Here is a 72089-nt window from a genome sequence, read left to right as displayed (position 1 = left end):
CACAAAGAAGACCTGACCAGTTTAGCTAACAAACAAAATTCTAGTCCAGAAAATTAAAAAATGCTCAATGTTTCTCTTGTTAAACAGTTACAGGTAGCTCTATCTCAATTGGGTCACAAGACTGTGAGTCTTGGGAGCAGTTGTTATGGAGTTGGACATAATAATCTTTAATCAGAGTCTGGAGTATGATGGAAGGAATCAGAGCGTTATTTGACAACTTAAACAACCGCCAGAAGAAGAAAGTTATCAACTTCATGGAAATCAACAGGGGTGATGTCAGGATGAGTCTAGGAGGCCTACTTCAATCTGTGGACTGGTGGTGAGAGGTGTGTCAATTACTTGATTTGGGAAATGCAATGCTGCTGTGTGTGTCTGCTGGCTGGCTCAAACATGAAACTCTGTGATTGGTTGGGGCCTGTTGTAGGAAACTGGAGAAGACAGACATGTGATTGATGATAATGTCACATTATGGAGTGCTCTAGGCTAAATGTTATGAAGAGCATGACAGTTGTGAGTTTGATCACCCCGATTCATGCTGACACTTGTCTGTGATTGTTGGTGGATGATCGCAAAGGTCGTTGCTTTTGCTCTGCCACCTCTGAGTCTTCTTGGTACACTATTCCTCATGAAGCTTACCTTCCATTCCATCCTTCTTGATTCTACAATATCATGATGATAATCATTTTTGTTTTTCAATCCACAGGCCTTCTCTTCTTTTGCACAATAACACTCATGCTTGCTTACCTTATCGGACCGCTTCAGGCAGGCACCCAAGAATATTGATGGGGCAATCCAAGAAGATTGCAGATGCACCACCCAATATGGCAGTACAGACCAGTATAATTTTTCTTTCAATATTCTTTTTGTTTAGAACTGTGTGTTAGCTTCACTCAAAGATTAATTATATGTACTATTTTGCAAATGTAGATGACTGAACATTTTAATATATATGCAACTTGGGTCTCACTGGGGCTGGCAGGATATAAAGTTAGCTTTGGCATGTATATTCATGTTTTTCTATTCCTCCCACAACAGGCTGCTGATCATTTACCGGATGAATATTGTGTTTGTGTTGAGTTTGTTTTTTTGTCACACCTTTCCCAAAATCCCTTTCCCATCCATTCATCAAATCCCTAACCCTCTTCCCACAGGCTGTGAGATTGATTGAGGTGTTATTTCATAATTTACACCATTGATTAATCTCACACTTGGTGGGGTGGGTGTGGTAGAAGCAACCTCAACTCAGTATGCAGGATCTTCATTTGAATTCACCTAGGTGGAGTGGGACCTTGCTTCCGATGCCTTCCCTGTTAATGTGCTAGCATGCTACTACTACACCACCATAGTACCTTGAGAAACCATGCAGCCCTCACTTCATCCATTCAGGTAAGAGAATTATGGAGCATTGTTATACCCTTAGTTTAGGCAAAATAATTGGCAATGGCAAATCACTCCACCCCACTCCTATGGGTCACATTTTGCAGTATGCACTGCAGAGAATAGAAGAGTATTGGGACAAGGTTACCTAACTACATAAATAAATGTTATACACTATCAGCAGATTTGTAAAACATGCTGCACTAAAAGGAATACACTAATAGTAGATTTTGAAAACACGCTGTGTAAAGGCAGCAATGTGAAGTAAACACCCCAAAAAAGATTTTAGGCATAAAGAACTGTAAATAACTGACTACATGACTGACTAACTAACTGGCATTGTCACTGCTGGCCCCGGCCCTGGTGGTTGGTGCAGCTAAAAAAAAACACAATTTAGACACCACATTCGCCTCCCACTGTCATTATTTTCTAATAGCAAAGTACAACCAAAAATACATCACTACATTTTGGGTATGGATTCTCTTCTATTTGAATATCCGGTGGGCATTTATTTGTTTGGGAATTTTTTTAAAGCCAGGTACTCAAGTAAAAGAAATGGTAATGGAGGGGCTGAGCTAGCTATTGATGAATCTAAGTTTTTTGAGAGAAATAAAAAGGTGCAAGAATTGGACAATAAAGGACATATGGTCTTGGTTGGCTTATGCAATGGGGCCATCCTCCTCATACGTCTAACCATGGTGCATGGTCATTAACTGCCAGTATACTAATAATGCATACACAACATTGAAGGGTACAAACAATTACATGACCCTGTTCAAAACACCCTTTTTCCTTTTTTTAATGATTGAGCTGGAGCAAGAAAAAGAAAGCCTTCTTGCGAAACATGTAGAATACCTTACATGGGCATGCAATCTTCAGTACATGTGTTCTCTGAGCCTTACCACCACTCCACAAGATATGATACATAAGGGGAGAGGGAAAACTCACTGACAAAACAGAAGAAAGGACGCTACAGACAGACTATCATAGCCAGACTGTTTGAATTAAAGAAACTTGAAGTATAGAAAATAATTAAATAGGATAATGCAGCGATAAGAAGATTTTACGAAACAGATCAATCGAAGTGGAGTTGGAAAAAATTAGGGGACAGGCACAGTAAAAATGTGGCCCAACAAGGCCAAAATCATTGCTCCAAATTTACAAAGTGGCACAATGCATGCATTGTGCCACTTTGTAACCCTTTGTGCTACATTATGCCTGTGTCAGGCATAATGCATGCAAATGTGGCATTCCCCTGTTAGGGAGGACTAAGAAATGGCGCAAAGAAATCTAAGAGATTTCTTTGCATCATTTTTGTGAGCACTTTTAACGCCTGCTCAGAGCAGGCATTAGAAGGAGGCACACCATTGTTTTCAATGGGCCTGAATGGGCTTTGGAAGATTAGCATCAAAATTTCGGACGCTAATCCTGCAAAGTTCTGAACTAGCATCAAAAATGTTGACACTAGTTCCCTAATTACCGCCATGGTGTGCCGTATCTTAGATTTAGAGCACACCTGGTGGCATTAGGGGGGCGCAAAGGGGAGCAAATAAAGTGGTGCTGCAGTGGGTGCGGCTTCACTTTCCTTAAATCAGGCCCTTAGTTTTCCTTGTTTGTTAATGTTTGCAATACATTCCACTATAGTATGTTTTCAGCTCCATCCTTGCTTTGGACCTGAGATGAAATAAATACAGCTGCTTCCAGGCAAATTCTTAATTTGCTGCTCACTTGTTAATTTTCAGTGCAAGGCAACCACCAACAGTGTTCACGACCTGATGACTCTGTGCTTTTCTCTGTTTACCGCTGTTTCTAAGTAGGAGTGCCGACACGCCAACCATCACACCACGTGACGTGAACTGGTGACACTGCTCTTTCTGTTTATTCCTGTTGCCAGGTAGTAGTGGTGATATGTGTTCCAGGCACACACTGCAACTAGGTAACAGTACTGGCACTTGCACCGTCATGCTACGTGCAGCGTCTTCACGACACGGCTGGTTTATTAGACAACAGCGCTCACGCGCACTTGCACGCTGTGTCAGACGCTGTTTTACAGTTAAGTCGCGAACAGGAGAAGTTCAAGAAAATAGCCAAAACTACCTTAAAAACGGTATGAAAGCTTTTGAATCTGTGGAGCTGCACAAACACCTTTCTGCTGGTGTGAAGTTGTTTGTACAGTTATATTACTGTAACGATTAAGGCCCTCATTCCGAGCCTGGCGGGCGGCGGAGGCCGCCCGCCAGGCTTCCCCCCTCCGAAATACCGCTCCGCGGTCGTAAGACCGCGGAGGGTATTCCGAGTTTTCCCCTGGGCTGGCGGGCGGTCTTCACAAGACCGCCCGCCAGCCCAGGGGAAAACTCCCTTCCCACGATGACGCCGGCTCGTAATAGAGCCGGCGGAGTGGGAAGGTGCGACGGGTGCAGTTGCACCCGTCGCGTATTTCAGTGTCTGCTTTGCAGACACTGAAATACTTTTAGGGGCCCTCTTACGGGGGCCCCTGCAGTGCCCATGCCATAGGCATGGGCACGGCAGGGGCCCCCAGGGGCCCCGCGACTCCCCCTCCCGCCATCCGGTTCCCGGCGGGAGAACCGCCAGGAACTAGATGGCGGGAGGGGGAGTCGGAATCCCCATGCCGGCGCAGCATGCTGCGCCGGCTTGGAGGATTCCTTTGGGGCAGCGGGAAACCGGCGGGAGACCGCCGGTTTCCCTTCTCTGACCGCGGCTGAGCCACCGCGGTCAGAATGCCCCGCGGGGCACCGCCGGCCTGTCGGCGGTGCCACCGCGTCCCACGGCCCTGGCGGACTTGTTCCGCCAGGGTCGTAATGACCCCCTAAGTCTCTAGAGCATAAGCTATTATTATTCATTTGGTTTAGGAAATGTACCTTGCTGGCAGCACGTCACTCGTCGTCAATGGTAAGTTCACGTAGAAGAAAGTGACAGAAACTGGATATGTTGCTATTATCTTCCTTAATAGGTTGAGAGTAACAGAGACCCCAGCCAGCCACAGCAACAGCCAACAGCTAACTGAGGTAGAATTGAGACTTTCCTGGCCTTGGTGTCTTAAAGGCTAGATTTTTATTAAAGACACAGAGGTGAGTATTATGACTTCTTTTCTTACTTTATTTAACATAGCAGCCAAGAACTACGAATCCCAGAAAACCCTGGGAAAGAACTACAAAGAATCGTCACAATGCAGGTAACCAATCATGTATCGAGCGTGAATACAATTATCTTGACTGAGAGCAACAAGCCCTCTTTTCTTGCGAGAGTCAGTCAGAATTATCTGAGAGCAAAATCAAAACCAAATAGGAAGTCAACAGGGCGAACAGAAAATCCATGAAGGAGTCCATGAAGAAGGAAACGGGTAGAACAGGTAACCAAGAAGTACAATGAGACGAAACGGAACCCAGCGAATCCGAATGGAAATCAGCCGGATGTAGCAGAGCTGGTCGAAGGTAACACAACTGTGAAGGAAACAACAGGGAGGGTTAAAGCAAATGCGGCGAGATAATACTCGCCTCCGTGTCTTTAATAAAATCTAGCTTTTCAGACACCATGTCTAGGAAAATCTCAGTTTTATTAGAAGACCGGAGGCTCATATTATGCTAGTTCAAAGCAATGAAATAACATTGTCCAATGGATGATCAGGAGGTTTACAATAAAATGTTCTAAAAGTATTAACGTTTGACCAATCTGCAGATCTGAGAATATCCTGCAACCCAGCCCCCTCCCAAAAGGCGGAAGAGGCCGCAGCTCCTCTCACCAAATGGGCTCCAAAAGAAAGGGTAGAAATGCCCGCGAGGGACATGAGCCATTTAATCCAACGGGCCAGAGTGGGAGCGGAAATAGGCTTATGTGGCCTTTGAAAGGAAATGAGTAACTGGGAAGAAGAAACGTTTCTAAGATGTGCAGTTCGAGAAACGTAAGGCTTTAAACAATTGCCAACACACAGCTTGGGTTGTGAGGGGAAAAAAGAGGTAAAACACAGATGATAAATTAGTTTTGGTGCGTCTACTGACCTGGAAATAAACGCCCATAGCAGAATAACAGAAAGAGAAAACATCTAAAGCTTTCACATCAGAAACACGTTTAATAGATACCAAACATAAAAGCATTGTCAATTTAGCTGACAAGTTTTTGAGCGATAACTGATCATTATCTGGCCATGTAATAAAAAGACGAAGTACAGTATTAACATCCCACATAACATTGTATTTAGGAATTGGAGGTTTAACAAAACGTACTCCCTTCAACAATCGGCAGACTAAAGGATGTTCGCCAATAGGTCTTCTGTCCACTCTGACATGTTATGAAGAGATTGCCGATCTGAATGTTTTAACAGTCCGATAAGCTTTACCCTGAGACGCTAAAAACGCCAGGAAATTGACTACCAAGGTTACATCGGCTGAAACTGGATCTGAATTCCTGTCCAGACACCAGCTACACCAGGCCATCCAGGCTGACTTATAGACTCTCGTTGTGCCTGGAGCCCATGATTGCTTGATAAAGAGGATAGCTTCTTTTGCAATTCCTGGGGCTCTCCAGGAAGCCCCGAAATCCTCCAGGCCACTAGATGAAGGGCGTTGTCTATGACTAGGGAATGAGGAAGACCCTGGGGGTTCAAGAGTAAATCGGGATAGGGAGGAATCAATACTGAAAAATCCAAAGACAGCTCCAGAATAATTGGTTACCAAGGTTGGGACTGTCAAAAGGGAGTGATCAAGACGACGGATGAACGTTGTCTGCGAACTTGTGCTAGGACCCGAGCAATAAGGAGAAAAGGAGGAAAAGCGTAAAGGAGGGAAGGGTGCCACAACTGAAGGAAGGCAGCTGTGGCCTTTGCCAATGGGTCTGGTCTCCAACTGAAAAAGGAAGGGAGCTGAGTGTTGAGATGGGAAGCGAAGAGGTCTATCGACATTATGCCAAAGATGGAAGAAAGATGATTGAAAACAGAAGGATGCAGACGCCAGTCGCTTGAATCGTAGATATGTCTGGAAAACCAATCGGCCACGACATTGAGTTGGCCCGGTAGATATTCTGCCCTGACCGAAATGTTTTTCTGCAGGCAGAATTCACATAGGCTTTTGGCCAGTAAGGCCAGAGGTCTGGATCTGGTACCTCCCAAATGATTTATGTATCTGACCGCCGACAGGTTGTCCATTCGGAGAAGCACCATGCAGCCTACCCTGCCTTTTGTAAAGGACTGGATGGCAAAGGAACCTGCAAGCATCTCTAAACAATTGATGTGCAGTGTTGACTCCTGAGCGGACCATGAACCCCCAGTTGAGAGTTGACCACATCTTGCGCCCCATCCTGTCAGACTTGCATCTGACTCTAAGACAAGATCTGGGGCGGCAGAGAAAATCGTTCTCCCGTTCCAGGCATCTAAGTGACTGAGCCACCAAAGGAGTTCCTCCCTGGATTCTGCGTCCAGAACGACTGCATCTGAATAAGCTATGCCTTGACGGAGATGAAAGATTTTTAGTCTTTGAAGGGCCCTGTAATGAAGAGGCCCTGGGAAGATGGCATGAATGGAGGAAGAGAGAAGCCCCACGAAACAAGCCAAAGACCTGAAGGAGGTACGGGAAGTCTACCCTTCATTTGAGGGAGTTGTAGAATCGAATCAACTGTTTTTACCAAAAAACAGAGGAACTCCAATTGTTGAGAAGGGATAAGAACTGACTTATGAGGATTGAAGAGGAAACCGAGACTCATCAAAAGATTCTGACAAAGATCCAGATGAACCAAAAGACGGGACTTGTCCCGGGCCATAATGAGGAAGTTGTTGAGATAGACTATGAGCCTGACACCCTGAGCCCTGAGAAAGGCAACAACCGGTTTGAGAATCTTGGTAAATCACCAAGGGGCTGAAGACAGACCGAAAGGCAGCGTCTTGAATTGGAAGAAAGAATCTTCCCACTGGAACTGAAGGAACTTCCTGAAAGCCGGATGCACGGGGACTGAAAGATAGGCATCCTGGAGGTCTAGACGGACTAGCCAATCGCCTTGAAGGAGAAGGTCTCTGAGATGAAGGATGGTCTCCATCTTGAAATGATGATACACTACGAAGTCATTGAACAGTCTTAAATTTATGACTGGACGATATTTGTTGTTTTTCTTGTGAACAAGAAATATAGTGCTCAGGAACCCAGAAGGGTCGAAGGAAACCCTTTCTTTGGCTTGTTTCATGAATAAAGACAGTATCTCATCCTGCACCAACAGAAACTGATCATCTGAAAAATGAAGGGGATGAGGAAGATGGGTCTGAAAGGGACGTTGGTAAAATTCTGTGCAATAACCCTGGACCGTCTGTAACACCCAGGGATCCGACTTGAGAGACAACCAAGCACCTAGACAAGAAGCTAATCTGCCTCGTACGGGAGGAAGGCCAGAACTGGAAGTTCTTACCTGCGAGTTGATTGCTCCTGGGCTTGAAACCCCTGCCGCGGCCTCCATGGAAACCTCGGGGATAAATCTTGCTGGTAGTCTTGGCTAAAGGATCCTCGGTTGCGGTATTGTCTTCGAGATGTATAACAGCCAGCAAAGCAACTCCTTCCTCTGTCGCCCCTGCCAAACACCCGCTGGGAAAAAAATTCTTCATAGAAGACTGGGCTTTATCAATAGAAGCAAATGTTGAGACATATCTGCTCATTTCCTTGATGAAGGAATCACCAAAGAGAAGACCCTCCGCCTTAGGTCCTTCTTCTTTGGTGGCTAAGGAACTTAACTTTGGGTCAATCTTGAGCAAAAAAAGCTCTTGCGTCGCTCCTGCGATATATAAGCATTGGCATTGCCAAGCATGCAAATTGCCCTTTGTGCCCAATTGGACAGGGTCTCAGCGTCCACCTGACCGCTCTCCGATTCGCCTCCTCAGCGAGGTCCAAAATCCTTGTTAAAGGACCAACCAAACCAAGTAACCTGTCCTGGCATTTAGACCAGGCAATATCAACCCCTTTTTTGGGATCCTTGCCGAACTTAGTAAAAAATAGCAACATGTTCGGATCAATAGAGGGGGTATCAGCCACCTTGGATGGAAGGGAAGGTCTGGGACATTCGGATTTTAATTTATTCCTGCATGACTTGTCCAAAGCGTGTCTTAAATAAAATGAAACATAGTCTGAGACATGCTCAGAAGAGAACCACTCAGAGGAATTAGGATGGTGGATCGAAGTAGGGTCGAACATGGGTTCCCCAAACTGGTCCACCAAGTCATCAGACAGTGCGAGGGATGAAATAACAGAGGGAGAAATTTTCCGCCTTTTCTCCAAAGGTCCGTGGTCGGAGATGTCATCATTGACAGAAATGTCAAAGGTCTCATCCCCATCACTGTCCGTATCTCTGAGGTTAGTGACATTGAGGGAAGAAGAAGGGAGCCCCGAAGTATTCGCCTCTCGGGTGGGAGGTCCAATTTTAACAGAAACGCCTTTAAGAGGCACCCGGGAGGGAGCCGCACGCTTCGTTAGGAACATCACCAGAGGGCTGAAGCATTTTAGATAATGAGGCCTCTAAATTTTTGGAAATATCCAGCATAGAAACAGAAATGTCATGTTGCACTGAATCTTTAATAAAATACTTTAAATTGTCTTTCCAAAACTGGGCCTGTTCATCCCCAGACATAATGAAGTAAAAATAAATAATAAATACTTAATTTAAAAAAAAAAAAATGTTTAACAATATTAAACAAGACTTAACCAGTATTTAAAAAATATACCACAAAGAAATTGGCACTGGAAACACAGGGAACGAAGAAAAAACACACAAGAAGCTATAAATAACAAGTGAGGACGAAACCAGACAAGCAGGGGTTAACCTAACTGAGGTCGGAGGGCGTGTGTCAGGGCGGAGCCCGTGGAAGACTGCCGGAGACAGACCGGCAACACCCCCGTGGGAAAGGAAATCCCAAAAGTTAAAACAAATAGTAACGCGAGGAACGAGGGGCAATTAGTGAGAGGCCTCGCAATGAGGAAGAGCTGAAGAGCCGTTAGAGCCTAACGGCTAAAAATAGAAAGCCTCGGGATAGAATGCCCCAAGGACACAGCGCGTGCCATTAGAAAGAAGCGCAAGGCATACCAGACAAGTCAACCAAATAATGAAACATTAAAAAATGTAATACATATATGACGCATAAAATAAATGTTGATAAAGCGAGCAGAGTACTTATCTTGACTGCGAGCAACAAGAAAAGAGGGCTTGTTGCTCTCAGTCAAGATAATTGTATTCACGCTCGATACATGATTGGGTACCTGCATTGTGACGATTCTTTGTAGTTCTTTCCCAGGGTTTTCTGGGATTTGTAGATCTTAGCTGCTATGTTAAATAAAGTAAGAAAAGAAGGCATAATATGAGCCTCTGGTCTTGTAATAAAATCTTCAATTGTACAAATACATCCTAGCAACGATCTGGACATTCCGACATATGAGGTCATTACAAGTATCCAGAACACCACACTCACTTTGGTCCTTTACTAGTTTATGATATTCCTGGAACCACACAGTTGTCCTTCCTGCAAGAGGAAGGATTTCTCTGATGTGAGAGTAGTTTTCCCAAAGTCATTTTTTATTACTTACACTGAGTTACAATATTACACTTAATAAGTGATTGCTTCAGTTTGGGACCAGATAGAGACATGCTAATTCCACTAAATTGAATTGTAATCAGAAATCCTCTTTAATGATAAATATGGATTTTAAGTTACTATTCTTGCAATGCCATGTCTAGAAATTTGGCATTTTCTGCCTAACCAAGTGTGCTTTTCTGAATGTGTCTAGGGTCCCATGACTGTGAATGGTGCTCCTGTGATGTCCTGGGGTTGTATTCAGCCTTCCTGAGCTTCACAGGGTAGCCTCAGGGCTTGCCCACCCCTTCCTGACTTTTAAGGGATGCCTGCCCTGCCACTGACAAAGGCAGCTCACAACTAGGACTGCCTGTCCTTTGTTACCCCTAGACAGTTTGGTTTTGAGCCAAACCCAGGAAAGGGATGAGGTTATACAAAAGGGGCATTCCTCACCCACAGGCTGGCACAGGGAACAAAAATGACACATTTAGAAACTCTCATCAGAACATTTCTTGACCTGTGGAAATTTCAGAACAACTGCCTGAACAAGCAAGACTGGACCTGCTTGTCATGAACCTAGTCTGCCCAGAAGTTACCCTAAAGGTCAGTTGGCTGACCTGTTTGAGCTACAGGGACACAACAAGCTTCCTTAAGCCTCCCTGAAATGACCAAGCTGACCAGCACCAACTGGACCTGCCTCGCCCGCCTGAGCCCTTCCACCTGATAGCCTCTGCTGGAGTGAGTTCTGGTCCTCAAGAGGTGCCTCCACGATCCTATACCCTTGGCTGGCATCAGAGTAGACACCTGAATGTAAGGTGAAGATACAGAAGTTTTGGGCTCTGCATGACTGCAGTGCGATCTCTCTGTGCTGAGAGATAACCACCCACAATGACTTCTAATGAGAAGCTCCAGTGAGACCTTCACTTCCTACTGACAGTGACCCCCTGTGTCGACCGCCAACATGAAGCTCAAGTGATGACTTGCTCTTTGTGCTCAAACAGTAACAGTCCCTGATGCCGTCCTGTTCCTCATGCTACTAAAGTCCACTTTGTCTTGGACATTCATTGCCTCCTATCGTGTCATCAAGTACAATGGCACTGCAAACATGTCTACAGACCTACCCTGTGTAGCCTGACTGGTACAGTGTAAAACCTGCAGAGCAACCTCTTAAAATACTGACAGATCAAAAATAGACCTGTCCTATCTTTCTATGTGTGGAATTCTCCACCCTGACTGTGGATTCTCTGCACTTGTAAATGTCCTATCAAAATGCAGTTTAGTGAATACCGAAAAAGTTTAAACTTCCACAAATGTGTAAGTTTACCTTTGTGAAGTAGGCCATGAACTACTAATGCTGCTAATTCAAGAAAGGGCCAGCTACAAAAATCATTAAAATACTATTTTTATTAATTATTTAAAAAACCAATCCAATGCTGAAGTTGGATTTTTAATAGCTTTTCAGGAACAGTAGCCTTTATAAAGTCACTCTTCCCCTGCCTAAAGTTTCTGGACGCTAAACTGCATGAGCTCTCCAGTGTCGGGAGCTGAACTGAACGGGCGAATTTGATGCCCCTGAACTCCACATACTATTTAAAGCAGAGGCTATGGGCATCCTGTGATATCGCACAGTTAAATCCTGTTTGACAGGGCTGTTGAGCCAGTTGCAACACTACACCCCCCATTCAAAGGGAGAAAACAGGATGCCAAGACAATCTTTGTGGATAACCTGTTTGGTTGCTGAAGAACCCTGCTTATGTCTTACCAGACTTCTGTCTAAAGGTTTGTTGTGGGTATAGTACCTACCTCTAATTGGATTTTAGTGTTAAATGTGAGACAACACTTGTGATTTTCTTATGACATTCCTACATGCACCCCCAGCCTTCAGAGCCAAGGTTTATTGTGGTCGAAGACTTTTACCATCTTGAAAATGCCCTATACATGTCATTTTAGCCTATTTGCAGTTAGGCACACCAGAGCTACTGAACAAGTGGGTGTGGTTGACCCAGGGAACTTGTAGCCCATTGGTTATGGCCAGGCACAAATAAGGCACTTCTAGGCAGCTGCTTCAGAACACTTTTCAGACCTGCAGAAGATCAGGCAGGAGCAGCTGTCATGGCAGTTCCTATCAATGTATTGTGAGTTTCATGCATGACTCCATCTACATGATGGAGCCGCTTGGAAAGCTTACAAAGTTTTTTTTTATTTTCCAAAAACAAAAACCCAAAGTGGGATTTTTTTCTGGAAAGTAAAAAATAAAACCATGTCCCCCTTGCCATGATAGTTTTCTCCCATGACAAGTAGGCATTTTGCCGGTTTCACTTCCCCTTACTGTCAGGTTTTACCTGGTGGTGACGGACAGTGAAAACTGGCCACGTGTTCACCCACTCTAAATTGGGTGGGCAGATACATTGCCAAACCTCCTTCAGCCCTTACTCCATTGGGCAATCAGAAGTTTATGTTGGAGGCAGAGACAGAGCAGTGTCCTCCATCGACATGATAAAGGTCTGGCTAACTCTAAATAAAGTGGGAAGACCTTCAGTTTGGCGGAGAAGGTATTCCATCGATGTGCAACAGCATACCCTTCCCACCAAACTCTAGATCTGGCTGTTAAGTCAGATACCTGTACACCTTTGCAGTTAGCCTAAAATAGTGCCTAGGTCCAGGTCTACTGTGTCCATAGACTACCATTTGTAGCTAGCACTATTTGGCACTATTCTACTCGAAATGTTAAACATTCATATCTCGATTTTCCTTCTTACATTTTTGTCATCTTTATGTCATCTTGGGCCTGACTTAGAACTTGGCAGATGGGTTACTCCATCACAACAGTCACGGATATCCTGTCTGTCAAAATCTAAATCCCATAATCTTCTATAGGATTTAGATTTCATCAGAGGGGGTATCTGTCACCGTTTTGACAGAGTAACCCATCCACCGACTTCCAAATCAGGTCCTTTGTTTGTTAAATTCTAATCTATTTTAACAATGCGGTTTGTGTTTTTTATTGTTTTGCCTTTTGACATTTCTACAGTTTTGGTACTGCAAAAATACTTTACACATTGCCTTAAGTAATGCCTGTCTGCTCTGTGCCACAGCTACAGGGGGTTAAGATCAGGTTCATTTAGTGACTTTGAGGGATTTCCTTGACAAGAGTTGAAATTATTCATTTAAGTGGGCAGTCATCCAGTCCAAACAATAATCCAGTTTCCTACACTCTCCAACCTAAAACGCATTGCTCATGCTGCAACACTTCCCATCAAGACTGTGAAAAAATTAGACCAACTCAGCAATGCTATGACAGAATTCTACTGGTTTCCCTTGCAGCTCAGCTAAATCTTTGAGCCTAGCTGCTCCATCTACAAGGCTGCCATGAATAACATCCTTGTCAGCTTGCTGACAAGTGAGGCATCCTACAGCTGAAACAACCAAACTTGAGATGGAGATGCAAAAAATAATAAGAGAGGACACAGGCCCTCCCCCAAGAATTACTGTATTACATCATTCAGGGCTAGGCAACAGATGCAGGACCAGTCTTGGGTCTTGGACAAGGCATTGAATGGTTGGGTGCAGGGCACCAAAGTGAATGATTTTGAGAGAGTACTTGCTTAATACTTATTTTAAAGAGCTGCACCAGTGCTTAGTGGATAGTGATCCCACTGATCCTAGGGAAATTGCTGAGAAGGCGTACATCTGAGTCAGCACCAGAGTGTCCATAAAGGTATCTGGAGGGACTCCCAAAAAAGTGGTCAGCTGTCCCACCTGAAGAAAAAGGGGAAATAAAAATGTTAGAATAAGGAATTCTCTAAAGGCCCTAAATGTTTTTCTGGGGAACCACAATAACCAGTTCCAGCCTGAGCCTACAAGAAAGGGGTTTTATGAGAAACAGAAAGGGAAGTTTGTTCCCCAGTGTACTGAGTATTACAAATATGGCAACTCCAAGGGGGATACCAAATGTCCCTATAGGGCACAGCCCCTCACCCATGGGCAGACACCTGGGAGAGGGCAAATGATACCTTAGTGTCCCTGGGAGAGAGATATGGTGCCAAAAGCTCCCATGTCCCCCAATAATTTAAAGTATAGGCTAGGAGTCACCATCAATGGGCAAACACTGGAGGCTCTAAGAGACACAGAAGCCAGTATGACTACTGTGAGATGTCATCTGGTGTCCTCAGAGCAGGTTATCCCAAACACATTCCACCAGGTAATTTACACAGAAAACCATGAGAATCAATAACCAGTGTCTACGGTTCCCTTTGAGTGGATGGGGGGCTGTCTTGGTTTCAGTAAAAGTAGCTGTGAGTCCTGCCATGCCTATGAATTGTCTGTTGAGCAACAACTTCAAGTACAATGTCTGGAAGGACGTGGAGTTTAGGTCAAACCTGAAGGTGTTAGGCTTGCCCGAATGAGTCTGTATGACTACAAGGTGTATGGCTGCCCATGAGGGGATTCAAGGAAGCCTAGAGCCTGGAAGAATGGCCTAGGCAGCTTTCAAGAAGAGAAAGGGCAGGGGGCATGAGAAACCAGCCTCTGACACTCCCATGGTACCAGTTGATGAGGTTCCTGAGGAAGCTGTCCATGAGCCTATTGGGGACAAGATTGCCACCCTGATAGACCTGTCTTAGCTTACTGGGAGGCAGGTTGACCTGGGTGGGCCCACACGTGAGGAATTCTGCAGGGAGCAGAAAGAGTGCCCAACTCTAAAGCACTTGGGGCGTAACGCTGATTAGACTTCTGGTGCTCATCTTATCTGTTGGCAAAATAACTTTTAGAAATGGGGTCTCTGGTTGGCAGTCAGCTTGCCGTCTGTCCAAGCAGGGACCCTCACTCTAGTCAGGGCAATGGAGATACACACTTAAGATAATTCCTGCTTACCCCCCTTAGTAGCTTGGCACAAGCAGTCATGCTTATCTCAAAGGCAATGTATAAAGTATTTGTACCAACACACACAGTAATACAGTGAAAACACCACAAAATGGACACAACACAGGTTAAAAAAAATAACCAATATTTATCAAACAAGACCAAAACAACAAAAATCCAACATACACAGGCAAAGTTATGAAGCTGGAGTCTTACTCCATAGGAAACAATGGATATGTTGCTTTTACACAAAGTACCTGGTTTGCATACAAAATAAAGCCGCACGGGCGAGTGTGCATCAGAAAAGTCATCGGTACGTCAATTCCGTACTTGCGAGTGAAGCAGTGAGTCGTTTCTTCTCCGGTCAGGTAGGCCATGTGTTGTTTTTCTCGCCCCCAGAAGAGCGATGTTTTGATTTCTGGATGGGCAACCCCGGGTCCGCACAGGTTCGCTGTGGTTTTGGCACCCAGCGATGATGCTTGCGAAATCCGGCCACACAGTGGTGAAGAGCCGCACTGCATGGGTGATGTGTTAATTTTAGCAGCCGTAAGAAGGTGTTGCGTCAATTTTCCAGCTGATATGCAGGTGGGGCATCAATTTCCAAGCCGCGATGGAGATAGTGGGTCAATTTTCCAGCCGCAATGCAGGTGCTGCTTCAATTTTGCAGCTGTGATGCAGGTGGTGTGTTGATTTTTCTCCTACACGGCTCTGGTGCGTGGATTTCAGCCTTGGTTCCACCAGCTTCACCTTTCAAGGGCCCAGAGACTGGATAGGAACCACTTGGCAGGGTAGGAGACTCAGCAAGAGAGTCCATGTGCTGGCAGAGGACGTCTTTGATGGCCCTGACACTTCAAAACAGGGTGTAAGCTCAGTCCAAGCCCTTGGAGACACTTCACAAGTAGGAAAATACAACAAAGTCCAGTCTTTGTCCTCCCTCAGGCAGAACCAGCAACTGCAGGACAACCCAGCAAAGCACACTTACAGGCAAAGGGGCAGTACTCCTTCTCCAGCTCTTCAGCTCTTCTCTTTGACAGAGGTACCGCCTGACTCCAGAAGTAATCTAAACTCTGGGGTTTTGCGTCCAATACTTCTAAACTTTTCTGCCTGACATAAGCAAACTTCAAAGGAAAGTCTCTGTTGTTGACAAAATCCTGCCTTGTATATGCCAGGCCCCAAACTGCAGGGGGTTGGAGACTGCATTGTGTGAGGACAGGCACAGCCCTTTCAGATGTAAGTGTCAGCTCCTCCCTTCCCCACTCTAGCCCAGGAGACTCATCAGGATATGCAGACTAAATTCCAGTTCCCTTTGTGTCACTATCTAGTGGGAATTCACAAAAAGCCCAACTGTCAGTCTGACCCAGACGTGGATTCTCCAGGCAGGCAGAGGCATAGAATGCTTAAGCAAGAAAATGCCCACTTTTTAACAGTGGCATTTTCAAACTGACAATCTAAAAACCAACATTACCAAAAAGATTTATTTTTAAATTGTGAGTTCAGAGACCCCAAACTCCACATCTCTAACTGCTCCCAATAGGAAACTGCACTTAAAAGATATTTAAAGGCAGTCCCCATGTTAACCTATGAGAGGGATAGGCCTTGCAATAGTGAAAACTGAAGTTAGCGGTATTTCATTCTCAGGACATGTAAAACACATCAGTACATATCCCACGTTTCACATACACTGCACCCTGCCCATGGGGCTACCTAGGGCATACCTTAGGGTGACTTATCTGTAGTAAAAGGGAAGGTTTGGGCCTAGCAAATGGGTACACTGGCCAGGTTTAATTGGAAGTTTAAAACTGTACACACAGACACTGCAGTGGCAGGTCTGAGCCATGTTTACAGGGCTACTTATGTGGGTGGCACAATCAGTGCTGCAGGCCCACTAGTATCATTTGATTTACAGGCACTCTGTACCTCTAGTACACTTTATTAGGGACTTACTAGTAAATCAAATATGCCAATCATGGAAAAGCCAATCACACATATAATTTACACTGAGACCATATGCACTTTAGCACTGGTTAGCAGTGGTAAAGTGTCCAGAGTCTTAAAGCCAATAAAAACTGGTCAGAAAAAATAGGAAGAAGGAGGCAAAAAGTTTGGGCATGACCTTGCAAAAAAGGCCAGGTCCAACAACAAACTCCTGTATAGTGAGCCTAAGGTTAATGGATCTGGGGCAACCTATGTGCTGTTGCCCCCCCCACCCCCCAGTGTTACACGGCCTTCTTACTGGGTTGGCTCATGATATATGCCTGGCAGGACATCTGGGACAGGACAAGATCTTTGCCAAGCTTGTCTCCCACTTCTATTGGTGTCAGATGAAGACAGCTTTAGATACATTCTGTAGGTGTTGCCCCACCTGCAAGGCTAGTGGGAAAACAAGACAAAAGCTGAAGACTCTCCTGGTTCCCTTGTCTGTTGCTAACTCTCCCTTTGAGAAGGTAGACATCAACATTCTGGGACCCTTAAACTACCTTAGGCAACAGGTTCATCCTGTTTTTGGTGGAACACGCCACTAGGTACCCAGAGGCCGTACCTCTGAGGTCAGTGACTGCACCCACCATGGTTAAAGCCCTGATGAGGATTCTTACCTGAGTGGGGGTTCCCAAAGAAGTGGTGTCAGACAGAGGTACTAACTTCATGTCCACATACATGAAGTCCATGTGGGATGAATGTGGGGTAACCAAAAATGGGCTTGTTCAGAGGTTCAAAAAGACCCTCAAAAGCATGATAATGGCCCTGCCTGAGCTCATGAGGCAGAAGTGGGACGTCCCCTTAACATGCCTGCTGTTTGCCTCTAGGGAGGTATGGCAGAAGGGGGAGAGGTTTAGACCATTTGAGCTCCTCTACGTCACCCTCTTAGAGGACCCTCTCAGCCTACTGAGAAAGGGGTGGAGGCAAGCTCCCAGGAAGGCCCATCACGATATGGTCAGCTACATGCTAGCGCTCTGCAACCAGATGCAGTGCTTCTAGAAGAAGGCTATGGAGAATCTTGAGGCCAGTCAAGAGATAATGAAACTGCTATGACCGGAAGGCCACTGTGGTGGAGTTTCAGCCTGGCCAGAAGGTATAAGTTATGTATCCTGTGGAGCCCAGTGTTCACCAAAATCATTTGACCGGCCCCCATGAGGTGTAGGAGCAAAAGGGGAGAGACCCCATACCAGGTGGATCTCCAAAGCCCTAAGATTCCCCTAAGGGTGCTCCAAATGAACCACCTGAAACTACACTTTGAGAAGTCTGAGGTCGCCATGCTCCTGGTGACAGATGATGGATTGTAAGATGGGGAGTGAACCTCCCCTTGAACTTCTCTCTTCCAAGGAGCATGACAGGTCAGTAGAGGGTTGTTAGACCTACCACCTTTAGGGTGGTCTCACTCCAAACTTTTTTCCTTACTCCTCCTGTTTTTGCTGAATTGTTTTTTTTTGGCTTTAGGAAACCTTCTAACAGTGCTAAAGTGCTTGTGCTCTCTCCTTTAAACATGGTATAATTGGTTTACAGCCAATTGTCACATTCAATTTAAGTGCATGTCCCCAGTAAATTGGTACTGCATGTACCAAGGATCTGCAAATTAAATCCTACTAGTGGGCTTGTAGCACTCATTGTGCCACCCACTTAAGTAGTCCTTCAAACATGACTCAGGCCTGCCATTGCAGTCTATTATGGGCCTCATTACAACATTGGCAAGCTGTAACCGTCGGGCGGCCGCCAATGCGGACGCACTCCTGCGGTGCCCATTTGGACATCCCCGCTGGGCCGGCGGGGATGTGGGCCGCAACATGGGAGCCGGCTCCAAATGGAGCCGGCGGTGTTGCAACCGTGCGACGGGTGCAGTTGCACCCGTCGCGCTTTTCACTGTTTGCTGTGCAGACAGTGAATAGCCACATGGGGCCCTGTCAGGGGGCCCCTGCCCTCCCATGCCAGGGGCCCCACGACTCCCCGTGCCGCCAGCCTTTTCCTCGCGGTTCAGACCGCCAGAAAAAGGCTGGCGGTCGGGGACTCGTAATCCCCTGGGCAGCGCTGCTAGCAGCACTGCCCAGGCGGATTATCACCGCTGGGGCAAATCAGGCGGTATACCGCCGGCCCCGGCGGTGCGACCGCAGCGCTTCCGCCGTGGTCGAAATAGGCCAGGAAGCACCGCCAGCCTGTTGGCGGTGCTTCCATCATTTTAGCCCTGGCGGTCTAGTACCGACAGGGTCAAAATGACCACCTATGTGTGCAGTTTTAAACTGCCATTTCAACAAGGCAAAATAAACCTGTTGCCAGGCCTAAATCTTCCTCTTTAGTGCATATACCTCACCCCTAGTGTAGGCCTTAAACAGCTTGTAGGCAGGCTGCAGTGTATTTAAAAAGTTGGACATGTACTTGAAACCTTTACATGTCCTGATAGTGAAAACCTCTTAAATTCATTTTTTTACTACTGCAAGGCCTACCTCTCCCATTGGATAACATTGGAATACCTTATTACGTTTAATATGTGATATCTTTTAATTGGGAGCAGACAGGAATGTCAAATGTGGTGTCCAATGTATTGTAATTTATATCCCCCTTTAACTGTAAAGTTGGATTTTAAGTCACAATTCTAAAAGTGCCACTGTTAGAACATTGGCATTTTCCTGTCCCAATTATCTGGTGCTTGCAGTCTGTATCCTGAGTCACATGACTAGGTGTTGCTGCCACTTGGTCTTTGTGTATTGCTCCCAGGCAGTGAGACAAAGGGGTAATAGTTGTTGTCAAGATGGGCCATCTCTGACTTGATGGGGGAGGAGCTGTCACCTACCAGACTTACATGTCACAAAGGGTCTGCCTCAGTACACTCACAAAGGGACACTAGTCTTTTGTGACCAGAGACAAGCTGGGGTTGGGACAGGAAGGCAGGAAATTCCAAACACCTCTGGGGGTGGTAACCTCCAGAACCTTCTCTTTCTTCAAAGCTAGCACCAAGTATAAATATTGGACCCACAGGCCCAACTCTTCAGTACACCTCTGGACCTGTGAAAGACTCAGAAGGACTGCTGTGCTACTCTGCTGCAAATACTGCTACTCTGTTGCCCTTCTGGCTGGATGAAAGGGACTGGACCTGCATCTTGAATCCAGGACTACCATAGGACTTCAATGGCTAGTTGGCTTGCCACCTGATTAGAGCCCCAGGGACAGTAAAGGCTCCCAGCACCTGGAATCTGCCTGCTGTGAATCTTGCCACCACTATGTGGTGCCACCCCAGTCCTGGACCCTTGGAAGTGGCCCTGAAGGTGCTCTGCCAGCACAACTGTGGCCTTTTAGGTAGAACTGACAGAGTGTGATGCATCTCCTCGCAGTACCGCATTAGAACCACAGTGACACAACACATCCTCAATGCAGGACCTCACGTCGCGGCTCCTCATAAGCACAGCTGTGTGACGCATCGCCAACGTCAAACTTCAATCACAAGCTTTCCACTACAGCATCCTCCATGACAACTCAGGACCCCACATTGCAAGCCTTGTCAATGGCTCATCGCAAACACCACTGAGCTGTGCATCTACCATGCAGGCCATAGCATCACAGTGCACAGCTTCTTTGGAACCACTGCTGCACATTGCATGCTTGAAATAGGATGTCACAAAGCTCTGCAACCAGGATCTAAGGTACATTTTTCCAGCTGGCCTTACTTGGTCCCTACAACCAGCTCACGCTCTATTGGGTCGGTCTGAACTTGTGGTTTTGTACAGGCATGATGCAATCAGATAACCACAGTTGCTGCTTTGTGTTTTTAAACATTACTTTTACCTAAAATCTTTAAAATTGCAGATCTCTAGTACTATTGATTTCATTTTTGTTATTTAGGTGTGAAATAATTTATTACATTAACTCTATTTTTCTAATTTGGTGTAGGATTTCTCTTGTGTTATGTTTTCATCTTATGGCTGTTTGAAATGTTGTATAACTACTTTACACATTGCTTCTCAGTTAAGCCTGACTGCTTTTGTGCCAAGCTACCAGAGGGTTAAGCACAGGTTAATTTGGGGTTTCACCCTGACAGGAATTGTGGTAGCGGTTGAGTAGGGTTTCACCCCTTTAACCAATAACCCAATTTCATACAGAGGGCCTCTTTCTTGAACAATCTCTTTTGAGCAGTTCAGCTACTGATTGACTAGTAGTTGTGTTAGTCTGCCTAGGTACTGCCTTCATTGCACTTCAGGGATGGTTAAAGGTTCATCTACTACAATACCCGTGCACTGTCATTCATTAATGATTTAATTGTTTTCACATCCCTCAGTCTTAGAAAGTGAATGACTAGTGAGGTAATAAATGCTAGTAGGCACATAACTTTATGAATGTGTGATTTGTGTGGCTGACACTGCCAGAGTTGGGCCTTTACATACTACATTATTATTATATACATAATTTATAAGGTATGGTATTTTACTATTCAGGTTATAGTGCCTGATAAATCACCCTCACTAATGGTTTTTCAGGTACAAGCCCATAGAGAATAATAATATTTGTTATGTGCATCTTGTGAGTGTCATGATATGAATTAACATGCAACCCCCCATTAAGGAACGCTTACACCAGTTGTGTATATTGCTAATGACAATGTGCATCTCAGCCATGTCATAGGCTAAATTCTAAAATGATGTGCTTCTGTGCAGATGCCTTCGCAACAGGAGGCTGTTATACCACCCTACCAAGAGAGAGGGCGCCAGAAGACCTAGTGCAATGGCAGGTTACTACTGGACACCACACACATCCATAAGTTGCCATGTCACTGATATTAGACACATGGCAACGTGGCTTAAAGTGTATAACCTTGTCTCTCCCATGAAGGGAGAAGGAGCACAGCCTGAGGGCTGTGCTCATCGAAGGACATTTTTCTGCCAATAAGCCAGCAGCCCAATGAATTGGGCCACACTAACGTATGTGTGAAGCTTTGCACGACTAAGAAGATCTACTGACAACTAATGGAGGATAGTAGTTTCCTTATTTCCATAATGTTTGGTATTTTGACACTGTGCTTATTTTATTTGCCTTTGTAATACATATGTGCTAGTCTATAAAGTGCAGGTGTACTAATTTAAAGAAAATCAAGGAATGCAATAGGTCCCTGATAAAATGTGTGATTTCTATGGCAAGTCTGTTGTCCTCCAAATGCTCTATCACTTCTGTTCATTGCCGACAAGAAGAGGTTAAAATGTCATGATCTGGTGGGGGCAGAGACATAGGGGTCAGTTTGCTTACTCCCCGGTGCAATGACATAGTTTAATGCACCAACACAAATTAGAAATCCAGTTCAACTAAAACACATCAACCTCCAACTAAGCAATACTGTGCAGGCAGTGTTTTATGGTCAGGAATAGTCCCTCTCCATGGGTTCAGGATACTGTGAAACTTTAATAAATAACACACTCAAAATAGCACTATGAAATTAGGGAAAACATTTAAATGTTTATTTTTAAAACTTTAGTCTAGTATATAAAATATGAACGTAACCACACAGAATAAGAAATGCATGAAATGGCCAGCTAATACCATATGAACAGTCCTAACATGGTTAGTACTGCCCTAATATCCTAACACCTTATCACTACATGTAAGCGCTATTCTAAAATTTATCAGAAGTAGAGTAGAAAATCGAAAGCCTATACATTGAAAAAATAGTTGCTTAGGTCTTCTCTATCACAGCCCTTTCCAGGAAATGATAGCAATGCCAGGCTGAAAGGCACTTCTCTGCACCACTCTCAGATCCCCAGAGAAGTCCTCGATTGGGACTGGTTTGCAGCTAACCAGCTTGACGTCTGGCCTGATAGTTCTGTCCTGAAGTCTCTCCAAACAATAACACCGGATTCTTATCTTATGTTTATACGTTTGGCAACACTAAGGTCCCAATATAATTAACTAAATATTATAATAAATGTGTCATCTTGATTCACATGTTTAGCCTCTGCTGTGTCTTTATTACCATAGCAAAAACCCTAATGTAAACAATGATAATATGTCAGCCTAAAAAGGAGGCACACATGATGTTAACATTTCTGCGCCTGTCTGAAGCTTCACACTCTCTAATAAAAAGTGATAAAAGAGTTTGCAGGCCAATAAATAATAATATAGAAAAAGTTTAAACTGACCTTGACATGGTGTGCATGATATCCCGTGACTGTAAATAGAGATAGTTGCAAATGAAAGACATCTATAATATCATGAAAGGTATGTAATACTGATACTAAATTAAGGCCCATAATGATACTTTTTTTGCGCCTCATTATCGCCACTTTTTGACGCAAAAACGGCACAAACTTACAAAATACAATAGTATTTTGTAAGTTTGTGCCGTTTTTGCGCCAAAAAGCGGCGCTAAGAAAGTATAAGTATGGGCCTAAATGTGCCAACTAAGTGTAAACCAATTTAACCATGTTTACGAGAGTGCATCAGCACTTCAGGATTGGGTAACAGTAGTAAAGTGCATAGAGTCCTACAGCCATCAAAAATGGGCCCAGAAAAATTGAGAGGTTGAACGCAAAATGTTTGGAGGTGACCTTGCAACAATTCCAACAAATACCATAAAGGTACCTGCAAGTCTGTTCAAAGCTACCAGCATGCTGAAAACCATAAAACTGAATGTCTGTCTCTTACACTTCAACATCCAGCACACTGCTACGTGCTGTGTCCCATTACATAACTGCACCTCAGTGACCATCACACACAGCATAGAAACACTTCCCACATAGGATCAAAACAAAAACAACATCCTTCCAAACACATACCCTACATGGTGTAGAGTGTTACTCATGTAGGCAAGCATTTCAGCGCCCCACATAAGGGTAGCAAGCACTATATAAATGCTACAATACAGTACAAAGTGAAATCTCTGTACCAGGGTTTAGCCATTGCTAAATGCTTAACTTTTCTACATGCTTGAAATTGGAGACTGACAGGTTTTTCTGCCACCTTTATTTGTTAATACAGTGGCCTCTTGGGTTTCATAAACAAATCTTGCCAGTAGTGAAATGAGTGAGTGAGAATGACTTTGTCAGAAACATTTTCAAAGAAAACGAGTGAAATTAGAAAATATTGTGTCCGCAATTGTGTAATCCACGACTGTGAAGCATAACAAGATCTTCCTTCATAGCGCAACTCAGCAGGGCATATTTTTATTTACTGGGAGTCGCGGCCTTCAGTTGTCCAATTTATCACCGAGCCACGTCAGCTCTCAGCATGACGGCCGGAAGTTCGGACTCTGGGCTCCCCATGCGTGCTGTTAAAAGCAGCTTCAGTGTGTGGGGCCTTTGAAGGAACAAAACTGGGCATCAAACCTTTTAGGATGAGTCCTCCCTGTCAACAGTCCAGGCACAGTTTTCATAAAGAAGTCTGGAATTTAATTGAAGCCTGCCACGTGGAAATATGTCTAGGCTTCAGGGAAGGATGTTGGATGTGAATTCAGATCCTCACTGCCAAGTACAGTCTGCAGTCATGTCTAATGAACATTACGAGAAGTTTTTTAATGCCTCTGGATCGATTTGTTAAATTGTGTAATTATGTTTCTTACTTTTTTACTGTTGCCGTGCATTGGATAACACACAATGTATTGTGATAATACAGTAGATGGGGCAATACCTAGGCTGACTAGATTTTGAGAACCAAAAACCGGGACAGGTCAGAAATAAAAGTAGGACTAAACGCTTTAATCTTACTTCTATATATCTGGCCTGCCTCCGATTTTGCAAGGCATTGTATATATTTATATATTCCGTGACGCAGGTCCTAGGACCGAAATGCGTTGGGTTGTTGTTACACCCTAGAAGCAATCCAATCATGTATTGTATGAGTTAAACCACTGTGAGTGTGTCCCTCTGTGCTTCATCAGACTGAAGGAGCAACACTTGAGAAACATCTGCTTGTGCATGGAAGTCAGCTAACTCTGTGCAGTTTCGTCTAATCCGTAAAAATTGGCTAAAAGGAAGATTACTTCTCGAAGCCTTAGGGTGGTGGCTATAATGTATAAGGAGGCTGTTCCTATCAGTGGGTTTGTGAAACACAGAGGAGTGTAAAACTCAGTCAAGTAATGTGATACGTAAATCAAGGAATGACACGTCTTTGTTAGAAAAGTTAGCGCTAAAGCGCAGATGAATGTCCAAGGTGTTAACCCAAGCAGATGTTTTATGTGGTAAGCTGGAGGAACGCAACTACCCCAAGTCCATCATCAAACGGGCCAAAAAACGAGCCAGTAACATTCCCAGAGAAACTTTGTTAATCAATACAACACATGACCAACAGTCTAGGCTGACTTGTGTAACCACTTTTACCCCTTTAAGTAACCGCATCAAGAGAATCATTCAGAGACATTGGCCTATTCTCAATAGCGCAGGCGAATCCTTGGTACGCCCCTTTTTGCCTTCAAACGAACCCAGAACATCAAGGATTTAGTGGTACACACCAGACCGACATCTCGTGGCTATTCTGCCTCTGCCACTATTGAGAATTGGCTGGGTGTTAGAGGGCATCACCCTTGTGGTAGATGTAATGTTTGCCCCCTCACTACCAGTACCCAAGAATTGGATTTGGGTGAGCCTAGGAGATGGCAGTTAATAAAAAATACTAACTGCCGCACTAAGAATTGTATATATATGATTACTTATCCTTGTAGCTTACGATACATAGGCATGACTACCAGAATGGCCAAAACACGCATAAATGAACACCGTAGCACTATCAGGTGTCATAGGTCTGCAACAAAAATGACAAACCATTATATTGAAAAGAATCACACTCCCAATGACCTGAGATGGGACATTCTAGAAACAGTTATGGACAACAGGGACAGAACTACCACGTTATTTGAGAAGGAACAACGTTGGGTTTTTAGATTGAAGACACACCAGGTGGGACTTAACAATGATATTCCTTGGAACAATTTCATACTTATGTTGGAATATCCGCCTTCCCATTCTCTGGTCCATGCAAACTATCCCACAATTGATTGTGACTTTACTAGAACTAGATTTGTTTGATCATGATAATTTTCTGATTTTTTAATTTTTTACCTCTGGTTTGGTCCCCAGTAAACTTTATCAATTATCAACATAAGGACATTTATTTCAGGACTGTGGTTTAATAATTGTGGATTCTCTACATTTGATTTGTAGCACTTGAGGAACCTCTGGCAGTCTGAAGGTCTTTTCTCCTTCTACAAATATGGCCACCCCTCTTGTAGTACTTTTTTAATGTCTACTACCCCACTGGAAGTATAGACCCGTTAGTCCATTTTCACTTTCTATGTATTTTTCCCCTTTTAAAAGCTCCACCTTCCATCCGAGCCCCAATGTTCCGGGGGCCCCAAGCTGAAGTAGGTGGACCCCCTGATCGTGGCTATTATACAAGTAAGTGCAATGATTCCATCTCGCGTCTCACGCAGTATTTTTTGCCCCTGACCCCGCTCCATGTTTTTGGGGCGAATTTCTTTGTGTTGTACCGGCTTCCCGGCTTACTTTACAGGCTGTGTGCATCCGAGCCGGCTAGAATTTAAGAGCGACGCTCACTTCCGGGACCGCGTAGCACAGTCCCGGTTATTCCATTGTAACGCACTTTGTGTAGGCATTGTTATTTGTATCCCAATGTGGGATTGAGCTTACTATTTATAACAGACCTCACCATTAGGTCCCGCTGATGTTTGCACACATGCTTTTCAAGTGTGACTCATAATATTTAGGTGTCTGTGTTCTTTTCGCGTAACTTTTGCCCTTATATTTGTTCCATTACTCTATTTAATTTGATGCACTATTTTCATATTACACCACTTGACATTACAGGAAGGTACTTCCCTGTGGGAATGTCTATACCGTGCCTATTTAGATTTGCATATTGAGACCAAGGACGTTTTTCACTTCCTTGGTTGCACTCCGTGATAAATATAGGGGGCTATTACAACTTTGGAGGAGGTGTTAATCCGACCCAAAAGTGACGGTAAAGTGACGGATATACCACCAGCCGTATTACGAGTCCATTATATCCTATGGAACTCGTAATACGGCTGGTGGTATATCCGTCACTTTACTGTCACTTTTGGGACGGATTACCACCTCCTCCAAAGTTGTAATAACCCCCATAGTCTTTTGTAAAAAATGATGTTTTTTGTGATAACCTTTAACAGCAAAATCTATACTTGGGTGATACCAATAAAACTGTGTTTGTTTTTTCTAGACAGAGTTTGGGATGTACCATGTAGATATATAACAGATGAATGTTTCTCAGAGGGACATTCTCGGCTCAAGCAATAATTGACTTATGCATATTCTTAGCCTAACAGTTCTTCATTCTGCATCTATATTCTTAGACCACATTGGACCATGCAAGCTTGGTGCTCTCCCCGATGGGGCCCATCCACTAATATGAGGAGGGTAAGCACTAGTGGCATAGTTGCCTCTTTGTGTATATATATAAAAAGTTTTCTCTTTCACTATTATTTTTGAACATCACGGAAGGGAGATTTCACGAGTATGCGGCCTTGATTTGTTGACACCCTGCACATAATTAAGTGTTCGCTACCTGTTTACCAATCATGTTTTTTCTATTCAATATTCTAGGTTCCTGCTAATAAAATTTCCCCGAATATGGGTTACTTTCTCTAAGGATTAGGTAGGTGTATTGGTCCTGATGAATCACACCTGATCATCATGACTATTGAGCGAGAAACATGTTGACCATGATTTGAGGCTAGAAAAGGGGATCCTGTATCTACTTCACTATACTCTAAATTGAGGAAATTAGTGATAACTATTGAGACTTATCTCTTATTTTTGGAGGGGAGTTTAGACCTTAATTTAATGTCTCCCTTCACTTTTGTTTTTAATCACGACCGAGGTTGGATATCATAATAAATTATGTTTTACCTCTAATCATTTTTAACAACACCCCTTTTTTCATACCAACCCTTTATATCCAAACTTTTTGACCGGCTGGTTACCACTATAAAAGATCTCTGGCAAAGTGCCCCCTTATGGGGCCCGTCAGGCATTGCAGTGCCACCCTGACGAGGAGCACAGCCCTATGATGAAGCATGTTACCAGTTGGTGAGTGAGGGCTCTTGCTTCTAATATTTGAACACTCAGGAACCTGTGAATCATAGACTCATTAGTGGAACTGTGTATATACATTCTTGTCTTACCTGTTTGATGGGAGTACTATACAAAGGACCAGGATTTCATTTCAGAACCTCCCACTCCATTTCAGCCCCTTTCTTTTTTGTTGTTGCACTTTCTAATTAGCCAGTAGAAAGCACTCCAGTTGGGTAGGTATTTTGCGCAAAATTGTGGACTCTTCATGGATAAATAAGCAGGTGAGGATCCATTCTGGCACCGATTCTCATTTCACAGAAATTTATCTCAACGGGAAGCACTTACAAATATAAGCATAGCAGGTGCCCCAGCTGAAGCTCCACTTCTGTAAAGGAGAAATCCACCCTACTCATTGAACTTATTCAAGGAAAAGCAACAGTGATTTCTCTGCAATTCCATGTTGAAAAACACCTGAGGCCATCCCCTGCTGCGCACAGTCAAAGGCCATGGGTGGCATGGGGTTGGATGCCTAAGGGAGAATGATCGCAGGTCCTGCAGCCAACCCACACTACACATGGCCGAAGGCCTGCATGGTGTGGGTTTGGATATTTACGGGGTGTTGGCTGCAGGACCTGGCCATGAGTGGCAAGTTTGGATAAATTTAAGGTAATTTACTATTATGTAACATTCAAAAAAACTTTACAAAGACACTGAGAAAACCAAAGGTTACAGGGACCTTAGAAATAAAGAAAACATTAAGGGAAGGAGGAAAGAAGTGAGAAAAGAAGGAAAGAAGGAAAAAATTATAGAACGAAGGACAGTTAGGGTTGCAAAGATAGAGCACCCGCATTAGCTTATATTCAGTGTAAATGTGAGCTGCTGGTATGGTGTGAAAAAGCAGCAGTCAAATAAACAAATGAAATAACAACACCATTGGCAGGAGTCAGGAACTTATAAAGCTGGATTGTGCCCTGTACTCCCATCTAGTAGAAAGCGCCCTGCTATTACATCAATCGCTGCAAACAAAGGCAACACTACAGTAATAGGAAAGTAAAAACAAAAAGACTGGCACTGAAGGGAACTGCCTTGTATGTAGTTGTGCTCCTTGTGAAAGGGATAAATGCAGCCACTCAAAGTGAAGAGTGTCAGTAGCTGTAGTAGGCAGATCCATTGCCCCATGTTGTATGCTGTAGTAGGCGGAAGAGAAGAACAGACCAATGGATGAACACAGGTGGCTGAAAGCCCCTCTATGTAAGTATATTATACATTTAATTGTAGCAAAGTCAAAAGGACTTGGCTACTGGCAGACGTAAACAAGCATTGGCAACACCAGTTGGTCTCGCCTATGCCGGAGCTATTGGCTTTGCCAATATCTTTTAGCCATGATGTACACCAGAGTGACTGCTGTTCAGCATGGTTAATATTAGTGGCGTAAAGGAGAGTGGCATGGAGTGGAGTGTCATAACGTGGAGCAGAGTGGAGTGTGATGGAGTGGCATGGAGTGGCTTAGAGTAGAATTGAGTGGCATGGAGTGGAGTGAAGTAGGGTGTCATGGAGTGGAATTTTGTGGGATTTCATAGAGGGAGTAGAGTGTTGTAGCGTGAAAGGGTGTAGAGTGGAGTTGTGAGTGGCATAGAGTGTGGTAGAGTGAAGTGGTATAGAGTGACATGGAGTGGTGTAGAGTGGAGTGGTGTAGAGTGGAGTGACGAGGAAGGTGTTGTGTAGAGTGTTGTAGAGTAGAATGCCGTGGAGCAGAGTAGACTGTCGTTGAGTGGAGTGGAATAGAGTGGAGTAGTGTAGGAGAGTGGAATAGCATAGGTTGGGTTGGAGTGTTGCAGAGTCGAGTGACATAGAGTGTAGTGACATAGAGTGGAGTGGAGTAGAATGGAGTAGTGTGTTGTTGAATAGAGTGGAATACAGTGGCATGGAGTGGCATAAAGGGAGATGAGAAGAGAGTCAGAGAGTGTAATAGTGTTGCAGAGCGGCACAGAGTGAAGTAGAATGTTGTAGAGTAGAGTGGCATGAAGTGGAGTAGAGTGTCATAGAGGGGAGTAGAGTTTAATAGGGGAAAGCATCATAGAGTTGAGTATCGTAGATTGTTGTGTCATAGAGTAGAGTGACATAGAGTGAAGTGGCATAGAGTACAGTGGTTCAGAGTAGATTGACATAGCGTGCAGTGGCTTAGAGAGCATTTGTTTTGACTAGGGTGGTGTAGAATACATTGGTGTAGAATACAGTAACACAGAGTGGAGTAGAAAGCAGTGGCACAGAGTAGAGTGGTATAGAGTAAATTACAGTGACATAGAGTGCAGTGACGTAAAGTGCAGTGGCATAAAGTAGATTGTTTCAGAGTAGACTGAAGCGGTATAGAGTGTTTCAGGGTATATGGGTAAAGTGCAGTGGTGCAGGGTAGAGTGCAAAGGTATAGAGTAGATTGGCATAGAGTGCAGTGGCATAGAGTATAGTGGTGTAGAGTGCAGTGGCATGGAATGATGCAAAGTGTAGTGGTGGAGAGTGCATTAGCGCAGAGTGTAGCAAAGTGGTATAGAGTTGAGAGATTCAGAGTAGAGTGCAGTGGAGTAGAGTGGCAGAAAGTAGGGTGCTGCAGAGTAGAGTGGGGCAGAGTAGAGTGGTGCAGAGTAGAATAGTGTGGAGAGAAGTGGCATAAAGTACAGTGGTGCAGAGTAGAATAGAGTGGCATAGAGTTCAGTGACAGAGCACAGTGGTGTACAGTGGCATAGCGTGCAGTGGCGTAGCATACATTGGCTTAGAGTCCAGTGGTGCAGAGCAGAATGGCATTGAGTTAATTTGCAGAGAATGCAGACTTGCAGAGGAGCGTGTCATAGAGTGCAGTGGCTTAGACTGCAGTGGCACAGAGTGGAGTTGCATAAAGTGAAGTGGGGTGGAACAGTGCAGAGTAGAGTAGCAGAGCGTAGAGGTGCAGAGTAGAGTGAGGCAAAGTAGAGTGGTGCAGAGAGCAGTAGCATAGAGTACAGTGATGCTGAGTAGAATAGAGTGGTTTAACATGCTGTGGCAAGAGTGCAGTGGTATAGGTTGTTGCTGAGTAGGGTATAGTGGTGTAGAGTACAGTGGTGAAGAGTAGTTGGTGTAGAATGCAGTGGCATATAGTGCATTTGCTTTTGAGAAATATGTTTTTTAGTGTATTGGTGTAGCGTGCAGTGGTTTAGAGTAGGGTGGCGTTGAGGGCAGTGGTGTGAAGGTGCAGTGCTGCGGGGTAGACTGTAATAGAATGTAGTGTTGTGCAGTAGAGTGCATTGGTGTGGAGTGCTGTGGCATAGAAGGGTGCTCAGTAGAGTGGTGCAAAGAGCAGTGGTGTATAGTAGAATGGCACAGAGTAGAACAGAGTGGGCTAGAGTGCAGTGACATAGAGTACAATGGCATAGTGTCCAGTAGCGCAAAGTGTTGCAGAGTAGAGTTTAGTGGCAGAAAATTTAGTGGAGCAGAGTAAATTGGAGTAGAGTGCAGTGGTATGGTTTTGAGTAAAGTGGTGTAGAGTGCATTGTCATGGAGAGCAATTATGCAGAATAGACGGCAATGGTGCAGAGTAGAGTTGAGTGGCACAGAGTAAAGTGGAGTGGTGCAGAGTGGAATGGTACTGAGTGGAGTGGTACTGAGTGCAATGGTGCTAAGTGCACTGGCATAAAGTAGATTGTTTCAGAGTAGAGTGGTGCACAGTAGAGTACAGTGGCATAGAGTTGAGTGGCACAGAGTGCAGAGTAGATTAGAGTGGCATAGAATGGACTAGCATAAAGTGCACTGGTGAAGAGTGCAGTGGTATAGAGAAGAGTCCATTGAGTAGAGTAATTGTAATTGCAATTAGAATTACAATTACAATAGAGTAGAGTGGTGAAGAGTAGAGAGGCGTAGAGCGAAGTGGTATAGAGTGGAGAGATGCAGAGTAGATTGGAGTGGCATAGAGTGGAATATGCATGGTGTGGTAGCACACTGCCATTACAGATATCACTTCTTCAATTGAAATGACTATTATATTTGTACAGACATACAGTTTTACTGATAAAAGTATACCAGGCACAAACGATAATGTGTGGAAATGTACTGATTTGTTTTGATGATTAAAACATATTTGTTTCAACCACACTGCAGAATTGCCAAAACAATGTGCTTCATTTGTGCTTTTCTAATTCTGGTATATTCTGGAACATTGGCACAGCTCATTTACAGACATTTAAATTTTGTTGTCTGCTAGGAAAAAAAACACATTGTACAGCCTTCCTCATGATTGTCACTTAAATATTCTCACTTTGAAATCAGAGAAAGAAAAGCTCCATGGAAGACAGAACCTGACATTTGACCTCTGTCTTTGAATGCACAGCAAATGTGACAAGATAAGAACAAAATGTAAAGGCTTTTTTTCAGAAATCCAGTACTGGTGGAAGAATACAGGAACTAAGGTTTGGGCAATGAAAGGGACAAACTCAAGCTGGACAGCCTAAAAACAAACAGAGGCAGCAAATAGAAAACAAACAAATGTGAATTACTAACCACAAAGCCAATAGTAAGCAATGGACTGAATACATTCCCTGGAAAGCTTTCTGGCTGTCCCCAAGATGTTGGCAGCAAACCAGGCAATTGTGCTGTCTGGTAGGCTTCGACCTAAAACAAGTGTTAGAAATGTGGTCTTTCGTTGGCAGTCAGGTTACCCCCTGTCCAAGCAAGGACCTCACTCTAGTCAGAGCAAAGGAGAAACACACCTGTTCAACCCCCACTCACCCCCTTGGTAGCTTGGCACGAGCAGGAAGGCCTAACTCAGAAGTAATGTGTAAAGTATTTGTACCAACACACACAGTAATACAGTGAAAACACTACAAAATGGGCACCACACCAGTTTAAAAAAATAGGCAATATTTATCTAAATCAAACAAGACCAAAAAGGCAAAAATCCAAAATACACAAGTCAAGATATGAATTTCAAAAGAATAAGGGCCATATTTATACTTTTTGACGCCAAACTGCGCTAACGCAGTTTTGCGTCAAAAAAATTAGCCAGCTAACGCCGGCTAACGTCATTGATTAAATACGGCGCCCGCATGGCGCTTCAGAATGGCGTTAGCCGGCGGCGCTGCCTGGTGTGCGTGAAAAAAAACGACGTACACCAGGCAGCGCCGGCGTAGGGTGATATGGAGCTTGGGCGCCAAAAAATGGGGCAAGTCAGGCTGAGGCAAATTTTTCGCCTCAACCCGATTTGCACCATTTTTTTCGACTCCCAACCCCCATAGAAATGACTCCTGTCTTAACAAAGACAGGAGTCATGCCCCCTTGCCCAATGGCCATGCCCAGGGGACTTCTGTCCCCTGGGCATGGTCATTGGGCATAGTGGCATGTAGGGGGGCACAAATCAGGCCCCCCTATGCCACAACAAAAATACTTACCGGAACTTACCTTAATGTGCCTGGGATGGGTCCCTCCAGCCTTGGGTGTCCTCCTGGGGTGGGCAAGGGTGACAGGGGGTGTCCCTGGGGGCATGGTCCCTTAATGCCTGCCTTGTCCAGGCGCTAAAAAACGGCGCAAAAGCGGCTGTACGTCATTTTTTTTGACCCGCCCACTCCCGGGCGTGAATTTTGCCCGGGAGTGTAAATACGGCGCACATTCCTCGGAGTCAATTTTTTAGACGGGAACGCCTACCTTGCATATCATTAACGCAAAGTAGGTGTCCACGCAAAAAAATGACGCAAACTCCATGGACTTTGGCGCTATACGCGTCTAACGCCAAAGTATAAATATGGAGTTAGTTTTGCGTCGGAATTGCGTAAAAAAAAACGATGCAATTCCGGCGCAAACAGAGTATAAATATGCCCCTAAGAGTCTTAATCCATAGAAAACAATGGAAACGTTGTTGTTATACAAAGTACCTGGTTTGCGTAAAAAATAAAGCAGCAGGAGCAAGCGTGCTTCAGAAAAGTCAGCAATGTGTTGATTCCAAGTGAGGCTGTGTGTCGTTTCTTGTCCGGTTGGGTCTGCGATGCGTTGTTTTTCTCTCCTGCAAGAGAGTGATGCATCGCTTTCCAGACAGCACCTCTGGTTCAGGCAGGCTTTGCATCAATTTTTCACGTCCAGTGATGTTGCGTTCAAAATCCACTCACACGGTGTTAGAAAACCGCACCACGTGGGGTTTGCGTTGGTATCAGCAGCCGCAAGCAAGTGTTGCGCGTCATTTCTCCAGCCACGATGTGTCGATCTTCTAGCCGCGATACAGGTGGAGCGTCGATTTCAGCTGTGAGGTCGGCAGCGTGTTCTTTATCAGCTGCATTGCAGATGGTGCGTCTAAAAAGTTCCCTGCATGGCGGTCTGTGCTTGGATTTCTGTCCTTTTCCACCAGCTTCCCCTTTCAAGGGCCCATGGACTGGAAGGGGCACCACTTAGCAGGGCAGGATTTTCACCAGAGAGTCCGGTTGCTGCTAGGGGAAGTCTTTGATGGCCCTGAGACTTCAACAACAGGAGCCAAGCTCAGTTCAACCCCTTGGAGATTCTTCTCAAGCAGGAATGCACAACAAAGTCCAGTCTTTGTCCCCTTACCCAGGCAGAAGCAGCAACTGCAGGATAGCACAACAAAGCACAGTCACAGGCAGGGGCAGCACTTCTCCTCAGCTCTTCTCCTTGGCAGAGGTTCCTCTTGATCCCAGAAGTAATCTGATTTTCAGAGGTTTTAGGTGCAATACGTATACCCCTTTCTGCTTTTGATGTTGATAAACTTCAAAGTGAAGTCTCTCTTGTTTGCAAAATCCTGCCTTGCCAAGGCCAGGCTCCAGACTCACACCAGGAGCTTGGAGACTGTATTGTGTGAGGGCAGGTGTAAGTGACCACTCCTCCCTCCACTCTAGCTCAGATGGGCCATCAGGATATGCAGGCTACTCCCCTGATCCTTTGCCTCACTGTTTAGATGGGATTCACAAACAGCCCGACTGTCAGTCTGACCGAGACAGAGAATCCATAAACAGGCAGAGTCACAGAATGGTTTAAACAGGAAAATGCCCACTTTCTAAAAGTGGCATTTTCAAACTGACAATTTAGAAACCAACTTTACCAAAATATGTATTTTTAAATTGTGAGTTCGGAGACACAAAACTCAAAATTTCTATCTGCTCCCAAAGGGAATCTGCCCATAAAAGTTATTTAAAGGCAGCCCCTATGTTACCCTATGAGAGAGATAGGCCTTGCAACATTGAAAAACAAATTTGGCAGTATTTCACTGTCAGGACGTGTAAAACACACCAGTACATGTCCCACCTTTAACATACACTGCACCCTGCCTATGGGGCTACCTAGGGCCTTACATGTATAAAAGGGAAGGTTTGGGCCCGTCAAGTAGGTACACTTGCAGGATGAATTAGCAGTTTAAAACTGCACACACAGACACAGACGTAGAAGGTCTGAGCCATGTTTACAGGGCTACCCAGGTGGGTGGCACAATCAATGCTGCAGGCCCACTAGTAGCATTTGATTTACAGGCCCAGGGTACCTCTAGTGCACTTTACTAGGGACTTATTAGTAAATCAAATATGCCAATCACACATGCATTTTAAAAAGGGAGCACTTGCACTTTGGCACTGGTCAGCAGTGGTAAAGTACCCAGAGTACCAAAAACAGCAAAAACATTGTCCAGCACACAGTCAAAACATGGGAAGCAGAGGCAAAAAAGACAGGAGAGACCACGCCAAGGATGTCAGGTCTAACACGTGCCCCCCCCCCAGCTGAAAGGGGGGAGAACTACCCAACCTCATTGGAGATCTCATCAGTAAGGCAGAAGAATCTGGAGAGACCATCCTCATTGGCGTGTTCTGTGCCAGGGCGTTGTACCACCTTAAAGTCTATTCCCTGTAGGGAGATGAACCACCTCAACAGTTTTGGATTCTCACCCTTCTTCTGCATCAACCATCTGAGGGGCCTGCGGTCTGTCTGAACCCGGAAATGAGTCCCAAACAAGTAGGGTCTTAGCTTCTTCAGCGCCCAAACCACAGCAAAAGCCTCACCCTCAATTGTCAATTAGGTGTGGCACAGCTCTGGAAAACAAAGACTCATAAGTTGTCACCTTGCTGCCCTTCACCCAACCATCCAGTGACCTGCAAAAAGAGTCAACACATTCCAGCCACGTTTGGGATTCCATTCCTTTGTAGGACCTAAACGTATCTCTGTACTTCTGTACTCCTGTACTGAGTAGGGAATCCTTCATGATAGAGTAAGTGAGCCCCTGAGCATCCCCAAAGGATGACAAAATGTCCCTCTCCTCTACCTCAAAATGTTTCCACAGACCCACTCCCCAATGTGCTCCAGGGACCATGTTCATGTGGAGAGCTGACTCGTACCCCTTAAACCACAGATAGATGTCATCCACCCTCTTGTAATTCTTCACCAGGTATTTAGAAATGTGCACTCTCCTCTCAGACTGCGCTGAGGTACTGCTGCCACCATCTCTGCTAGACTGGCTCCTCTGATCTAGTTCCCTCAAATTAAGCTCATGAGCCAGGGGCAGCTTCTTCTTTTCTATGGCCAGCCTCCTCTCCTCCATTTCCCTCTCTAATTTCATCCTCAACTTCTCTAACTCCAACTGGTGAGCCCTCTCTGCATGTCTGTCCTGCAACTCTGCAGGAGTCAGACCCTTGGATTAAATATTGCTAGCTGCCATGGAGACCCTCCCTCCAGGCATAACAGGCACATCCACTACACCATTGTGAACACTCTGCACCTCCTCACCCTCATCTTCCTCCCCTGTGTGCCCCTCAGCCTCCTTGGCTGTCACCCAGGCCCCCAGTGAATTTTGCAGCTCCTCCTTCCCGGTGGAGCTCTTATTGGGACCGACAAGCTCCTTACAAAACTGTTTCAGTTGAGCCACTCTATACACTTCCAGTTTCTCCAACTCAAAACAAGCTTTTACAGACACAACTGATGCATCCCCAGATTGAGACATGATAGCAAGGCTCACTCAAATGTGAAAAGTTCCAAGAAAACAGAGAGTTCCCAAAAGAAGTTCCAAAGAATAAAGAAAAAGATCACCACAAATATGGAAGCAGGAAAAAAGTCTGAAAATAGAAAAAGCTAAATCACAAAGACATGTAGTATGTGGTCAGATAACGGTCTGCACTGAAAACAGTAATGTACACTTAATCACTGTATGTCAAATACAAGTCCAATCCCAACTGCTGATCACCAATGTCAGAAATGGGGTTTTTGGTTGGCAGTCAGGTTACCCCCTGTCCAAGCAAGGACCCTCACTCTAGTCAGGGCAAAGGAGAAACACACCTGGTTAACCTCCAGTCACCCCCTTGGTAGCTTGGCACGAGCAGGCAGTCTTAACTCAGAAGCAATGTGTAAAGTATTTGTACCAACACACAGAGTAATACATTGAAAACACTACAAAATGGACACCACACCAGTTTAGAAAAATAGGTGATGTTATCTAAATCAACCAAGACCAAAATGACAAAAATCCAACATACACAAATCAAGATATGAACTTTCAAAAGAAAAAGAGTATTATTCCATAGAAAACATTCCAAACGCTGTTGTTACACAAAGTACCTGGTTTGCGTCAAAAATAAAGCTGCACTGGCGAGTGTGAGTCAGAAAAGTCAGCGATGCGTCGATTCCTTACTCACAATTCTGGCCGTACATTGTTTCTTCTCCAGTCGGGTCGGGGATGCATTGTTTTTTTCCCTTGCAATAGAGCGATGCATCGATTTCCAGATAGCACCTTTTGTCTTGGTAGGTTTTGCATAGATTTTTTACGCCCAGCGATGTTGTGTTTGAAATCCGGTCGCACGGTGTCAGAAAACTGTGCTGCCTGGGGTTTACATCATTATCAGTAGCTGTAAGCGGGTGTTGCGCGTTGTTTCTCCAGCCACAATGCGTCGATCTTTCATCCGCGATGCAGGTGAAGCATCGATTTCAGCCACAAGGCCGGCGGCGCTCATTTATCAGCTGCGTTGCAGATGGTGTGTCGAAAATTTCCCCACACAGCGGTCTGTGCGTGGATTTCTGTCCTTTTCCACCAGCTTCCCCTTTCAAGGGGCCAGGAACTGGATTGGGCACCACTTGGCAGGGTAGGACTCTCACCAGAAAGTCCAGGCGCTAGCAGGGGAAGTCTTTGATGGCCCTGGGGCTTCAACAACAGGAGGGAATCCACAAACAGGTAGAGTCACAGAATGGTTTAAACAGGAAAATGCTCACTTTCTAAAAGTGGCAATTTCAAACTGACAATTTAAAAATTTGTACCAACACACAGAGTAATACATTGAAAACACTACAAAATGGACACCACACCAGTTTAGAAAAATAGGTGATGTTATCTAAATCAACCAAGACCAAAATGACAAAAATCCAACATACACAAATCAAGATATGAACTTTCAAAAGAAAAAGAGTAGTATTCCATAGAAAACATTCCAAATGCTGTTGTTACACAAAGTACCTGGTTTGCGTCAAAAATAAAGCTGCACTGGCGAGTGTGAGTCAGAAAAGTCAGCGATGCGTCGATTCCTTACTCACAATTCTGGCCGTACATTGTTTCTTCTCCAGTCGGGTCGGGATGCATTGTTTTTTTCCCTTGCAATAGAGCGATGCATCGATTTCCAGATAGCACCTTGTGTCTTGGTAGGTTTTGCATAGATTTTTTACGCCCAGCGATGTTGTGTTCGAAATCCGGTCGCACGGTGTCAGAAAACTGTGCTGCCTGGGGTTTACATCATTATCAGTAGCTGTAAGCGGGTGTTGCGCGTTGTTTCTCCAGCCACAATGCGTCGATCTTTCATCCGCGATGCAGGTGAAGCATCGATTTCAGCCACAAGGCCGGCGGCGCTCATTTATCAGCTGCGTTGCAGATGGTGTGTCGAAAATTTCCCCACACAGCGGTCTGTGCGTGGATTTCTGTCCTTTTCCACCAGCTTCCCCTTTCAAGGGCCCAGGAACTGGATTGGGCACCACTTGGCAGGGTAGGAGTCTCACCAGAAAGTCCAGGTGCTAGCAGGGGAAGTCTTTGATGGCCCTGGGGCTTCAACAACAGGAGGGAATCCACAAACAGGTAGAGTCACAGAATGGTTTAAACAGGAAAATGCTCACTTTCTAAAAGTGGCAATTTCAAACTGACAAATTAAAAACCAACTTTACCAAAAGATGTATTTTTAAATTGTGAGTTCAGAGACACCAAACTTCATATTTCTATCTGCTCCCAAAGGGAATTTGCACTTAAAAGTTATTTAAAGGCAGCCCCCATGTTAACCTATGAGACAGATAGCCCTTGCAACAGTGAAAACCGAATTTTGCAGTATTTCACTGTTAGGACATGTAAAACATACCAGTACATGTCCCACTTTTAACAAACACTGCACCCTGCCCATGGGGCTAAATAGGGCCTACCTTAGGGGTACCTTACATGTATAAAAGGGAAGGTTTGGCCCTGGCAAGTGGGTACACTTGCCAGGTCGAATTGGCAGTTTAAAAGTGCACACACAGACACTGCAGTGGCAGGTTTGAGCCATGTTTACAGGGGTACTCAGGTGGGTGGCACAATCAGTGCTGCAGGCCCACTAGTAGCATTTTATTTACAAGCCCTGGGCACCTCTTGCGCAGTTTACTAGCGACTTAGTAGTAAATCAAATATGCCAATCACTGATAAGCCAATTACACATACATTTTACACAAGGAGCACTTGCAGGTTAAGTCTATTGAGACTTTGCTCTGTAATTGAGCACTGAGAAATGCTCTGTAATTCACATGCTAATTTGGGGACCCCGAAATTCAGAGATGTGCAACTAACCACTGCTTCTCAATACCTTATCTAGTGTCCATTTTGGAAATACGAAGGTTTCCTTGAAACCTATTTTTCAGTCTTTATATTTCACCAAATGAATTGCTGTATACCCGGTATACAAAGAAAACCCATTGCAAAGTGCAGCTCATTTATTGGCTCTGGGTACATAGGGTTCTTGATGAACCTACAAGCTCTATATATCCCCACAACCAGAACAGTCCAGCAGACGTAACAGTATATTGCTTTTGAAAATCTGACATCACAGGAAAAAGTTACAGAGTAAAACATGGAGAAAAATTGATGTTTTTTCATCTCAATTTCAATATTTTTAAATTCAGCTGTTATGTTCTGTAGGAAAACCTTGTAGGATCTACACAAATGACCCCTTGCTGAATTCAGAATTTCATCTATGTTCCAGAAATGTTTAGCTTTCTGGGATCCTGCATTGGTTTCACACCATTTCTGTCACTAACTGGAAGGAAGCTAAAAGCACAACAATAGTAAAAATGGGATATGTCCCAGTAAAATGCCAATATTGTGTTGAAAAATGTGGTTTTCTGATTCAAGTCTGCCTGTTCCTGAAAGCTGGGAAGATGGTGACTTTAGCACCACAAACCTTTTGTTGATGTAATTGTCAGGGAAAAACCACAAGCCTTCTTCTGCAGTCCTCTTTTCCCAATGTTTTGAAAAAAATGAAATTTTAGCTGTCTTTTGGCTAATTTCTTGGTCTCCTCTAGGGTAACCCACAAACTCTGGGTACCTCTAGAATCCCTATGATGTTGGAAAAAGAGGACAGGAATTTGGTGTGGGTAGCTTATGTGGACAAAACGTTATGAGGGTCTAAGCGCAAACTGCCCCAAATAGCCAAAAAAAGGCCTGACACCTGAGGGGGAAAGGCCTGGCAGCGAAGGGGTTAATGTCATTGGTGGTTATGCTGTCCTACTGGGGCCATCTCAAGAAGGTAACATTTATGTGAATGGCCCTCCCTGGGCATTATGGGGCACTCCAGAGGAGGAGCGTTTTCTTTTCTTTTTTTTAATTTCATTGGAGATGCCCAGTCCCACCTAGGCACCCCAACTTGCTTCTGTATTGGGGGCAGCTCAAGGAGGCCACCTCTGACTGCCACTGCTGGCTCCTCACCTGACTGGACTCCTTTATTGCCAGCATAAGAGTCAACACCTTGCTTCTCCGCTACCCATGCTGTGTGAGCAGGGTGTTCTGTTCCCTCCCCCCAGAGACAGGCACAGGGAGTAAGAGTGAGCCCACCACCTTTGGGGATAGCATGACAGTGCTCACCCTGCCTCCCTGATCACTTGGGCTCCTTTTGCATAAACTGGCCCAGGTGATGAGGTCCGCAGGACTCAGGAAGTTCTGGGAAGGGGGCCTCATGCATGCCCTCTCCCAGGCTATTAACTAATATAGAAACTTGCATCGATCCCCTAGGTCCTGGCCCACCGTGAGGGTGTTTGACAAAACTACAGAAGAGCCTCTGTTTCTCGCATTTCTTTTCTATTGGGGTAATATGTCAAACTTTTAAAGTACTATAACATGGGCCCTTTTGGGCTGATCTCAATGATTCCCAGCTGATTTTACTCCTGGTAGTGAGTGCTAGCCATCAGGAACAGTTTTAGCAGGCCTTATTGCCTTGCAATGGCTCACTCTGCAGGAAGCTAGTCACGCTGACTCCCTGCACCAACCTTTCTCCTTTTCCTTGTGTTCTGGTACTCCTTTCCTCTTGCTTGGGCACAGAAGTGCAGATCGGCACCCAACTGGTCCTTAGAGTGACTAAGGGAACCAGCTTCCCTAGCCCTGGAGAGACCTACTGGTCATGGAGTCCACTGGAGATCCACTGGTCATGGGGAGACATCCACTGGTCATATAGGCGGAGTCCTTAGTCCATTACGGCATCTCCTTCCAGTTGTCCATGGCTGCTGCGGCTGTCTAGTTCCAGTGTCCAAATCTAAAGGCAACCACTTTCCCTTGTGCAAGAGTTTTTAAAGGAGGTGGGCAGTTTTAGAAGGCAGGCACCCCTGGCCAATCCTGGTGTGCCACATCACCTCTCCACCTCTATCTCCCAACCCTCTTGCACAGCATGCCAGGACAATTCAAGATGACGCCATCTAGAAGTCACTGGTCACATATCCATTCAGGGGTTCTCAGCTCCTCCCCTTGCTGACATCACTGCCAGGTATTTTCCTACCAAAACCTCAGAGAGCTGTCTCCTCCTGTGTTGGCTACAGTCATCTGAGCTTCCTCCTTTGTTCACTGGACCTATGCTGTCCTAACCCTGGTACAGTGGGACAGCCAATTAATGATGCAGAGTTTCTTCCCCACCCTTTTCTCCTCAGAAGCTGATGGAAGCACTGTTAGTTACTTCTTTGTGAGGGAAGGCCTTTGTTCCCTCCGCTGGGGAGCAATATATTTAACTTGGTCCAGCAGAGTGACAAAAGGCCTGTTCTCGGATCCTGAGCTGAGCCAGAGAAATATGAAAATGTTGGATGCCCCATAAAATGTACATATACCCACTAGGCACCTGCATAATCAATCTTGCCACACACGTTTCACCCCAGTGTGATACCTTGCTGGGCTTTGTAGGCCAAAAAGAAAGCAAAACTGCACCATAAGACAGATTCACTCCTCTGAATATAAAAAAGTATCACTGCATACAAAACAGTAAATGATACTGACTTTACCTATGAGTGCCCACTAATATTATGAGGCCTATCCCAGGTCACCACTTAATCTTGGAGAGTTCCCTGTGCCAGGCTACCAGTACGCAGTTGCAGTGTACGATGGTAGTCTCATTTGCACAGCCCTCATGTTTGCACATGTGTGCACACATGCTCATGTGTAACCATCCAATTGCTCCTTACCCTAGCTGTGTCACAGCATCCTTATCTTAAAAGGTGAATACTGTTGGTAAACACATGCATTCCATTTAGCATGTGACACAATTAGTTGAGGCGCATTCACAATAAAAGTCCAAAACTGAGTGATCAAAAAAAGCTAATATTTTTGGGGTACTTAATGGGAGGAACCAAATTGCAACAAGTACCATTGTTCCATTTACTACCACGGTGCACAAAAATGGACTATCATCTGAAAGCTCATCAGAGATCTGGTGATGACTCTTAACATTCTGTTAAGTTGACACTCCAAAACAGGATGAGTGTGTCAGTTTCCTTTATTCACCAACAACATACACTGCAACCATCCGGCTCCTTCTCCTCTCACCAACTACACTCATTACATTATACTCATTGCCAGGTAACCACATCATGATAAAGTAATGACACCTCAATGATGACAGTGGTGACATTCATTTATGACAAGCCACAAAATTCCCTCCCATCCCCCATGATGAACAGTTAAACTTCACATAGGCTGGATGACCTACCAAACATTATGGTCCTGAACAACACAAAAAAAAAATATGAATAAATGTCATAGGAGTGTTAATTATATACACTATAGCATAAAATCATAGAATCTTACATAAAACGTGGAACTACAGTTCCAGAAATGATCCCTTATCAACTTAGCTACCTTTCTTTAATACCTGTACCAAGAACTGTGGTAACTAATGATGACTCACCACAAAACCATTTATTTCACCCAGTACATATAGTAACATTTTACTTCCTTTTAACCATACATATCATAATCTAAGAGATGTGAAGGTGTAACTCTTGTTCGCATGCTTCAGTGCAGAGGTTGCTCACTCTCTTGAACATTCTAATTGGTAGTCTCCTCAAAGGTTTTCCTGGTGTCACACTTAGCCAGTCTCGACATGCTCTAAACTCCTCCATAACATACCACTACCACATTCTTCTTCACCCGAAAAATGCACTTAGGGCCCCAATACATTGATTTTCCATTTTGTGACCACCCTGTTTTTTTATAAACACATAGTCACCTACCCATCACGTTCTCCTACATACACTATTCTTGATGTCAAAGAATCTCTTGTACTTAATTTAATTTTTTTCACCTCTCGAGAATCCATTACCTTCATCATGTCTTTCTCCTTAAGCCATACAGGATTGAGCTTAGATCTCGCTAACCTTCCCCTCATACACTGGAAAGGTGACAGCTTAGAGACCATATTGGGAGTGTTACTGTGCATCCACAATTTTTCTCTGAGTACACCTTTTAGAGGGGTTTTCTATTCCATCACCATTTGGAATACTGCTGTGAGCAGCTTTTTCATCGCTTGCACCAATCCATTTGCCTGTGGAGAGTACAAAGCTGTGGGCACCTGGGTAAACCCCAAATCTTCCAAGAATTTCCTCATCTCCGTAGTTACAAACTGCACCCTTTGTCCGTCATTATGGTTTTAGTTATCCCTTCAGATGCAAATACATCTCTAAGGAACTCTATCACACTCCTGGTTATCACTGTGTTTACACAGCACGCAGACACCCACTTAGATATATAATCTACAAGCACAAGTACAAATCTCTCATTTTGTGATAACAACTCGAAAGTCCCCACTATATCTAAGCCGTTTGACCCAATGTTCTTCCGGAATTTCCATAGGTGACAAAGGTTCCATTCTTGTTATTCTGGATTTGTCATTGGAGGCACACATAGCACAGTCCCTCACCACCCCTTCAACTTGGGCATCCACTCTTGGCCACCAATATCTTATTCTAACTCTATCCTTGGTTAAATTCTTGGCCATGTGGCCTTCATGGGCCAGATAAATGATCTTGTCTCTCAATCCAACAGGAAAAATCATTTGGTGTCCTCTATATAGGTTACCTTCATCAATGCACAATTCTTGACCTCCCAATAAGGCCTGCCAACCTCCCAATAAGGCCTGGCTCTTACATAGTGGTCTTTAAAATTAAGCCACCCTGCCACCACCAAACGTCTTGACCAGTTCTTTTGTTTAATCTTTGGCTGCTTCCATCTCCCATTCAGGTTTCCGGATAGCTATTTCACTCACCCACGTCACACACTCTATTTCTATTCCCCCTTTGCCTTATTTACTGGAAGGCATCCTGGACAAACAATCAACAGGAATATTGTTCATACCAGGCAGATACCTAATCTAATAGTTAAATTCCATGAGACTTTCCACCTACCTTTTTTATGCGAGGTGAAACACTGGCTAAGCTTCTGGGGCTTGACACTTGTAACAGTGGTCTATAGTCTGTTCTGAAAACAAATGGTGGACCCCATCAATAGAACTTGAAATGAATAACAGTCCACACACATGCCAATGCCTCAGACTCAATCACTGAGCATCTCTCCTTTGCCCCCTTGAGTGAGTGTGAGGCAAAGACTGCCACTCTTTTTCACCTTGAACCATTTTGGATAATACAGCCCCCAAACCCTTTAAGCTTGCATCAGTCGTGAGGTATGTTTGTTTTGTTACATCAAAATGACCAAGGGTAGTCGTTCTCACAATTTCATCCTTCACCAATTTGAAGGCCTCTTCTGCCTTATCCAACCATTCAAACTGTACCCCTTTCTTAAGTAGTGCTCTTGTAGGTTGCACAACACTGGCAAAAGTTTTGACAAACTTAAAGTAAAATTCAGCCATGCCTAAGAACAATCTTACTTGATCTTAATTTGTTGGAGATGGCACTTCCTTAATAGCTTCAGTCAGTTTCACCTTGGGAGTAATCCCTTCTCCTGATATCATATGTCCCAGATAACTTACAGATCTACAGCAAACTCACACTTTTCTTTCTTTACTGTTAAACCTTTTTCTTTCATTCTAGTTAAGACTGTCCTGAGGACTCTGTCATGTTGTTGTCTGCCTTTACCACATACCAATATGTTATTTTGAAAGTACATTACCAAATCAATACCTTCCAGTACCTTTTTCATCAATCTTTGAAAGCACTCAGCTGCCGAGGCTAAACCAAATGGCAGTCTTCTGAATCTGAATGCCCCCAAAGATGTAACAAAGGAAGTAAGTGCTCTAGACTCTTCATGCAACATGACCTAATGATAGGCCAAAGATAAATCCATTACACTGTACACAGTTGAGTTTTTAATAGATGGCAGAGCTTCCATAATATTGGACAAGTGTTGGCGATCCATCCATATGAACTGATTCAGGTCTCTCAGATCTACACACATTTGAATCTTGGTTCTGTTATCCTTCAGCACAATCACCACTGGAGCAAGCCATTCTGAAGACTTCATATCCTCAATGACTCCTGAATGCATTAACTTATTGATCTCTTCCTGTAAGGGCTTAATCATTAAATTAGGTACTTTCCTCGCCTTGTGGACTACAAGTTTCACTTTTTTTAAAAATGATTTTGTGTTTGAATCCCTTGAGAAGTCCTAGTTGATCTTGGAACACTTCTGGGAATTCGTTAGGCACATCCAAATCCTCCCCCCAAAGTTGCTACCATCATTACCTGGTCAGGAGCATTCAGGTTTAGAATAATTTCAAGATCTCTTTGGTTTTGTCCACCCCATCAACTTACCTCCCCTTTTCACCACACATATTTTTTTCCTACAGTCTCTCTACCTTTGAAATTTATTGTCATGACCGTATACACAACCAGATCAATTTTCATACCCCATAGCCCTCCAGTGTTGCATCAGGAAGAAAGAGAGCAATGTTGCTTATTCCATAGACCTTTTCCCAAATTGTATCTCCAATCATTGTAAAAGGAGACACTGAGTCTGCCAACATCAGGAAATCCTTACCCCCAATCTCCATTTCACATTTGGGCATTGTAATGCAGTCACTATCCATCTCCTTGGGGGAAGTTCCTACTTGCAAGATTAAGTTTCCAGAGTCTTAAGGCGCCTCTTGTAACTCATTGACTTTCGTGAGCTTGCATACCAAGGCAAAATGCTCCTTTCTCCCACAATTGCGACACAACACATTCTTGGCTATACAACTTGGACTGTTGGATAAATGAAGTGCACTGGCACATCCAAAGCATTTACATTTTGTGTTCTTCCCACCAGCATTCCCACCACTAGTGCCTGGTGTTTCTTCCTTACTGTGTCTACACCAAACATTCTTTGAGTTTGTGCTCACAACTTTCTCAGACAATCTTTTGTCCTTTCCGTCATGTCTATAATTAGTTGCTGAGTCAGGATTGGATACCCTGTCCTCGACAGTGGATGCATTATTTTTCATTTCCTTGACCCACCTTGATGCATTCTCCATACCTTCCACAATTTTCACTGCTTAGTTGAGCAAGGGTTTTTTCGCTAACAATTTTTCTTGAACCCACTGATCATTGGTGCATCTTACCAATTTATCTCTGATTAATGATTCCGTCAACTCCCCAAACTCACAAGACGATGCTAGGTATTTTAAGGCTGCTACGTAGTTTTTAACTCACTCATCCTTTGGTTAACTCCTCCAAAAAAGTGTGTGCCTCTCCATAACCACATTTAGACGTGCCCCAAAAGCCCTCTCAAGCATAGTGATGGACATTTCATAAACATCCTTGGTTCCCCTTCTGCATTGCCAATCTCAGTTTCATCTGGAATCTCATAAATGTTGCGTCCCTCTATTCCTAAATTGTGGAGGAGCACTGATTGCTTTTTTTTTACTGCTGAGAATTTTCTCCCTCCAATTGCCACTAGATAGGAATCAAATATTTGTTTCCATTTGTTCCACTGCAGTACAGGTTTACCTGACTCTGATAGGAATTGAGGGGGCTGAGACATAGGCCCTCATTCCAACCATGGCGGTCTCTGACCGCCAGGGCGGAGGGCAGCGGAAGCACCGCCAACAGGCTGGCGGTGCTTCCAGGGCTATTCTGACCGCGGCGGTAAAGCCGCGGTCAGAAAAGGGGAACCAGCGGTTTCCCGCCGGTTTTCCCCTGGCCCAGGGAATCCTCCATGGCGGCGCTGCTTGCAGCGCCGCCATGGGGATTCCAACCCCCTTCCCGCCAGCCTGTTTCTGGCTGTTTTCACCGCCAGAACCAGGATGGCGGGAACGGGTGTCGTGGGGCCCCTGGGGGCCCCTGCACTGCCCATGCCACTGGCATGGGCAGTGCAGGGGCCCCCTAACAGGGCCCCATACAGATTTTCACTGTCTGCTTTGCAGACAGTGAAAATCGCGATGGGTGCCACTGCACCCGTCGCACCCCTGCAACTCCGCCGGCTCCATTCGGAGCCGGCTTCCTCGTTGCAGGGGCTTTCCCGCTGGGCCGGCGGGCGGCCTTTTGGCGGTCGCCCGCCGGCCCAGCGGGAAAGCCAGAATGGCCGCCGCGGTCAGAATGACCGCCATAGTCATTACTGACATCTTGCAACCTAATCAATTTAATAAAACAAACTAAAATACAAGACTAATACAACAGACTAAAATATTTGGATAAAGCAATAATCTAAAATAATTTACTAAAATAACAACAAATCCTTGGAGCCAGAAAACTATTGGTGTCACGAATTCACAATTCATCCATCAAGTGGTAGAGAAACATGTGAGAATCTGCCTATAACTATTCATTTCCATTTGTCTGGTTCCAGCAATATGGAGTAACACCATTCCCTCCTTCAACTCAGAGGTGTGAGGGGCAGACTAGTCCTGCAGAATAGTTTCAATCTGTAACCTCTCACAAGATAGTTGCTCGTTCAATGGGCGCAGACCTTGCTTCCTTGAAAAGACTTCCAGGCTGCATGCCCCCTGTGAGCCAATTTGTACAGGAGTTGGCAGGTAACAGTAAAGCGCACATATGTGTGCTCGGATGTGCTCAAAACGCTTGTGTTCCTTCTGCCATCAGTCTTGACTGTAACTATGCAACGCGTGTGATTATTTGAAATACAAAGCCGCCCATGTGCCTTCCATGTTAAGTTACGGACAGCATTAAATAGATGAGTACTGCTTTTGGTTTTGCCAATTACAATGCCTCAGAAGAAAACCATCACTATGGTTGCAGCTGCGTTTTTTATCGCTGTGCCTGCTGCTGTAACTACAGTTCCTATAAGTTACTGAAATTGAAACCACAGCATGACTTTGCATGGAATCATCGCCTTTTCTGGGTAGCACTTCGATAACACACTACACATATAAATACAAGACTCACTCATTGCTTGACGTTTTTTGTTGATTCTCACTGAAGTGGTACAACGTAGATTTGGTATATTCCACAGTGAATTCAGAAGGGTACTGGTGAAGAACATCTGCCCCTTGCAGAAAGATCATTGCCTATGTTAAATTGACACTCAGAAGCAAGATGAGTGTGTCAGTTTCCTGTATTCACAAATATCAGACTTTGCAAGCACCTGGCCCCTTCTCCTTTCGCCAACTGCCCTCATTACATTCTGCTTGTTGCCAGGTAACCATATCATGACAGAATGATGACAGGTCGATGATGACAATGATGGCACTCATCTATATGACAAGCCAGAACACATTCTTTAACCAAACCCTAATGAAAATAAGTTGTGCCATTTGAAAGGTTATGCAGACTCGTACAGTGACTTATCACTTAACAGAGTATCTGAGCACTGAGCACGTATATGTCTAGCCACACCTAGGGCCTAGTGGGACTATTCGAAAAGCGAGGTCTTCAGCTTCTTGTGGAAATCATGAAGTGAGGAGGAGGCTCTTATGTGTAGCAGCAGGTCATTCCACACTTAAGGAGGGATGTAGAAGAAGGCTCAACTGCCAGATATGATTTGCCATATTTGTGGGATTGTGCCAGTAGGAGCCCAGATAAGCGGAGGTGTCTGGAAGGTTTGTGAAAGCTGATGCAATTGTTGAAGTATGCTGGGCCAGTGGAGTTCCATAAGGTATGGTGTGATGTGAGTGTGGCATGGGAGGTTGAGAGTCATTCTGCATGCCAAGTTCTGAATGGTCTGCAGCCTTCTGGGGAGTTTTTTTTTAATCCTAGCATAGAGGGTGTACCCATAGTCTAGTTTGCTTATGGCAAGGGCGTGCATGGTGTTTTTCCAGGTGCTAATTGGAAGCCATTTGAAAATTGTCCTCCTCATCTTCAAGATATGGTAGCATGAGGTGGTGACCATATTCACTTGTGCAGTCATGTTAAGATTGATGTTGACGATGATCCTGAGGTTCTTGGCATGGGCGGTAGGGGGTGGATGTTGATCCTAGCACTATTGGCCACAAGGTTGATTTGCACAGTGATGTGCTCTTCCCGAAGATCAAAATTTTATGATCATGCCACATCCCTTATACCACAATTTGCATGTTCACAAATAGGGCAGGGATTAGTATTTACTCAGTGTGCAATGTGCAGTCCATTACAATTTGTACACCTCACAGTGGGGTGAAACACGATAATATTGTGTGTTATTTTCCTTTCAGAGAAGTGCAAACTTAGGATGTGCTCTATTTTGCTACACAACTTTCACTACATTTAATTTAGCAAAATGATGCTGACAAAACATTCCAATGTAAGTAATTTGCATTCAGGTTATAACCCGGATTTGGGCACAAACAGAAGTTTGCACCCAAATCGGAATTTCCACCCAACCGTGAATGAATGACTGCATTTTGCATTCTTTGCGTACAGAACAAAGAAAGTCATTGTATACATTTTTGAGCTGGAGATCACATCTTCATCAAAAGAGACAATAGGACAAATGTAGAAACCATTTTTGTGGTCGGAAAGGGCTGATTGCGCTGTTTCCTACTCTAAAAATGCTTTTACATATGTACAAAACACAAATTGCGATTTGGTAACACGTTACCAATTCGCAATTTGTGTTGGCAAATCTGTATTTTGAAGGGGCGTGTTTACGGTGTCCCTTCCAAATGCCAAATCTGAATGGGTTGTAGGAATGTTTTGCAACCAAATTACGGGTCACAAAACATTAATATTTTACAGACTCCTTGAAGGAGGTGGTAACCCATTCGCAAATAGAAAGCAGTTCCAAGGGATCCCTTCCCCTTTGAGAATGGAAAATAAATATTTTTTAAGAGCAGGTAGTGGTCCCATGGACGACTGCCTACTCTTAAAAAAATGAAACCTCAAAGTTTAATTTTCCTTTTTTTCAAAACATCCCGTTTTTGGGCTGCATTCTAAAAAATAAAAGGAGTAAGAGCAATTACAGACCTCAGCAGGCCACCATACCTGTGATGGCTAAGATTCCAAATGGGTCGCAAATTGCAACCCACTACATTAATATGCATGAGGTATACCTGTTTGTGACCCACTAGGAATCACTACTGAAACTCAAAAAAGTTTCATACTTTAAGTATACCAATTTCCTAATTGCGATTAGGAGAAAATCACAATTAGGAAATCAGTATTCCTAAAGTTAGTATATCTGGCCATTGTTTTTGTTTGTCTATCATTTCCTGGGGTCTCTTGGCATTATTTGGATGCAAGTGAACTAGTGATACATTGGCCTAAATGAGAGTGAGCTAACTATGCAGGTGGGTTTGTATCATTATTTTATTATCTTGGACTTCCATGGGTCTAGTATGCATTTGTTGATCCTATTTGTGAAATGTAACTGCTGGTCCTGGGTTCATGTTCACACTCCTTGTACACAACTTGTAGCCTTGATTGCAATTTTCTAGCTTTGTTTATGATCTCTTTACACCTCCAGGAGTAGGATGCTCTTGTGATTTACCACCGACCCATGCATACAGATAGATGAGAATTATAGCTGTGCCAATGCCTTTCTGTGAGGATGTGGTATGCATATTAGAATCTTCACATTTTTTGGTGGTACTCAAACAAATGTTGATCTGTGTTAAGTCGGGTAAATGTGCCTTTCCTCATAGCCTGAAATCAGGTGCTCCCCAAGGTCCCAGGTGCAATCTACTAGGCTGAGCTTCCTCCACCAGAAAACCCCTCAGAAAGACTGATCCGCAGGACAACAGATCTAGCTATCTGTCTGCGGTAAGTCTCTTTACATTAACAGTGACAACAGCAGAACAATCTGAAGAGGTCACAGTCAGACTTTTGATGCTATCAGATTCTGTGGAGAGGCGGAGAAGTATTCCATACAATAATTTACATAACTTGGTTTATGTGGTGCTTCATGCCACATCTCCTGTTTTAAAATAACAGTTGTTCCTATTACCCACACATGATACTCAATGTATTGACCTTTGTGTAAACAGAGGGCTGAGACTGCCTTATTGGGTCTTTTTTTCCGTTCATTGGCAGCGGTAAACATTCAGCCCCCTAAGCTATCATATGTCCATCTCCCATTTACTAAAATAATATTTCTTAAATTCAGAGCAGAAAACAGGAAAACAATATACCACAAAAGATCATCGGAGTGGAATTGACAAGGTAGATGGAATCCAAAAATGTAATAAACAAAATGATACTTAACTAGCAACAGGGATAAGGCTTGTGCCGGTCCTGGGTTGATTCCACAAATAATTCACTGGTTACTTAACTATGGAGCCACTGTTGAAGCTTTGGTCACTCCTCAGTAGTATATCACTTGTGACTTCATCGTCCTCCATAATGATTTTTTCTACCTCTACTTATGAGTTGTGCCCATTGACTTCTTTGGTAAATTTCTGGCTCTCACACAATGGTAAAAATACTCTGCAGCTAATGGGCAACCATGGGAAGATAAAAAATGCTGGTAATTCTTGGCAACCTCGGACCACCTAAACTAAATTGCCAAAGTAACTAAGAGCCAGATGTACGTACCTTTTTTCCTGTTGCAAATGGCCCGATTCGCAGGTTCGGCCCGTTTGCGACAAGAAAAAAGCATTTTGGTATGTACAAACCCTATTTTGCAATTCGGTAATCTATTTACCAGATCACAAAATAGGTTTGCGAGTTGCAAATTGGAAAGGGTGTCCCCTTCCTAATTGTGAGTCACAGTGCGATGTATGATTGTTTTGTGACCGTGCATGCGGTCACAAAACAATCGCAGTTAGCACCGATTTCAAATTGGTGGTAACCCATTCACAAATGAAAAGGGGTCCCCATGAGACCACTTCAACTTTGTGAATGGTAGCGGAATTTTTTTTTTTCCGAAGCAGGCAGTGGTCCAAGTGACCACTGCCTGCTCGGAAAAAATGAAAAGAAAACATTTTATTTTTGTTTTTTAAATGTATCCTGTTTTCCTTTCAAGAAAATGGGCTGCATTTAAAAAAAAATGCTTTATTTAAAAGTAGTCACAAACATGGTGGTCAGCTGTCCCCAGCAGGCCACCATCCTGTGAGGGCGGCCGTTACCAATGGGGTCGCAAATTGAAACCTACCTAATGAATATTTATGAGGTAGGTCATTTGCGACCCCATTTGGAATCGCAAACAGTGTCATTGACACTGTTGTACATCAGTGTTAGACCTAACAACCTTAGGGTGGTCACCCCTAACTTTTTGCCTGTCTTCCTCCACTTTTTGGACACTATTTTTGCTGGTTTTATGACTGCGCACTTTACCACTGCTAACCAGTGCTATAGTGCATATGCTCTCGCTCTTAAAACATAGTGACATTGGGTCATACCCAATTGGCTTATTTAATCTACTTGTAATTCCCCAGTACACTGCACTTCACCTGCCCAGGGCCTGTAGATTAAATGCTACTAGTGAGCCTGCAGCAGTGATTGTGCTACTGATGACGCAGAAAAAGAAGGACTAACAAATATTCATATATCATATAATCAAAATCGTATAAAGTAGTGTGATTTTAGCAAAGAAAAATAATATACGTGGGAAATTGTGCCCACTGGGTAGTTCGCCATTATTATAAACGGGCTTAATTAACCATGAAGAATTGACAAATGTAGTAATCCGTCATAATTACAAATGTATTCTATGATTTTCTTGTTGGGACTGTTTTAAGCTTAGCCTAAGTTTAGCAGAGGCTTTGGCCTAGTTGCCTGGTCTCAAATTCAACTGCGTGGTTTTCACTTGCACTAACAAAAACATATTATTTCATTTAAAGGTTGTATTTTTCCAGTAGAAATGACTAATACACTTATCTCCAAGGTTTCGTGCTAGGCTGTTTTCATCCTCTTTGATACAAGGTCAGTTTCTGCAGGTGCGGACAATAAAAGCACTGATACTGAAATAATTGGCAAACTTTGTTGCAACTTTTGTTCCAAGGCTCCAAGGACAATGTATGCATAAATGAGTACTAGGAGAAAGACACTATTCATTGGTCAATTTGAAGCCACCCTATGAACCCTCCAATGGAAGACCCTGAAGTTTTTGGAATGTTTCTTACTTAAACCCACCGGACAAAGAGAAGTCAGCCATTTTCCTTGATGCCATCTTTGAAGCCAAATGCCAGACGTCATCTTGGACGACATCTTGATGCCCTTTTCTCTATCCCAGAGAAAGAGACTTTAAGAATTCTCACCCTAGAGACTTTAACTTTAAATTGCCCCGTCTTGCCCATGCAGTAACTTTGCCCCATCCTCCTTGCTGCCGCAAGGAAACTTGCCCTTAACTCTGCCCCTTTGAAATCTGCCCCATGCTGATCGAACCGGTACCTGAAGGACGAAGATTTTCTTGAATGCTGATTGTATTTGGTAATTATGAGAGGATAACTGTATTATGCATTGTGTTTTCCTTCTTAGGTACCAACTGCTATTTTGATAGGGCCCAAGCTAGAAGTTTTCCAAATTTGTGTTGACTAAATTTGTTTAGCATGAAATCCCACATGCCAATGCTAATTAGAGGTTAGTCGAGGTATTCACTTGACGCACCATGTTGAATTGAAATCTTGTTATGCGTTGTTTGATCTAGTAAATTGAGCATAGGGTATTGATTAAAATAGTTATTGATTATTGATTTGAGAAATCCGACTATCCTAGGATGAGGAGAGCCCAACTCGGCTAAAAGGTTCACCGACCTCCAACGTGTCCAGGTATAAGTAATTTATAAGGACTGGACGCGTTATCAGTAGATGGTAGCAGAGGATGGTTTGGCCCTTTGGGACCCCATCCGAACAATAGATGGAGTCAAGTTAGAATTTTCTTGGATAAAACAAGTTGGAGAGATGATGATGCCCTAAATCCCCAATGACTTTCCCGGAATCTCGGAGCTTGCGAATGGAGGAAATGGAGTTGTGAGAATGTTTCTGGTGTTTCTAGTGACGGTATGAGAGAAGTTAGGGTTTTGCGCTTGCACAGCTTATTGTCGCAGAGTAATTGAGAAGTTTTTGAGGATTTTCGGGGTTACGAACTCCAGTTAAGAGATTTTAGAGGAGTGTTACTCCAAAGTGTGAGAGTAGGGAAGTCGTCGAACTTCACATGTGTGTAGCGCTTTGTGCAGGAAAATTGTCCACGTGGTTGTTGATGTTGAGACGGGCCCTGCGAGGTCAAGAGACTCCGGAGTATGTTGAAAAGTGTATGAGACACTTGATTGATGTTGTAATCTATTCGGTTTAATAGGTTGATCGGGCGTGGTCAACGAGTCAGTATGAATATTGAGGAATGAAAGAAAATTTTCGACTTTGAGATTTGACGAATTCTAAGGTGCACTAGAATAGTTCATTGATCAGTTGAGAGTAAAGTTTGCGGGAAAAATTTTGCTTGCAAGAGCGGGAAACCGAGAAAGATGGAATAACTGCTGAGGCTAGTGAAAAAAAATCCCTAAGGTTTCTGAAGCGATTGTATTACCCGTCCTGTAGTAAACCAACAGATTTGTTTTCTTCTTTTTGGTTAGTGCTCGCGATATATTGCGGAAATTAGTTTTGAGTGAAGCTGAATGAAGGAGGACAAGCCGCGGGACTTTGTAAGCCGCAGTGTGTGAGTGTGACGTCACTAGGAGCCGCGCTCGGATAGGTTGGTTGGTGAGAAGGGTGGCGCACGGATTGGACGCAGTCCGTGAAAACGCAATTGGTGGGGAAAGGCAAGCGAAGAGTATTCCGGGAATTAAAAGTCACTTATTTATTACATATCTTAGAAAAATAAAAGACGGAAAGATGAAATTTTTCAAAGCATTCAAGAGTGCCATGAGGGGAGATGTATATATTAAAGCAAATATAAGAGAAGAAACGCCGCCTGAGAGTACACCAGCTTACATCGTGATTGAAGAGAAGGGTGTCGCACCATGTCTTTGGTTAAAGCAATGGTGCAAATTAACAGAGAAGCATGGAAGTGTAGCGTTCCCTATCCATGGGGCGTTTAATCTAAGAGTTTTGGAGAATTTAAGATTCGCGCTATACAACATGAAAGTACCTCCAAGACTAGCACAGTTTGAGGCATTAGCAATTTTGGAGCTGATAGCTAGAAACCAACAACAAAAGAAATTTGAGACAAGAATAAGAAAAGTAGAAAAGAGACTAGCGGATGTTAGATGGGATAGTACACAAAAGGTTTGGAGATCAGACGTACTGCAGGGAATTAAATTGTTTCCGGCAATTACTGACGAAGCAGAGACGGAAGGAAGGAAAGCTACCTATAAAACAAACAGGAGTCAGTCCAGAGATAGAGAAAACAACAGAAATTCGAAAAGATCAGACGAGTCAGACGATGAGGAGTTCATTATGCAATTGCTAAATGATCGCCTGCCACCATATGTAGAAAGCGAAAAAGGCTCAAGCACTGGTACTGCCCCTCCAGAACCAATACAAGGTAATGTGACACCGGATTTGAGAATATCACAGAGGCAGAGCAGTTCCGATATGCCCTTTGTACCAGAAATACCACAAATTCAGAGGATATATCCTGACGTGCCTAAATTGAATCCTGTCGATAATTATCAGCCGCAGGTTCTAAGGCGCTGCTGTGATGAGCATAATCTGGGAATGACTTCTGATTTAATGGCGCAGGCAGGACAGAACTATCAAAGACCGACATTGATTCAAGCTGAATCAACACAAATTTTGATGCCTCAAAAGCAGGTACAAGAAGTGCCGAGGTACACTCGAGTAACAGAGAGCCAGTAAGGTATGCCAGCAATAATGAACCATAATGTGGGGATTAACATGCCACAGAATTCGGGGAACAGACAGAATCCAGAAGCAATATCTCTGCCTATCACTGTAGGTCCGCCAGTACCATTGTATATACAGGCAAACCCAAACGTATGTTATCAAGGGGTAATGACACAAAATGAGACAGGGAGGAGATGCATAGAAAACACTCCAGAAACGACTCCAGTAGGAACACTGCCAAATGGATCTGGGTCTTTGTCGGAATCTAGTCCAATTCCAATTTGTGCTCCGTCAACTGTGGTAAGGTCAAATCCACCACTAATAGTACCGCTAACTTCAAAAACTGAAGTGTTACAGCAACCATCAGTAGCAGTTGATGTAAGTGCTACATTGATGGGACTGAACGCACAACAGCTAACACAATGGCTCAACAGTCTGAACTCCCCACAGAGTACACCCAGCGGGAAGAGAGAAGAATACCTGAATAAAATAAGATTGGGCATGGAAGTAGATGAACTAGTAGAGGGAACGATGGGTTTGAACAGGTTAGAATCATACACAGAAGAAGAGCTGAGATACATGTGCCCTAGGATTACAAGAGAAGTAAGCAGCATACATAAAAAGTTACAAGAAATTGCAGACAGAAACAAGATCGATATAGGTAAGACTAAACACTTGAGCAGAAGTTACAGGCTAGACTTTGAGACAAAAGATTTTGAACACATGAGATCTGCAGGGAGGAAAACACACCTTAAGGAGATACTGCAGAGCGCGCAGGTCTGGAGATGTTTAGACAAGTGGGAAAGTAGATGGGTTAAGAAAAAGGACAAAAAGAAAGAAAGTACCCCAGATCGGAATGAAAAAGCACAACAGAATGACGACCTGATAACCATGTTGTCAATGAGAGAAACAGCAGGCGGAAACCTTGTACATGTACCGTGGCACAGGTGCGATATTCAATCCTTTGCGGACGATTTCCCTAAATTAAGAGAGAAACTGATTGAATGACCCGAGATCAGTCAGATTATTAAAATGTATTTGATTTGTTGGCAGTCAAAATCGATCGACGAAGTGTTGAACTATGCAAAATACTGCAGTGATGAGATTGAGACAAAGCAGAAAAGGTTGAAAGAAAAGGTGATGGTGATGCAGCTTAGAGCAGCTCAGACAGGTTTGCAAGGTTTACAAGGTTTTCAACAACAGTTGCCGCAGCAGCAACAGCAGGGAAATGCTATGTTTCAGCCACAAATGAGAGGCAGAGGCCAAGGAGGTTTTGTGAATAATAGTCCTGATTTAAATACTGTTATGATTCCAAATGGTATACAGGCAATGAAGAAGGTGATGCCATGTCACACATGCGGAATCGTCGGGCATTGGAAACGGGAGTGCCCAATGATGGTGCAGGAATGTGTAGGTCAGCAAAACAATGATGTCAATGCATTTCAGAATATGAGAGGACCGAAATTGAGAGGTCTAAATCCAAATTTTCAAAATAATGCAAATCAGATGCAGGGTTTACAACCCATACAACCGCAGCAGGTGCAAATGCGCTGTGCACAAATGGCACAGTTGCAGCCAATGCAACAGCAGTTTCCTATGGAACCTAATCAGCAAATGCAAATACCCTTAGCACCAATAAATCAGCAACAAGTAATGCTTCCTCAACAGGTCGCGGGTCAAGGGATGAATCAAAATGACACAGTACACCAATTCCAGTTACACAGTGAGAATGGAATAAACGATGCGTGGGAGAGTGAAAGTTCAGATGAGGAGGGAAATTGTATGCTTGCAGCATCCTTGGAAGTTGATCAAAAGGGTCCGTATGTGGAAGGAAGAGTTATGGGTCACCATGTTTCATTCCTGGTTGACACCGGAGCTACACGCTCTACTGTTAGAAGCATCGAAGTACCAAATTTGCCACTTTCAGGGAGAACAGTTCAAGTAGTGGGAGTAGCAAATAGGTACCTGATAAACCCAATCACAGATCCAGTGCAAGTCAGAATTGGTAACTATCAAGGGTCAGATAAATTTGTGGTGTGTGACTCAAGCCCAATATCACTATTAGGGAGACATTTATTGTGTAAATTGGGATGCTCGATTATGTGTTCAAATTATGGAATTAAAATTCAAACAAACAGTGATGAGGAAGAAGAGGACAGTTTAGGAGGAGACGAAGTGGAAACTGTTGATGAAGAGTATCCCCTGATTACTCTTTATCCAATGCTCACTGAAGCAGATATTCCTGCTGAGTTACAGGAAACAGTTGAAAAGGAAGTGTGGGATATGACAGGGAAAGAAGTAGGATTGGTCAAAGGAGTAGAACCAGTGAAACTGACCGTAAAACCCAATGTAAATTTTCCCCAGACACCACAATACCATATGTCGCAAGACACCCTCATGAAAGTCGCCCAACTCATTGATGAGTTTGTGAAACAGGGAGTACTGAAAGAAGTGCTAAGTAGTCCATGTAATTCATCAATCATGGGACTAATAAAACCGAGTGGAAAGGTCCGGATTGTTCAGGATTTGAGGAAAATAAATGACATAATAGTCAAATGTTGTCCCGTAATACCAAATCCAGCTGTGATAATGTTTCAAATTCCCTGTGATGCTGAGTGGTTCTCAGTTATCGACTTGTCACAAGCATTCTTTTCTGTGCCTCTTCATGAGGACAGCCAATTTCTCTTTTGTTTAACATTTTTGGACAGAGTCTACAGTTGGGGTCGAATTCCTCAAGGGTTTTCGGAGTCACCATCAATTTTCAATCAGATTCTAAAGAAAGATTTGGAATCATTGGAATTACCCTTTGAATCAACCTTGGTACAGTATATTGACGATTTGCTGATCGCATCCAAGACAGAAAATGACTGTACAGCTGACACCATTGCCCTATTGAACCAGTTGGGAAGGAACGGCCACAAAGTGTCCCCTTCGAAATTACAGTTCTGCCAGAAGAAAGTGAAATATTTGGGTCATCAAATAGAGAAAGGGTCGAGAGCAATTATGAAAGAGAGAATAACAAGCGTACTTCAAATGAGTCCACCAAAGACGAGAAGAGAGGTGAGAAAGTTTTTGGGAATGGTGAGCTACCGTCGCCAATGGATTCCCAATTTCTCAACTCTAGCAAAACCTTTACTGAAACTGACCCAGAAAGATGCGCTGGATGAAATAGTGCTGAAAAGAGATGAGATGGATGCTTTTATTGAATTAAAGGAATGCATGTGCAGGGCTCCAGCTTTAGGTATGCCTGATTACACAAAGCCTTTTACATTGTTTTGTCATGAACGTGATGCATGTTCCTTGCCTGTTTTGACTCAAGCCCATGGTGGCGTAAACAGACCAGTAGCATATTTTTCAGCTACTTTGGATCCAGTCGCAGCAGCACTGCCAGGGTGCTTGCGTGCCGTAGCAGCAGTTGGTATCAGCCTAATTCAGAGTGAAGGAATAGTGATGGGACATCCTTTAACAGTCATGGTCCCTCACTCAGTCGAGATACTTTTGACACGTTCCCGAATACAGCACATGACCGGTGCTAGGCTTACAATGTACGAGACAATAATTTTAGGTTCACCTAATGTGCAGCTGAAAAGGTGCACTACGTTGAATCCAGCAACCTTGTTTCCCAGTGAAAATGTCGAAATTGAGAACGCTGAAGACATCGAGCACGACTGTCTTCAGATGACTGAATTTTGTACAAAACCAAGACCTGACATCAAAGACACCCGAATGGAAGAAAACAATCAAGTTATTTTTGTTGATGGTTCATGTTGCACTAGGAATATTGAAAGCAGGATATTTTTCTGGAAGCATGTTGGCTTCAAGGAGTTTACTCTGCACAAGTAGCGGAACTGGTAGCACTTACTAGAGCTTGCCAACTTTCCGCATTAATGAAAGTCACCATTTACACTGACAGTCAGTACGGATTTGGAATAGTACAGGGCTTTGGACAGTTGTGGTCACAAAGAGGCTTCATGACCTCTTCAGGATCACCAGTGAAAAATGGCGAAAGAATAAGGGAATTGTTACATGCCATCCAGTTACCAGGAGAAGTAGCAGTGGTAAAATGCAGTGCACACTCAAAATCACAAGACTATGGGGGTCATTCTGACTCCCGCCGGTGGCGGTAACTGCACGCCTGGCGGGAGCCGCCGAATGACCGCACCGCGGTCAAATGACCGCGGCGGTCATTCTGAGTTTCCCGCTGGGCTGGCGGGCGACCGCAAGAAGGCCGCCCGCCCGCCCGCCCAGCGGGAAACCCCCTTCCACGAGGATGCCGGCTCCGAATGGAGCCGGTGGAGTGGAAAGGGTGCGACGGGTGCAGTTGCACCCGTCGCGATTTTCAGTGTCTGCTATGCAGACACTGAAAATCTTTGTGGGGCCCTGTTAGGGGGCCCCTGCAGTGCCCATGCCATTGCCATTGCCATTGGCATGGGCACTGCAGGGGCCCCCTAGGGCCCCACAACACCCGTTCCTGCCAGCAAGGTTCTGGCGGACAAAACCGCCAGAACCAGGCTGGCGGGAAGGGGGTCGGAATCCCCATGGTGGCGCTGCCTGCAGCGCCGCCATGGAGAATTCCTCAGGCCAGGGGAAAACCGGCGGGAAACCGCCGGTTTCCCTTTTCTGACCGCGGCTTTACCGCCGCGGTCAGAATTGGCCTGGATGCACCGCCAGTCTGTTGGCGGTGCATCCGCGGTCCCCGGCCCTGGCGGTCCATGACCGCCAGGGTCGGAATGACCCCCTATGTTTCTTTGGGAAATGGGTATGCAGATCAAGTCGCAAGGTTTTGCGCATTGAACTGTATATTGCTCAGAGACGAATGGAACTTGATAAATGAGCCAGAACTTGAACCAAGTGAAACTTTTGCTCTAAAGGTTGTAGATACAATCGATGAATTGAAGTCCCTACAGAACGATGTTAGTGAAGAAGAGAAACTCTCATGGAGCAAATTACAATGCGTAAAGAAACCAGATGATTTGTGGGTTTCAAGTGAAGGGAGATTGGTTCTACCAAACAGTCTTTTGACGCAGTTGGCCAGACTGTATCATGGAGAAGCCCATCTTGGAAGGAATGCCATGGTTAGACTATTCAAAATCGATTCAAAATCGATTGGTTTAATCCCTAATTCCGTCAAGTTGCTGAAGCAGTTTGCCATCGTTGCGTCATTTGCCAACAAATGAACGCAGGGAAGGGAACAGTAGTAAATTTGAGCCATTTTGGAAGAGCAGGTGGTCCATTCAGCAGCATGCAAATGGATTTTATTGAGATGCCTGTGCATGGAGGCTTGAAGTACGTGTTGGTGATTGTGTGCATTTTTAGTCACTGGATTGAAGCATACCCCACACGTAGGAATGACAGCCTTACAGTTGCAAAACTACTCTTGAGAGAACTAATACCACGTTTTGGATTCCCGATCTCTTTAGAATCAGATAGGGGAAGTCACTTCAATAACAAAGTAATAAAATTACTGTGTGCAGCGCTGAACATTGAGCAAAAATTGCATTGTAGCTACCGCCCTGAAGCATCAGGACTAGTGGAGCAAATGAATGGCACATTGAAATCGAGGATGGCGAAAATATGTGCATCAACAAACTTGAAATGGCCTGACGCATTGCCCTTGGTGTTAATGTCAATGAGAAACACCCCTGATAGAAAGACTGGACTGTCGCCGCATTAGATCCTCATGGGTAGAGCCATGAGGCTTCCAGCAGTTCCTGCAAATGCTCTTTTGAATATTACAGATGATATGGTGTTGGACTACTGCAAAGGTCTAGCTGATGTGGTGCGCTCTTTTTCTCACCAGGTGGAGGCAACCACCTTGCCACCGATCCAAGGTCCAGGACACGCCCTGAAAGCAGGTGACTGGGTCGTGATAAAGAAGCACGTGAGGAAGTCGTGTTTGGAACCCCGTTGGAAAGGACCTTTCCAAGTGATTCTGACAACTACCACCGCTGTGAAGTGTGCGGGAGTTCCCAACTGGATTCACACCAGTCACACGAAAAGGGTGACGTGCCCCACAGAAGAGGAAGTCGAAGGGCTGAAATTACCAGCAACTGGCAGGGAAGTACCAGGTACTGAGACAAGACAAAGAGGACCTGGAGGCGAACAAGCAGAAATAGAAGAAGGAGAAATATTTTCGGAAGAAGAAGCAGCTGACCCATTTGAGGAGGTCGGGGGAGAAACATCAGAAAGTGAAGGTGACGAAGAGCCTGTGACAGGTGAAGGAGCAGGAGAGCCAGATCAGAGGAGGGCTTTCCCAGAAGCAAACGATACAGGCAGAGAAAAAGAAAACCTGATTGACCTCCTAGGGGAAGAAAAGGAGGTGGGACAGGGTGAAATCGTCCAACCTCTTCCAGAACCGGTTGCAGGTCCATCAGGTGAAAGCAGTGCGAAACGGAGACAAAGCATATCGCCAGTGAAATTAAGAACTAGGCAAATATTAAACGAAAGTGAAGGGCCAAAGTTGAAAGAGAAAAGAAAAGAAGTGTCTGTCGCAATAACAACACCAAGTGAAGAGAAAGACCCGGCCAAGGAAGAAAGTACCAGCGAGAGAGAATCAAAAGGAGAGGCAAAATTGAAAAGAATACCGAGCAGAAGATATTCTGGTCCGGAGTGGGCATACATAGCCACTAACGATTGGTCAGACGAATTCCTATCCCTCAGTCTTGAGAACGAAGAAGCAGAACTTCACTTTGGCACTTGAGAAGTGAAATTCCATGAACATTACCGAATAAGACATTAACAACCCGATTGACTTTTGAACCGGCTAAGACATTGCTAACTTGATTGACTTTGAAACCGATTTTGAGACAAAGCTGCTAAAAAGAACGGTGTGAACATTGAACTCGTTCAGCTTTATATATATATCTGCAAATCTGATTTGATAAAGTGTCTTCAACTTTCTGATTCTATATAGATCATGACAGGCTACACTACACAGGGAAATAAGATGAAGTGTTGTAAATACATGTGTATAGGTCTAATAACTGCTTGTGTACTAACAGTTATGGCAATAATCCTTGGAATGCATGGAGGAAATGAGAGAGACGCGAATGATGCTTCTACTTCTAAACCTATTACTGAACTAACTCCTTTGAAGAAAATCGAACAAGACGAAAGACATTTGCATGATAAAAAGGAACTTTCGTCCAACGTTTTCTATCGCTTGTTGAGTGAGTATGTTGAGACAATGGATGCAAAAGATTGTTATGTGTGCACACAAATACCTACCTCAGTAATGGAAGGAGTGACATATCATAGCATGTCTCTTACGTATGGAATTACATGTAGTTTAATAATGACCAGATTTTATGGTCAGGAGTATATTCACTATTTTTATTCCAATCAAGATGTTGTATTCGCATATATCCCTATAATAGAGTACCTGAGTAAAGTAGCAAGAGATTATTATATAAAATTAATGAGGTGTTTCTTTGAGCCATTACCACCTTTTCACACTGCTTACGCTCACAGAGAAAACCTTACATGCTTGCTTTCACCGATGGAGATAAGCTTTTTAGATCACACCGACGATAGGAGGAAAGCGGGGTAGGAGAAATTAGCAAGGGAATTACACAAGAGGACATCTGTAGATAATTATGCTTTTGCCGCTATAAAGACACAAGGGAAAATAGCTTTAGATGCATTACACGTAGGGAGGTTCTGTGTACATAGACATAAATCATATTATGACACAGTCTTTGTGGGAACGAGTGAATGTAAACATACGTTTTTGTTTCAACCCAAATGGACGTCAATACTGAATGGACAAGACCCAGTTATTCCAGGGGTATATTATATTTATGGACTTAACGCCTACTATCGTCTTCCTAAAGGATGGTATGGGAGATGTTATTTGGGATTAGTGTTCCCAAAGGTTTATCAATTGGACGACTTAAAGAAATTCCCAAAGCTGTCTGAATCACATCATGTTCAGAAAAGGGAGACAGCTTCTGGTGTGGTAGGAGATATATTTGGAGCAATGATTCCTTCAGTGGGAGTCATATTGAATTCAATTAAAATACGAAAGTTGTCTACTATTGTGGATAACATGCTGACAAAATTCTCAGGAGCTATAATCCTGATGGATGCTGAACTTGCTGCAGAAAGAGCTATGACTCTTCAAAATCGGCTTGCCTTAGACATTCTTTTAGCAAAGGATGGCGGCGTTTGCAAAATGCTTGGTACACGTCACTGTTGTACTTATATTCCGGACAACAGTGGGCAAATTAAAAAATTGCTTACAAATTTAGCTAACGAAAGTGCAGATTTGAAAGAAATGAAAGAACCAGGAGTATGGGAAAAGGTTGGAAAAGGATTTGCTTCTGTGGGAAATTGGCTCAGCAACATTTGGAACGGATTGTTACTGAAAATAGTAAAAGGAATATTAATAGTATTAATTTGTTTATTAGGCTTTTAGGGAATATGGAAAGCTATTAAAATATTGAAAAGAAGAAACAAAAGGAGAAGAGAAGAGAAAATAGAAAACAAAATAGTAGAAAAATCAAAGGGAACAAAAAGAAAGAGGGAATTGACTGAAGTGCCAAATTACTAAAACAGAATTTTAATGGAATAAAATTTGTGGGAAGATTTGATGTGATGACATAATTAGTCATCAGAGGAGGGATTGATGGTGCAGAAAAAGAAGGACTAACAAATATTCATATATCATATAATCAAAATCGTATAAAGTAGTGTGATTTTAGCAAAGAAAAATAATATACGTGGGAAATTGTGCCCACGGGGTAGTTCGCCATTATTATAAACTGGCTTAATTAATCATGAAGAATTTACAAATGTAGTAATCCGTCATAATTACAAATGTATTCTATGATTTTCTTGTTGAGACTGTTTTATGCTTAGCCTTAATTTAGCAGAGGCTTTGGCCTAGTTGCCTGGTCTCAAATTCAACTGCGTGGTTTTCACTTGCACTAACAAAAACATATTATTTCATTTAAAGGTTGTCTTTTTCCAGTAGAAATGACTAATACACTTATCTCCAAGGTTTCGTGCTAGGCCGGTTTCATCCCCTTTGATACAAGGTCAGTTTCTGCAGGTGCGGACAATAAAAGCACTGATACCGAAATAATTGGCAAACTTTGTTGCAACTTGTGTTCCAAGGACAATGTATGCATAAATGAGTACTAGGAGAAAGACACTATTCATTGGTCAATTTGAAGCCACCCTATGAACCCTCCAATGGAAGACCCTGAAGTATTTGGAATGTTTCTTACTTAAACCCACCGGACAAAGAGAAGTCAGCCATTTTCCTTGATGCCATCTTTGAAGCCAAATGCTAGACGTCATCTTGGACGACATCTTGATGCCCTTTTCTCTATCCCATAGAAAGAGACTTTAAGAATTCTCACCCTAGAGACTTTAACTTTAAATTGCCCCGTCTTGCCCATGCAGTAACTTTGCCCCATTCTCCTTGCTGCCGCAAGGAAACTTGCCCTTAACACTGCCCTTGTGAAATCTGCCCCAGGCTGATCGAACCGGTACCTGAAGGACGAAGATTTTCTTGAATGCTGATTGTATTTGGTAATTATGAGAGGATAACTGTATTATGCATTGTGTTTTCCTTCTCAGGTACCAACTGCTATTTTGATAGGGCCCAAGCTAGAAGTTTTTCAAATTTGTGTTGACTAAATTTGTTTTGCATGAAATCCCACATGCCAATGCTAATTAGAGGTTAGTCGAGGTATTCACTTGACGCACCATGTTGAATTGAAATCTTGTTATGCTGACCAATGTATGCAATTAGTCAAACTCAATTACTCATATTAGTGATTTGCATTGCCGTAACCGAGTGTATTATAATTCAGATTTTGCGTAGATTGCGTTTCTTCCGCCGGTATGGACAGCTAGTAATGTTCGTATACATATATCATTTGATTTTGAGACTCATATATATTGTTTTAGCTTTGTTAATATAGGGAAATAAACTCATTAACTTTTAATAAACTGGTGTAGTTATTCATGACTGAAAGGTCATGTTGCGTCAAAATAACGATTGTTATTGATTTTAATGTGTTGTTTGATCTAGTAAATTGAGCATCGGGTATTGATTAAAATGGTTATTGATTATTGATTTGAGAAATCGGACTATCCTAGGATGAGGAGAGCCCAACTTGGCTAAAAGATTCACCGACCTCCAACGTATCCAGGTATAAGTAATTTATAAGGACTGGACGCGTTATCACTACCCACATAAGTTGCCCCTTAACCATGCCTCAGACCTGCCATTGCAAGGCCTGTGTGTACAGTTTGACTGCCACTTCGACTTGGCATTTAAAAGTACTTGCCAACCCTCAAACGCCCCTTTTTCTACAGTTAAGTCACCACCAGGTAGGCCCTAGGTAACCCATAGGGCAGGTGCTATGTAGGTAAAAGACAGGACATATCCCTGTGCAGTTTATATGTTCTTGTAGTGTAGAAATCCTAAATTCGTTTTACACTGCTGTGAGGCCTGCTCCTTTCATAGGCTAACACTAGGGCTACCCTCCTATACTGTTTGAGTGGCAGATTCTGATCTGAAAGGAGTAACAAGGTCATATTTAGTATGGCTAGAATGGTAATACAAAATCCTGCTGACTTGTGAAGTTGGATTTAATATTACTATTTTAGAAATGCCACTTTAAGAAAGTGAGCATTTCTCTGCACTTAAATCCTCCTGTGCCTTACAATCCACATTTGGATATGTTAGTTGACAGCTCCCTTGTGCATTTCACCCAGACAACCCCAACCAAAGGATGCTCAGTCACATCTGCACACATCTGCATGCTGAATGGGTCTTCCTGGGCTGGGAGGGTGGAGGGCATGACACTTACATTTGAAAGGACAGTGGCCTGCCCTCACACAATGGACTGCCAAAACCCCTACTGGGACCCTGGCAAACAGGATGGAACTGAAAGGGGGCCTGTGCACTTCTAAGCCACTCTTTGAAGTCTCCCCTACTTCAAAGGCACAGTTGGGTATTTAAACAGGGTCTCTGACCCTACCAACTCAGACACTTCTGGACAAGATACCACTGGTGAAGAAACTCTGAACCAGACTCTGCAAACTGCCAAGGGGAACTGCCTGGCTGCCCAAAGGACTCACCTGACTGCTTTTCTGCAAAGGACTGCTGCCCCTGTTGCCCTGCTGCCTTGCTGCCCTCTGGCTCTGCTGAGAAGTACTCTCCAAGGGCTTGGATAGAGCCTGCCTCCTGTTCCTTGTAGTCTCAGGGCCAAAAAGACTTCCTCCTGCAAAGAACTCCTTGTGCGGCGAACATTCGATGCACAACCTGCCAGAAACTATGCACAGCCTGCATCGCAGTGAGAAAATCACCGCACGCCGAACAGGAACGATGCAGCCCTGCTTCCTGAGAGGAGATCGACGCAGCGCCAGCGTTATGACCAGAACTTTGACACACAGCCCACTGGATCGACGCATAGCTGAGCCAGAACGACGCAGCCCAACTTCCTGCGAGAAGAATCGACACAGCGCCTGCTGTGCAACAGAAATTTCCCGGTATCGCCCATCGGATCAAGCCAGCTCCTATGACTTTGTCCAACATGCCCAGGATTTCTCTGCATCGTCCCCGGGGCATCCGAATACCCCACAAACCAAAGAGGATCCAAGTCAGCATGCCGGAAATCGACGGAAAGCCTTCCCTGCGTGGAAAATTATCGACGCATCATCTGTGTGCGCCCGGGGAAACCAACGCGCACCTCCCCATTTTCCACGCAACTCCTCCTCTGCGGTCCCTTGTGGAGAATTTGAACGCAAGCCAGGTACTTTGTGCTTGCAAGAGACACTTGTTGCTTTTTAAAGACTAAAAACTCTTTGTATCATTCTCTGAAGTGATATTTCAATGTGTACTTATCAAGTCTTGATCATTTTAACCTGCATTTAACCAGATAAATATTCTTTATTTATCTGAACACTGTGTGATGTATTTTTGTGGTGTTGTATTGTGTTATTGCATGATTTATTGCACAAGTACTTTACACATTGCCTTCTCACTTAAGCCTGACTGCTCAATGCCAAGCTACAAGAGGGTGAGCAAAGGATAATTTGAATTGTGTGTGACTTACCCTGACTAGAGTGAGGGTCCTTGCTTGGACAGGGGGTAACCTGACTGCCAACCAAAGACCCCAGTTCTAACAATCAGGTTTTGCGAGTCACAAATTGCGAGCCACTAAGATTCGCAATTTCCAAGTTGCAAAACCTAATATTCGTACATGTGTCCCTAAAACCTGTTTGGTTAGCCTTTACTAGGGTCTGTTATTCAATTTATTTTGTGTTTGTTCCTAGCATGCAGAGACCATACATGGTAGTTGTGTGCTCTAAAAAATAGTGCTTCTACCTCTTGAACCCTCACCTAAACACTAGGAGCCATATTTACAAGAAAGTAGCGCATCACTAGTGATGCACCACTTTTCTATCGGCCCCCTTGCGTCTCCTAACACCACCATGGTAACACCGTATTTACAATACGGTGCACCATTGCGCATGTTAGGGGCAAGAGTGTCATTTTTTTACAGTATTGTAACGCTATATTGAAGTTGTCTTAAAGAAATTACACTAATCCAGTATAGTGTTAAGAGGCCCATTGAAATGAATGGGAGCCTCATTTTAACGTCTGCTTTAACCCCTTCGCTGCCAGCCCTATTCCCCCTCAGGTGCCAAGCCTTTTTTTGGCTGTTTGGGGCAGTTCGTGCTTAGGGCCTCATAACTTTTTGTCCACATAAGCTACCCACGCCAAATTTGCGCCCTTTTTTTCCAATGTCCTAGGAATTCTAGAGGTAACCAGCCTTTGTGGGTTGCCCTGAAGGAGACCAAGAAATTAGCCAAAATGCAGATTTTTTTTATTTTTTTCAAAGAAATGGGAAAAGAGGGCTGCAGAAAAAGGCTTGTGTTTTTTTCCGTGAAAATGTCATCAACAAAGCGATTGTGGTGCTAAAATCACCATCTTCCCAGCTTTCAGGAACAGGCAGACTTGAATCAGAAAACCCAATTTTTTAACACAATTTTTGTATTTTACTGGGACATACCCCATTGTTACTATTTTTTGTGCTTTCAGCCTCCTTCCACTTAGTGACAGAAATGGGTATGAAACCAATGCTAGATCCCAGAAAGCTAAACATTTCTGAAAAGTAGATAGAATTCTGAATTCAGCAAGGGGTAATTTGTGTAGATCCTACAAGGGTTTCCTACAGCAAATAACAGCTGAAATAAAAAAAAAATTGAAATTGAGGTGAAAAAACACAGCCATTTTTCTCCACGCTTTACTCTGTAACTCTTTCCTGTGATGTCAGATTTTTTAAAGCAATATACCGTTACATCTGCTGGACTCTTCTGGTTGCAGGGATATATAGGGCTTGTAGGTTCATCAAGAATCCTGGGTACCCAGAGCCAATAAATGTATACATGCTGGGTATACAGCAATTCAATTGCTGAAATATAAAGAGTGAAAAATAGGTATCAAGAAAATCTTTGTATTTCCAAAATGGGTACAAGATAAGGTGTTGAGAAGCAGTGGTTATTTGCACATCTCTGAATTCCGGGTGCGTTGGTAGGCCTAATGTTCGCGACAGGAAACGCAACATGGACACATCACATTTTTACATTGAAATCTGACTTTTTTTTTGCAAAGTCCTTTGTGGTAGATTTTGGTCTCAAGCTCAGCCGGCACCTAGGGAAACCTTACCAAACCTGTGCATTTTTAAAAACTAGACACCTAGGGGAATCCAAGATGGGGTGACTTGTGGGGCTCTCACCAAGTTCTGTTACCCAGAATCTTTTGAAAACCTTAACATTTGGCCAAAAAACACTTTTTCTCACATTTTGGGAACAAAAAGTTCTGGAATCTGAAAGGAGCCACAAATTTCCTTCCACCCAGCGTTCCCCCAAGTCTACCGATAAAAATGGTATCTCACTTGTGTGGGTAGGCCTAGCGCCTGTGACAGAAAATGTCCCAAAACACAACGTGGACACATCTCATTTTCCCAAAGAAAACAGAGCAGTTTTTTGCAAAGTGCCTAGCTGTGGATTTTGGCCTCAAGCTCAACCAGTACCTAAGGAAACCTACCAAACCTATGCATTTTTGAAAACTAGACACCTAAGGGAATTCAAGATGGGGTGAATTGTGGGGCTCTCACCAGGTTCTGTTACCCATAATTCTTTGGAAACCTCAAACTTTGGCCAAAAAAGCACTTTTTCCTCATATTTCGGTGACAGAAAGTTCTGGAATCTGAGAGGAGCCACAAATTCCCTTCCACCCAGCGTTCCCCCAAGTCTCCTGATAAAAATGGTACCTCACTTGTGTGGGTAGGCCTAATGCTCGCGACAGGAAATGCCCCAAAACACAACATGGACACATCACATTTTCCCCAAAAAAACAGAGCTGTTTGATGCAAAGTGCCTAGCTGTGGATTTTGGCCTTTAGCTCAGCCGACACCCAGGGAAACCTACAAAACCTGTGCATTTTTTAAAACTAGACACCTAGGGGAATCCAGGATGGCGTGACTTGTGGGGCTCTCGCCAGGTTCTATTACCCAGAATCCTTTGCAAACTTCAAAATTTGGCCAAAAAAAACACTTTTTCCTCACATTTTGGTAACAGAAAGTTCTGGAATGTAAGAGGAGCCACAAATTTCATTTCACCCAGCGTTCCCCCAAGCCTCCCGATAAAAATGGTACCTCACTTATGTGGGTAGGCCTAGTGCTCGTGAAAGGAAATACCCCAAAACACTATCTGGACACATCAAAATGGTCAACTACAAAACTACCTGTTTTTGCAGGGGCACCTGCGTTTTTGGTTCTGGGCTCAGCAGCCATACAGGAAAACCTACCAAACCCAGACATTTCTGAAAACTAGACACCCGAGAGAGTCAAGGGAGGTGTGACTTGCTTGGATCCCCCAGTGTTTACTTACCCAGAATCCTCAGCAAACTTCTCATTTAGCTTAAAAATCACATTTTCCCCCCATTTCTGTGTGGGATCACTGCACCGGGACAAATTTCCTACCACCCAACATTATCCTCAGTCTCCTGGTAAAAATGATACCTCACTTGTGTAGGTGGGCCAACTGTCTGTGACAGGGAAGAGCCAAAAACATGTCGAAATTGAGGGGGAACCAAAGCGGGTCCAAAAGGGCAGTTTGAAAACAAACATTTTTAGCCTGAGAAGTGGGGCAGAATTTTTATCTGTATAGATGAGACAATGCTGGGTGGTAGGAATTTTGTGGATTCCTGCAGATTAGAGAAGGTTCCATCACAAAAATGTGGAAAAAAATTGTGTTTTCCAGCAAAGTTGGAGGTTTGCAGGGCATTGTGGGTAAGAAATGGTGCGGGTGCATGTGAAGCACACCACCCTGGACTCACTCAGATGCTTAGTTTTCAGATGTGTCTAGGTCTTGTGGATTTTTCTACATAGCAGCGTCCCAAAGTCCAAAAAGTGCAGTCCTCACCATTCCAAGTGGGTTGATTTTGAGAGTTAGCCAAGCTCTCATGGCCAAAATGTAAAACCAAACCCCAAAATAATCAAATGTCTTCTTGCTTGCTGTGAGATAAGATGTCTTAGAGAGCGGGGGAGAGCTGAAAGACTGTTACCCACTTCAGTTGGGGTGGAGGCATAACCAGGCTCATACTGGTTGGTAGCCACCACCACACTATTTGTCTTTTTTTAAATTCCCTGGCATCTAGTAGACTTTCTGCCCTCTGGGGTATGGATTGGGGGT

The sequence above is a fragment of the Pleurodeles waltl genome, chromosome 5 (assembly GCF_031143425.1).
Source record: "Pleurodeles waltl isolate 20211129_DDA chromosome 5, aPleWal1.hap1.20221129, whole genome shotgun sequence".
Lineage (NCBI taxonomy): Eukaryota > Metazoa > Chordata > Amphibia > Caudata > Salamandridae > Pleurodeles > Pleurodeles waltl.
Note: the sequence above shows the minus strand (reverse complement) of the source record.